The 71,189-nt window shown below is 45.7% G+C and overlaps 2 protein-coding genes across 3 annotated transcripts; one reads left to right on the top strand and one right to left on the bottom strand.

Annotated features, from left to right (window-relative positions):
- Positions 1-10,883: 10,883 nt before the first annotated feature.
- On the bottom strand, positions 10,884-39,907 carry HEMK1 (HemK methyltransferase family member 1). 2 transcript variants are annotated; one of them, XM_062585724.1, is made up of 12 exons: positions 39,737-39,907; positions 38,969-39,119; positions 38,170-38,283; positions 37,243-37,334; positions 36,752-36,845; positions 21,088-21,243; positions 18,985-19,049; positions 16,814-16,863; positions 15,389-15,494; positions 14,268-14,363; positions 12,385-12,498; positions 10,884-12,054 (listed from the first exon to the last, which is right to left on the bottom strand). In XM_062585724.1, exons 3-12 carry the CDS (start codon positions 38,263-38,265, stop codon positions 12,018-12,020), a joined length of 906 nt encoding a protein of 301 aa, XP_062441708.1. In that variant the 5' UTR covers positions 38,266-38,283; positions 38,969-39,119; positions 39,737-39,907; the 3' UTR covers positions 10,884-12,017. The 2 variants fall into 2 exon arrangements, with proteins under 2 accessions (XP_062441708.1, XP_062441707.1); XM_062585723.1 differs by lacking the exons at positions 38,969-39,119; positions 39,737-39,907 and having other exon boundaries at positions 37,831-38,256.
- Positions 39,908-41,350: 1,443 nt separating this feature from the next.
- On the top strand, positions 41,351-52,909 carry C12H3orf18 (chromosome 12 C3orf18 homolog). Its single transcript, XM_062585793.1, has 5 exons — positions 41,351-43,905; positions 44,032-44,440; positions 45,898-45,923; positions 47,876-48,005; positions 49,966-52,909. The coding sequence occupies exons 2-5, from the start codon at positions 44,207-44,209 to the stop codon at positions 50,044-50,046; spliced, it is 471 nt and encodes a 156-aa protein (XP_062441777.1). The 5' UTR covers positions 41,351-43,905; positions 44,032-44,206; the 3' UTR covers positions 50,047-52,909.
- Positions 52,910-71,189: the final 18,280 nt, after the last annotated feature.

Genomic DNA, 71,189 nt, shown 5'->3' with positions numbered 1-71,189 from the left:
CTTCTCCGCTGCATGTTTACACTGCTGTTAAAGTTCTTCTGCCACCTCCAGCAGCCTCCTGGGCTCGCAGCTATTTCCCTCCTCAACTCCTATATGCCAGCGCCTCACGCAAAACCTGTGTCCTTGCGCACCGAGAGTGCACAAGGCTTGGAGCTGGCACCAGCAGTCACTCCCGCTCCCTCTGCACTTCCTTAGGGCTCCTCCACAAAGACTGCGGGTGCCAGTAGCGCTCTTTGCATCTGCATTAAAACGATACAGCTCTTAAACTCCCACAGAAGCTCCCCAGATCCCCCTCTGCCCTGGCCTCCTTCCCCTGTTGGCATGCTTCCCTGATCACCGACTGTTCAACCCTGCACCTTCTATGGCTCAGCACGTGGTGACAGAAGGACAGAGCCTCCCTTAGGCCCTCAAATTTAAGACCTCTGTCCTACTCAAAAGTACATAGACTTTAAGTAGACTCTATAAGCTTTAAAATGCAACCCACGAATCCCTTCAGAACAGCCAGATAAATCCACCAAGCTTTCCCTGATGCCATGAACTAGGGGACTGTCTCTTTCTTAACATGGACCAGTTCTCCTCAGACTCCCTAGTTATCATCAATTCCCTGCTCACAGGCAAAATTCCTGTTGACTTCATTACATTTAGGTTTCCCTAGAGATATCACAGGCTCTAGGGCTGTATACTTAGCTACACTGTCTCCTACACTAAACTTTTGCCTGAACTTTGAAACATTCATTTTCAAGACAAATCCAGATAAGGGGAAGAAATAGCATACAGAACACAGTTTAAGAAAGAGCAAAGACATTTTTATATCTTTGTAAAGACTAGGTTTGAATGTAGTTAAAGCCAGATCTTAGTCTAGGGAATAATGAATTCTTCTGTTTTCCAAACCCCCACCTACCTCTGAACTGAAGCAAGTAGGGACATCTATTGACTTGTAGAAATAAAATTCAGAGGAGCACACCTGGGAGATCTCCCCCAGTGCTATTTCAGTGCCATAGTTCCAGCAACTGCCCTCGTAGCCTATATTCACCCACGCACTTCTCCCAGATCCTGGCAGTGGCTTTAAGGTTGTGTGGTATAAATCTGCACGTGCAATCTGACTGCTCTGCTTTAACTCAAAAATTGCCACTCACCTTCCCTTCCTCTACTGCTCTTGTCATGGTTTTGTCTCTGCACTTACAAAGCTACCTGCACCTTTATTTCAGACTGCTGGATTGCTCAGCATTCACTCTTAACTAAGTTTTTTCACCAATGTTGTTAAGAAAAAGGAAAATAAAGTCTTTAAATTAGTATAGTGGGATGAACATGTCAGTTGTGCTTTGCTAACAGCAGGCTGGTCTAGGCAGCATACTGCTGTCTGATGCTCCTCTGTTGAGGGTACTTTACATTTTAAAATACTGATGCCTGGATTGTACATAGACTCCAACGAAAGAAATCCCACCCATAAACTCCACTGTTGCCATGTCTCATCCTAGATCTGCTCTTCCACTTTGGATGCTATTTGCAAACTGAACATGATCGCTTAAACCAAACAAGCAAACTTCCTTCAGTATCAGGTCATTTTCTCTTAATTAAGTGGAGTAACAGCCATGTGGATTTAATTTAAGACTGATAAAGTCTTTATCTGTGATTTAAGCCACACTGAAAGTTGGTTCCCCAAATAGTAGCCTCCTAGCAGCATCTGCAGCAACAACTGCTGAAAGGTAACCACAAACACTTTCCTCTACAGCAACAGCAACGGCCTAGCCGCTCAGCATCATATCACAAGGCAAGGCAGGACGGGAAAGGAAACTTCGGCTCCATTAACTCTGCAGCCTCCCGCGCGTGCGCGGCATCTCTTCTGCTCTACCCCCAGATGCTTTGGAACATGTCGGCGTAGCTCGTCTAGGTGGCATCTTGGAAAAGAGGACCAGGCATGCCTGCGTGCCATTTCCGCAGTGCCAAGGGAGCAGGGGGTGATATGGACCCAGCGGTGAGAGCACCCTGTCCTTTTCCTGTACGAGCGGCAAGGAAGACTGCAGCTGTTTGAACAGTCTGCTCCCGTCTCAGGATGAGGAGAACAATTTCACGTCTGACATGACGTGCTACAAGCAGTACGGAGGGAGTACGGGAGTCAGAGAGGGACAGCTCACGCAGCGCGGGAGTCCTCAAGTCTTTCACTATGGACACTTGGGTCAAGTCCTAGTGAGGAGGGTCCAAGTCCCATGTAAAGTGCAAAAGCACGTGACAAACAGTGCAGTGCCTTCACCGGGGCAGGACGACAATTGGTAGAAAAGCACCATGAAAACATCTTAACGGAAGACATTCTTAAGGGAAGCTGCTCTTCTAACAACGTTTAAAAGTAGATCTTTTTGTTTGTTTTGGAAAAAGCATTGATTTTGATAAAATCTGACAAAGCTATTTTTAACAGCTTTGTTTCCGGCAGCTCTGAATCTATTTCAAAACTTTGCATATGTTTAAAGGTTTTTATTCTATAGTCATCATTACTAGATTGCCCTAGCGTGACATGAGAAATGAAATATTATATTATTTTTTAGATCATTAAGATGAATTGCTACTTACTACAGAACAGAATGTTATCTACTTTTCTAGATGAAGATGTTTTTGGGTGTTGTAATGACACCATCATACTTTCATTACATTATAAGCAAGGGACTTCTTGTTCTAGAGAAGACAAGACATTTCATTTCATATGAAGTAGCAGCTGTTCTTAGTGACTTTAGAAAAGATAACTACTGTATTCCTTTATATAATATACAGTGTCACCTGCTACTACTCTTTACTTAGAAAATCAGCAGTAAGCCTAAGTAAAAAAAAAGTGGATAATATTCAAAATGAAAATTCAGAAATCCCAGAGCAAAACATTTCTAAAATCAAAATCTAGGACACAGTGGCCTCATTGGAAATGTAAAAATAAATTATTTCATTCTGATTAAAAAAACAAACAAGTTTTACAGTGTAAGAACTTCCCAGGAAATGGCAGTTCTGAGTTAAGCTTAATGCCTGCTAATTCTGAGAAGCGCAAGCAGAATTTTGTTCTAGGGACAAAGTCCAAGAGGATCAGGACGGAGGGAATTCTGCAGGGACCCACAGCACAAACATCACGGTTACTAGAGCTCAGGCGAAACTGGGTGTGAAAATGCTCCAGGGCTGAAATGCTCAAGTAGAGCTGTGATAGAGGAGAGCACTGCCAGATTAGATGAGGAAGGAAAAAGGAGGTTGCTCAGAGAAAGACTTGCCAACCCTGCTTGGCTAACTGGCTGTATTGCTGAAACAGGTTTCCTTTAGTTCCCCTGGGCCTCCTGCACTGCACCCATCTTTGCTGTTCTGCCTGCTGCTTCCAGAAAAGCAGCAGCTCTGATCTGGAGAGCGAGGAACCTCACGCCTGCCGGTGGGAGGCTCTGCTGGTATCGGGCAAGGATGCTTGAGGATCTAATGGCAAGTGCCCACATACAGTTCTTCAGAGGTACCTCCTACACAGGTGCTCAGCAACGTGCAGACCCTCAGTGGTGTCTCCCAGGCAGGTCTTGCTTTTTCTGACTCAGCCCGAGCACAGGAGGATGCTATGAAGTGACAACCTAGAGTCTTACCATTGCAAAGACCGGGGATTTCAAGCGGTTATTTTTGCAATCAGGACACCAAGAACAGACTATTAGGCAATCATCTGGACAAGTTCATCTTTTCATTTTTGTGCTCATGAATCATCTCTTACACTCTGGCCTCAGTCCTGGCCCTACTCAGTAACAAAGGGAAACACTTAATTACCCAGATTTTACACTTTACGAAGGCCATCTGTTCAAAGACAGTTCTCTGAAAGTATATACGTTCCCTTTTTTCCACATAAGTAATGATGGATGGAAAAGCCAAAATGGGTGAATAACCCACCTACCTCTGCACTCCTGGCTTTACTGTTTGTTAAGAGGGCACACAATCAATCCTTTAAGCAGAACAGATGATACATTTGTTAGGCTTAAAGCATATGCTGTGCAATTTATTCTGAAAGTCAAGATCTGCTTCAGCTATGTGTGTGTTTGCATGCTCCTGAAGCAGAAGAATTTGCTAGAAAAAGGGTTACCATCTGCTGATACAAACGAGAAAAAACTCACTGACCTGGAAGTTAAAGTACAAAAACTGCTTGCAGCCTGAGTGCCCCCTGCCCATATACATCCAGTGAAGAGGCCTTGTTTGAGCAAAGTATGATCTTAATCTGCTATTTCTGAGCCAAGAGAGCACAAGTCCTGGCAGCTGCTAGCTGCATGCATCCCACCCCAGCAAGCACTATTGGTAGCAAAAAATCACATCAAGGAGAACACAAGACAAAAACATTGTAGAGCAGCATTTCTCTGTGATGAACCTACTCCAAATTACCTAGAATAGAAAGAAATTTGTCCATGCAAGCTGACAACAGTTGCAGGGGGAGGGTTGCACAGCAAGATACTGGCACAGGGGGAAAAAAAAAAGTCATGAAGGCTTAGAGATAGAGCAGACTGTGAAAAAAGCTTGTAAGCGTTATGGTAATACAAACCATAATAGTAACGCCACATAGGGCAAAGGCTGAGGACAGTAACTCGGGACAGAGGCTCAGAGGAGTCGTCCAGGGAAAAGCAAGCTCAAAGTCAAAAGGGATAGTGAGAAGGTCACCCCAGATGAGTGGCAGAGCAGTGTGGAAAAAGAGGAAAGATTTATCAGCTTAACAGCCTCCAGTTCCTGGAAAGGCTTAAATCAATGACTGGACTCTTGTTTCACAGAATACAAATACTACGTATCATTAGGTGGGCCAACTTCTATTCAGCTGGAGTGAGCGGGATGACTCCACTGAGGTCAACGGAGTTGCAATTGCTTACTCTGTATTTGGAGCTGGAACATCAAAGCACTACGCAAACCTAACAGATTAATCATAATCCAAACACCAGGCAGGAAATTTTGTAACAATCCAAGCAGTTGTGATGTTCTACACAGTCTTGGACAAATATTTCAAACAGTGAGGATTTCAACAGCAGAAGCCACTCGTCTACCAGCACTGCTTGGAGGAGAAACTCAGCTGCCAAGTGAGGACTCCAGTGCAGTAGGCACTATGCCATCAACCTGAAAACAGGTGCACCCCTGAGTGCCCATGCTACAGCTAACACACAGCAGACAAAAGCCATCAACAAAGAAAGAGGTGGCAGGTGAGGAGCAAAAACAGCAGACAGCAGCTAGTATAAACTGGAAATCAAGATCTCCCATATAAGAATTGCTCAACACATCCCCCTGAAAACAGAATCATACCTCCCCCGTGCTGCTGGGTATAGCTAATATCTAGCTGGGCCATCGGTGTTTACAAAAAGAAAAAAAGAAAAAAGAATAAGATGCCTCAGAGTTGTGCTTTGTCTGTTGTTGCTGCCCCATTTCCTATGGGTCAAGGCCCACCACAAGGCCATCCACACAGAGAATGAATGGAACCCGTTCTCCAAAGATGCACAGGTTAAGCCTAAGAGAGATGCTTGGAGTTTGCCTCCTATATATGACTTGCACTTTGTGAGACACTTAGCTCCACACCTCTTTTCATCATTTCTTAGAGACAGACCAAGGCTCTCCAAGCTCAACTTCTCTGGTCACATTCTCCCATTGTAAAAAGAAAAGAAACAATTACCTCCTGCTTTGAAGGCATTATCATCCTCCCAGGCAACAGCTGAGATGACTATATGAGCACACCATTTAAAAGAGGACCAGAACAGCTGAAGGGGCAAAGAAGCAGAGCTAGGTTGTCAGAACTGCATTTAAGAGCATTTATGCTTTTTCTGCAACTCTGCCAAGGCTCTTCCTTTGTTGTGCCTCCATTTCTTGACATGCCTGTTGGCCTTGGATATTTAGATGACAAGCTTCTTTGCAGTGCTGCAAATACAAGCCTGGGAGCTGAAAATCTCTGCAATGCCTACTGACTCTCTCTGCCAGGGACAAGCATGATCTCAGAACATCTTAGCTGTCCCAGAAGTAAGATAAAGCCTAAGACTACCTGTGCAGCCCTTTGAAGCAAGTGGAATCCAGAGCAAGTATGTAATGGGGACAACGTGCTATCTTCCCACAGCGGCAGCTCGTTCACATGCAGTTGTTCTAAGACTGTTACCCTCTGTCCTGTGGCAGCTTTGCTCATGCAGCTGTGGCTAGCTTCACAACATTGACTGGGTAGCTGCAACCAAAATGACATCTCTGCTGTTGGGTACCCACTGTCCCCAAAATGCACGCAAGGCACAGAATAGCGATGACTCAGGTTTGCTGGTGAAGAGAGCAGACAACGGAGCAGGGAATAGATCTTTATAGAGTTAGAAGTTACCATTTTAACAAGGTTACAGTTCTGACATCAGCTGCATAAGTCAGACAAACCATCAAGACCACAACATGTGGCAGCACTTCTCTCCACCCATGTCTACAATAACAACATATTTGATGTTCACGTACTGTAAAAGCACCATTGGCTTTTGTGCACAGGATGCAGACAACTTCCTCAGCATTCTGCAGCAGACTGGTTTGCCTGCGTGTCACGCTCTCGCCACGCTCAGACACACCACTGCAGAAAAGCTAGTGCTAGTATTTTGGCTTGTTTCCACATCCTTTGGTTTTGCACTGGCATCACTGCAATTTAGTGCAACAAGCCTGATGCATCATGCTGCAGCAGGATGGTGTGCGCCTGCCACCAAACAGCAGCTGAGATTCACTTGTTTAATAAAACGTGGCTCATTTTTTGCTCTGCTTGGATGTGACTGAACGACAGGGTGCCACAGGACAATCACAGCGCTTTCTGCAATACCCGAGTACTCCGTAACCTCACTTCTTGTGAGTGAAGTATTATCCCAACAAGCAGGAAACAGTAAGCAATAACACGATCAAGGTCACACATACAGTTTGTCACATAGCAGGGACCTGAATCCAAGTCTGACAAGTCCCAATACAGGACCCAACTGTTGGCAAGTCTCCAACAAACACAACATTAAAATTCCTAAAGGGAGCAAAGTGGAAAAACAGCATGCTTGTCTCTGATGGGGTAATGGCAGATGGAGAAGAAAGTACAAGTCACATCAGCTTTTGGTCGTACCTGGGACTACCCAGGCCTGGCTTGTGGGCAAGTACTGCTGGAAACAGTCTCCTTCTCTTTGTCATCCCTACCCACCATACTCTCCCAATGAAACCCACAATCTTTCTTCACACTGGACAGAATGAAGTGTTATGCAGATAGATCTTATCAGTCACTATTCTGCAAGACACTGCCTCTCGCTGGTGGGCACTTTTACAACTGCCCTGGGAGGAAGGCAAATCTCGGAAATGGGTCAGCCCCCAACTCTGAACCCTAGGCACGTCAGCCCAAGTCCATCTTGCACAGCCAAAAGGTGCGTGCAAAGCAGGAGGGAGCTGGTTACAGGTCTGATTCTGCAACTATGGTACATCTTAGAGTATCCTTGGAGCTCCTGTAACTTCTCAGCAGCTGAATGCAGAGCACGCTTCGGCCATGATCCCAGGGCCGCAGGATGGCAGCGTGTAAACAGCCCCCCATGTTCACTGAGGGCTGGATGGACAATGCTGAGAAGTGCAAGCAGTTGTCAAGCAAAGGATACAGAGAAGGGCTATGACACAATCCTTCCCAGGGAGAAACATTTCAAACCTCAGACACCTACTGAAAGCCTATCAAAACATCTATGCAAGTGACAACAGCTTGGAAGCTTGATAAAGTCTCTTTTGGTGTCTCATCATGTGCCAGTACTGTCAGAGTACAAGCCTTCTCTCACTGAATATTTGTCCCTCCAGATGCAACCCTGAGCAACAAAAAGTAGTTTAATAAAATAATTCTAATAAAACTTTTGAGAACTTGCCCAGACAAACAAAACATTAATGCAAGTTTTGGCTTAGTTTTCACTGCTCCTCCTCTGTAGTAACTTGAGCTCTGGTGGACTGCTCTTCAGTCACCATAGGCACAAGTATCTCTTGCAGCACACTAACCTTCAGCACACCTGGTTCCCATTTATATCCCCAAGGAAGGGAGGGAAGGCATGCAAGGGGCCTATAAAAGCAGCACACAACATTTAAGGTGGGGAGGGTTCTTCCTCCAAAATGAAGACCAGGAGGAAACATAGTAACGTGTATTAGAAGTGATGCTATGAACATGAAAGCTAATACATGAAAGCTGCTTGAGAAAGAGAGGCAACTGTGTTCCACATCAGGAGAGGACAACAAGAACCTGCCCCCAAAGGCAGCAAAAAGAGTCTGGATGCCATAGGGAAATTACACTCCAGCAAGAATATCACCCTCCATCTGTGTCCTCCAACATACTGGAGATGTCCACAAACATAGAAAAACAGCTCTAAAAAGGCTTCAGGCTTCCCATTTACAGCATTAGGTACAATTCCAGTTTTGCACCACAACCGTAAGGTCCTCTCTCAGCTTCCCCAGGCGAGGGCTGTGCTGAAGCTCTGTTTTACTGGTACTGGAATAAAGGCTAAAGATGCATCTGTGCTGTAGTCTTCCGCTGGCCAAGTTTTCTCACTGAGGGTTTGTATGTTCCCATGCTCCTGACAAGTGCAGCACTGCTAGCAGAGCCTGTAGCAGGGCTAGTCTCCAGCTAGGACACAGAAGCTGGTACCACAGCACCACCCACAGGGCTCTGCCAAAGAGCAAGCTTTTACCACCTCCTCAGGGAAAGCCTTACTTCTCAACCGGTAACTCTCCGAAACACACAGAGGAATGCGTGCAATCACACTCTTCAGGGTCCTGCAGGAAAACTAAGCTCTTCCGAAACTTCAGGAAACAAAACACCTTTTTGATACAGTTCCAAAGGCACAGCAAGATCCCAGAAAGCTAAGTGTATGTCAGAATACGTAAAGCATCAACAAAATTATCAGCGCTCTGTGGCTTCAGAGAGTGGTCGCACCCTCTGCAGAAAGCTCTCGTGCACAGTATGTAGCTGGCATGGTAGAGTCTCCCTTTCACAGCTGACAGAGATGGCCTACTAGCTAAGCAAGAACGCTGGGGCTGTCTGTGTTTCTTTAAAACTATCATATCCAGAAAGCTCTGCAGCATTTCTGTACCAAAATGAGCATGGGCCAACATGCATAAAGCACTAAAGAACAAACTGTACTACAACAGGACATTCCCTCAGATGGGAATCTAATAAATAAATCCAGCCTCTTGGGAGAAAAAATGATTTTTCTCCACTCCTGTCTTTATGAGAGGGCCAGCAGCGCCATGTGATTTCCCCGAGACATGCAACCACTATGCAGCACAAACCCACAGAAATGCAAGCATTTTTATTATTGCTTTAGTGATAAATATAGGAATATAACACTTGTCCTGCTGGATGAGACCAAGAGTCCATCTTGCAGAGAAAGTGTCCTGCTAAGGCCTCTGACCAGCAACAGATGCTTCAGAGAAAATACATGCTGCTCTCTGACAACAGCACAGCCACCAGCACGTGTACAGGAACAGCTTATTCTAGCCTGCTGCTGGTAATCAGCCTGTCCCTTGACGAATGCAACATGATGCCATTTAACACCTCAAACCAGTAAATTATCCCACTCTAAATATCCTGCAGAAGTAAGCTACGCCTGTTGCTCTGTGCTTCATAAATATTGTCAACGCTGAGATGACATCCGGGAACACTGTTAAAAACCAAATTTAAAGAGCAAAGTCTGTCAAACTGTGAGCTTAAAAAAAAAACCCTTAAATTATTATTAAAAAAAAACAAAACAAGAAATCAACAAAAAAATAAAAAGCATACCACAACGAAAACCCCTCTGCCTACAATTTGTACTCACCACTCTGGCAGGCAAAACTGCAAGAAATTAGCTGTGCAGGAACTTTATTTCCAAAGCTTGGGTAAGCTTCATTTTAACTCAGCCTATTCAGTTCTCCCCTTCCCTAGATCTCCTTTACTTTCCCCAGGTCAGGTAATGAAGACTCAGTTTCAGGTACAGCACTGGACATAGCAAACTCCCTGGGGCGAGCAGAGAGGTGGGGAGGACAAATGCAGTGCTGAGAGTAGTGGAATGGGGTGAAAAGCCAATCTGTGAGCAGAACGGTAAAAATCCAGGGGATGCAAAGAGAATCCCAGCAGAGACCTGAGCACTAGTACTGAGAGAGCGCCTGCACCTATAAGAAAGCAGGGCCAAGGTTCAAGAGTTACAGGGTGAACGAAAGAGTGGCAAAGAGTCATTGTGAGAGAGGCAGAGAGGAAGAGGAGCAGGTGTATTACTGCTCAAGTAAAGCGCTCTGAATTCCCTGCAGCTTTCCCAAAGGCCAGATGCTGAGTGTGCCGATGCAGCTCCTAGCTAATGCTTCTGGTAACACACTCTCAGTTTAGCCTGGCTGGACAGCATGATGGCACCTCCTTGGCACACTCTGAGACTGCAAAGGTCATAACTGGAAACTTCCATCCCCCTAGCACATGCTCACCTCCTCTGGCCCAGCAAATGCTTCCATTCAGACCGGTTCATCAGATCCTTTGGTCTGGTTTCCTTCCTTCCTCCCTTCCCTGGTTAGCTTTGGTCAGGAAAGGAACTCGCCACACTGGGAAACAACAGCAACAATAAGCAGCAGCTTGGATTTCATCATCCCATTATTTATAACAGCATGATCTTGACTCTCCGTTTCAGGAATTTCTCTCAGTTTTGCTCTGTGTTGACTCTGAGTCATCTTTCCCAGACAAAGAAAGATATCTCAGCTATTTCCACAGCTGTGAAGAAACTAGCTCTTATTCCAAACTAAGCCTGTTGTCAAATTCTGTACAAGTCATTTCACCTCTCTTTCTTTGATTTCTCCATCTGTGAAACTGGGGTAGTGATACTGACCTCCTTTGTAAAGTCTTAGGTTTAAATGCCTTACAGAGAAGTTTGGTATTACTATCAGAAGCAATGTGTGGATCCCAGATGTTTATTCAGCTCTGCTAGCACATTTGAAAATATGATTGCACAGCAGTTCTTGCAAGGAACACTGATCTGAGACCTGGTTTCACCTACGTGAAGCACAATCTTTATTACGATGTATTGTTTGTTTCTGGCAGCATCCACAACATAGGAGGAGCTGCACATTCAGATGGTTTTAACAATACCAAGAGAGCTCTTTCCTTTCTCAAGTCTGCAACCTGTACAGCCAGGAATCTGGAAAAAAAAAAAAAAAAAAGTGATAGGAAGGACGTGCTTTTTTCAGCTGTGACCCATAGCTGTGCAAATGTGAGGTTTTTCCCTTCTAGCCCAAACAAGAATATTCCAAAAGAAGGGGCAAATGAGCCAGTAAATTCTGGTCTGATCTCTTCCCAAGTCCACCTCAAAATCACATTATCTCAGCTGTAGAACTCTGTCTCTCCTCAGCAACCATGGTGTAACATGTGTATTGGTCCTTTAATGACATGCCACTTGGTGGGGACTACGCTGCTTTACTACTGGGGAGCCACTTCAGAGCATCAGGATCCTGCAACAGAACTCAATCTGAAGTGTGCAGATGAGTCATGTCCCATTACACCCACACACTACGCACACTATGCACCAGGACAAGCCACAGTTTGGACCTATTATACAGTCTGGCCACTTTTTCTTAAATTTCTCTTAAGGCAAAAAGCAGAACTAAAAATTGTGAAATTTCTTGAAGGTCAAACACGCCATCTGATCTGTTCAGAAGTTGTACTCTTAAGAATTTCTTTGAAATTTGTCATAACAGAAATATGATGAAATAACTGGAATTGTGAACTCTTCCATATTGGGTTCTGAGATTAATAAGTCAGTTTAGTATAGAACTAAAACATTGTATGCAGTTCCCTGAGGAAAGTCAAGCACTTCCGCATGTTTCCATCTTAGTTTTTCTCTCTTGATCCTCTGCAGCTCCAGATGAAGACTGTAACAGGAAGCGAGGAGGCCTGCCACTGTATGGAGAGCTCAAAGCACTGGGAAATGCAGTGGAGAGTCCTTCTGCCATGCAGAATTTTCAACAAGCTGTTCAGCAGAGCTCAACAGTGAGAAGCATACTGCAAGGAAGACTTATTTCAGGTACAGTTGTCACCTGCTTTGTTTTTGGATGTGCAGAAACCGAGGCCTATGGGGAAAAGAATGAACAGAGCATTAGAACTTACTAGGGAGATGATTCTGTCTCCGTCATGTAAAACAGCCATTTTCCATGGAAGATAATCTCACCATAACTAGTCACTCCATCAGAAATGCTTGCCTCTGTCAGCACTTCTGACTCAAACATTTACCCATCTATCTTGGGACATAAAAGAACACTGAGATTCTTGAAGGAGTCCTCATTTTAGAAATGGTTGCCTTCAGCTGCTGACTTTCTCTGAGTTTCATTCAAGATACTGGAATGCAGGGAACAGTACACAGACCTACATCTGAAGCAAAAGTCTGAAGGTGAGAGACTTACTTGCCACAGAAGTCCTTGTGAATGGCACAAAGAGCGAGTAGCAAGTTGGGGTGTGTCTGTAGCCAATTCGCCACCATCTCTGGGTGTCTGGGATCAACTTCCAGAAACACACTCCTGAAAGGACACACACGGGAGTAGGAAGTGGGGAAACACATTCAGTTTACCAAGCTGAGAAAAATTAAGGCCTTCCTTTCTCCCTAGATGACTCTTATCTATACAGGAAATGAGATGAGAAGGAAACACGCTGCAATCCAATGATGTTAAAACAGATCCCAGCTGTTCATTTAAGATGCAGATTGCAGCTGCTTCATTCAGAGGGAAGAAAGGCTGATCTTAAGACAAATTCTCATGGTATAGCTCTGTGTGAACAGTTAATCCTGGTATTGAGGTGTAAGGATCCCAGCTTGTCCCAATGCAAATATATAGCCTGCTCAGCCCTACTGAGGCCCCCAAAAATGTAAGGTGAAACAGGCTGCTGAGGAAAGGAGAGGATGAAGTTTTAGGATGCAAATGCATGAATACTGGCAATATGAAGTCCATTTTTGTAGAAGCAGGGTGACATTAAGTCCCAGTAGCAAAGCAATAATCATAAAATATAACTTAACACACAAATTTTCCCCATATATTGGTTATGAAAACACTATCAGGCTTCAGGCCATACAGTCCTATATACAGTAGGACTGTAACCTCAATCATTGCACCAGTACTGGGCTTGGACATTGGAGAGCCATTTCTGCTGCAGCCAGGCTGTGTGACACTGGCTCATTTCTGAGTTTTGCTCCTGCCACAAGGCAGACTCACTCTAGCTCACAGGCACATGGAGATGGTGCAACTGGTTGCAGCCTTTGACAAAGTAGCAAGATACAAGTTTAACAGGCAAGGAACAGGCCAAGCCCCAGCCATATACTCTCGAGAATTCCTAAAATGTCCCACACTGAACACTCCCTATAAATTCACCAAACTAATTACCAGCTGGGTGTGGATCTCATTCCTGACCTCAAAACATTCCCATTCATCAATGGCAGCTTGATCTAATAATACAAGCAAAGGGAAAGAAATACAATCCTAACAACTGCCCCCATGGGATCAATCTCCATTGCTGGTAAGCTCTGAGGCTCTTGTGATCATGCAATGCATGAAGAATTAGTTCTTCTCTGAGCAGTGTGCCTCTCAGTATTACAATTCCTCCTCTCAAAACAGTGGATTTTCAACGATTTCTCTTAAGCTGGTAAAAGGTCAGGACTTTTCAACAAGGTATATGAGCACCCTTTGCAGAACAGAGGTTTGGGTTTGCCAAGTTTCCGTGCGTAGGTCTAAACACAAAATGGATCCCACATGACAGGGAATAGGAACAGACAATCTTGAGCATTAATCATGGAGAAATTTAACATCTAAGAAACCATCATTGGATGAATCTTTTGTTTTTCCTGGGATATTCAGCATTGTATCCTGGCACAGTTTACAAGTTTCCTCTAATTAAAGGGTCAGAGGAAAGCAGAGACCTACATCCATTCTCACAGAGCTCTGCATCATACATCACTTCTCCCTCAATGACTTATTCTGCTTAGAAATTTTCCTCTGTTGTGTTTCCTCTTTCTCTGCTGCTGTCCTCCACGTTCTTTCTGTTGCTGCTTTGACCTTTGAAAATTCTCATTTCGCCAATGACTATGAAACACCACCACTGGTCAAAGAAGGCCCATACAGCAGTGCATACCCCAAATGCAAGCTAATTCTTGCTTATATCTGTGGCATTTTTAACCTGCTTTCTACTAGCTGAAGGTGAGGGGTTTTTTTTTGCTACTCTTTCCCTCTGTACCTTTCAATATGGAAGTTATAAAAGTAGATGGACAATAGACAGGAAATTTAGAGAGAGCAGTGCTTACCCAGAATCCTTCAGAAGCGAAGGAGCCAGAGCCAGAATTGTTTTGATGACTCTCATTCCATCATCTCCCCCATCCAGTGCACCAAGGTCCTCATAGCTAATGTTTGGCAAAAGGAGACAGTAACAGTAAATACATGTGGTACGAGCCGTATCTTTGAGGATGCGTTTCACAAATGCAGTAACTTGCATTGCCTCACTCCACAGAAAAACGCGCATCTAAAACACTTGAACTCTGCCACTCATACTAGGTGAGAGCACCCTCATGACTTTTACATAAAATACATGGAGTAATAAGAAAGCTACCAATAGGCCAAGAAACTCTGAGTTGAGCACAAGCAGAAAACATTCCCTGAACTGTTCTTGAAAATCATGAGCCAACTGCTGCCTGGGCCATGCACTTACAATATATGGATATGTTCCCCCCTGCTAGCTGGGCAGAGAGTGAGGGTGGCAGGGGAGAGACAGGGTTCTACAAGGGATCAACTTAGGTTATTACCTGCCAAAATAAGACAATAGCCAGGTTGAACTGCCTTCTAACCTAGCAGGCTAAATTAGGATGTGGAAAGTTCAGCCAGTTTCAAGGATGGAATCTGCTTTTGTGCACGTCTTGCACAGGGGTGAGCGCAGGACTTTGTCCTGACGTGCAGAACAATCAATTCTGAGCAAGAGCAGTGCATGCAGAGTAGTTCCAGATCCCTCAAAAGCATATTCAAGTTTGTGCAGGTTTGTTTGTTTAAGAGAGGTCTTGTGACAAGAACAGGTCACAGCATTTCCGTCCAGGTTTTTTCCATCACAAAAAAAGCTGCTCAGATTAATTACACTTTCTTTCATAAACTCATATCAACTATGCTGAAAATGCCTAATGGGAAAAATGTTTTGAAACAAGACAGTCTTGAATTGGAAACTTGGTAACTTAAAAGTGCATGCTTGCTTCATTTTCATAAATATTTAATTTACTTTTATATTGTTTAGGGCTTCTCAGTAGTATTAAAGCAATGCTATTGCATACACATACATGTATACTATACCACATGCACTGCATGTGCATGTGTAGTATGAAGAAATAGAATAAAAATCTTGCTTCAAAGAACTGGATAAGGAAAATATTATTTGTCTGATTACCGAAAGATCTCTGGAGCCAGGGACGCCATGTCCTCATGGAAGACATATGGCGGGTTACTGACTATGAAGTCCACAGGGCCCCAAAGCAGCAGCTGCTTGGCAGAACCTAAAGAAGAAAGAAAATCACAACCAGCTCTCGCCCACAATAACCCTTCTAAGCTCAATGTTAGAGTTCTACTCAGAAAACAGCGTGTCCTTCCAGACACATGTGCATGTGTCTGGCTCTGCAAGAGGGAGGTAAAGCTAAGTACAGACAAAACACTTTTTTTTTTCTTGTGTATCAACAGTCTCTCTTAGCCTAACATCTTACAGTACAGAGCTCGAGACCCCTTTGTGGCCCCCTGAATCTAAATCAACAAGAAGAAGCTGAGAAAGCCCCCACACACCTAAGTGGGAGTTTATTCTACCTGGCAGGACACATAGCCTTCCTCTTATCAAAGCTGCATACGTAAGTAATGAGCAAAAGAGCCCATCTCTCAGCAGTACCAGCCACCTAAAGGTATGCTGTTCTGCAGACAAGGTTCAGCTTGCTGTGCTCCTGCTACTGTCTGGACTGAGGAGTTACCAGCTGTAGCCAGACACCACGTAACCACGTGCACGTGGCACTGTTCTCAGCACACGGCTTCCGCATGCAGGTGTAGTGACAACAAAACTACACAGCTTTCGGACTGGAGCTGTCCGTCTGCTAATTCCAAGGGCAGTGCAAACCCAGATCTGTGGACAGAAGGCTGTGCACACACACCTCTAAGAAGTAACACTGTCAAAAACCCCCATAGAGATGGAATAGTACTGTAATGAATCTGCAACACTGCAGCTCCTGACCAAGCACAGACTGGAAACGTAACTGCCTAGCTGGAGAAGCCTCACCAAATTGCAGCTTTAAATGTTTTCAGCCGAGGCCAGAAAAGATACAAGGCATCCTTCTCTGCATCAGTCGGACACCCGGTCTGCTCACCTAACTTCAGGTGACTGAGGCTGGGCATTTAATCTAAACTAAATGCCTAGGCTCCCTCTAACATAAATGGAGACACAGGTACACATGTATTTATTTATAGCATCTGTGTCAGCTTGAAATGAATTACTCTGTGTATATGTCTGCCTCTTACCAGCAAGGTGAGAAAGCACCAGGACTACCAGCTCAGACACAACCTTTAGACACCTAAAGTCAGGAACAATTAATTTTTTGAGGAATTGGGGACCTCTCTCAGCTGAAAATTTCTGAAGGGAAAAGCCTGACAGTGCTTTGCTTCTTACTGACCTTTTTCTTTATTACTTGAACACCCTTCTTAGACAGCAACCCTTAGCTGTCTCTCATACCCACCTCCCCTTGACAGAGTAAAAAAAAAAACGAAAACAAAAACAAAATAAAAGAGAGAGAGAGAGAGGGAGAAAGACAAAGGAAATTAAAAAAATGAGAAGATTTACTGGACGAAACATCGTGGTGGAGGACGTAGATCCTGTCCTGGAGTTGCAGCCTGGAGAGAGTATTCCAGATGCAAGAACAGAAAGAAGAACGATTAGGAGACATGTTTGTGAAGATTTATGAACAGCACATTCAATGAACAGAACATTAAATAGAAAACAATATGCCCTATCTAGCTGCTTCCCATCCCACTGACTGCAGCTGGATTCTTGTCAGCCCAAGGAGCAAGGGAAGTGTAGGATCTGCTCTTTGCCTAGGGAACAGCATTCAGAGCAGAGCACATTGTGCACCCATGACTATTCCAGGGCACGGCTCCTGTGCATCCAAAGCCTACCTGTGTACATTACGCCAGGCTTGATCATCTGTTGCCATACATACAGCTGTATCCCCCTACCCAGCTACACATTTATTACATCTGCAAGGTCTCTTCCCAAGTGAGCTCACTATACCCACAAAAAACCCACAATTACTGGCTTCAAATATGCAAATCTGTGATATTGCAAGTGGAGACAATATATCCAAAGATTTGACACATTCTCTCTCCATCCTTTTGGATGATCTGGATCTTAAAAGTGTTCTGGCATGTGAATGTGTTTTAGGCATCTATGGACAGTCACATTTGGATCTCATATCTTACATACCAATGTTAAGGTGACAAGATGTTACTGCACACTGTCAGGAGATCAGCATGTGCAGCACAGCAGCACCCCCATGCCAGACACAGCTCAAGGAGAAGGGCCTCATTTAGGGATAGCTCCTGCACAGGCTGTTCAGGATCATGCACTTAAAATGCAAACAAAGGCTTCTCAGATGCTACCTTCTAACTCAGAATCCTTCTCACCCCTGACATCTCTGTTGGCATTAGTTAGGAAACATGTTTCTGCCAGTGCCTTTCATCTGCAGCCAGACCTCCCAAGGCTCTCTAACAGGGGGAAGTGGTTGGATGAAGATCTCCTTAAATCAGAGGAACGCTGAGCAAAAGGCCCTTGATGCTGCTGGGACAATAGAGAGAGGCCAGCCTGAAATTCACCTTGGTGCTAGTTTGATATTATAAAACGGGCCACAGAAGCAGAACTTGTAAGATATCAAAGGGAAAAACAAAACCTCTAAATCTTCAGCTGTATTGTCCACTCGTCAAAATACCTCTGGCTTTGGCAAGCAATAGCACAAGAAACACATTGCAATGCCACGGGGGACAAAGTTGGTCAAAACCTGCTGGCAGAGGAAGACAGCAGCCTCCCAGAAGAGATGTCATTCCCTGACCACCAGCAGTACACTATGGCACACATAGGCTCTTCCCTGACCACCCCATCCCCGCCCTCAATTTCAGCCAGTGTCTAGAAAAAATTTCTGCATGGTTTCAAAAGCATACCCAGATTCTAGCTCTGGTGCTCACTACATTAGCGACAATCCAGGAATCTGGGTTGAGCAGAATCAGCTCAGGAAGCAATGCTGCTAGAAAGGACAAGGTTAATCTGATACAAAGCTGCTCTGATTTCATCTCTTCCTTGCAGTGCAGGAAGTCACAGAGCAAATAGTGGCAGGAGGTGTTTGATTCAGAAGCTCTGATCATTCAAGTCACAGGGCAGGTGGCTCCTTCGAACAGCAGTGTGGGACCCAGCAGCACCATTCCCACCAAACTTCAGTCTGTAAGGAAGATGCTGAGGGATACCACTGTAGCATCTCAGACTAAAGATGCTATCTGAATAGGAAAGCTTCTACCTAGAGGAGCAGAGAACACAGAAAAACATGGCAGTAATGTGGGGAGCCAGAGAAAGGTTCATCCTTAACCCCTTGAGTGACAAACATTCTTACTATCTGCAGGCCTGTTTCCCAAGTTCATAAAAAATAGATAAGAGTAACAACCATGAAACCCTTTGAAAACTCTTGGAATACAAACAGCTGTTGTTTTATCTAGGCTGCTGTCTTTACAAAATGTATTCACAAGTCAGAGGAAAGAAAATACTCTGGTAAGCATAAACTTTTTTTTCTGGATTCTTAGACACTTTGGAGTAAAACATTTTAAATATTTGCTTGTTTCCAGTGGTGATAAACATAAAAATGAAGTACCCAAACCTTGAGGACTCCTAGTTTTTCTCAAACAACAATTTACAAAAAAAAAAAAAAAAAAAAAAAAAAAAAAAAAAAAAAAAAGTAACATTTGGGCTTCTACCTCTGTGCATTATCCCTGGTGAGATCCACAGCAGCCTTCTCTTTATCCACAGCTATCACTTGGCTCTGGTACAGTTTAAAAAAAACAAAAAAACACACACACACACACAAAAACAAAGAACAAAAGAAAAAAAAGAAAAACAAAAAAAGAAAAACCCCAAACAAGTATTACAACATCAAGGTTCCTGAGCAGTCACTTTCTGGAAAAAAGGACATGCAACATAAAAACTTCACTATTCAGTCTCAGCTCTTAACAGGAATAGTCCATGGAGAATCTCAGGGCACAGATGGGATCATGAGTCATTTCTAGGAAGGCCACTAACATGACAGAAGGCACTCAGACCAAAATAGACTGATTTCTGACCAAACCAACTCTCAGCTGACAATGGAGTCACACTGATTCACATCTGCCGACATTTTCATAGCTCCTACCAGCGCAAGACTCAACAGTCTGGCAAGCCAAGATCTGGGGTGGATGTCAGTTAAAGGAAGTTCATGTCCTAGACTCCTGATCTCTAATGTGGACAGAATCCATCCCATCAGTAACATAACAGCTTAGATGGAGGTTTTGGCAATTTACAGCTGTTATTCAGACACCTTTTGTCTAGTTATACTACTGGGGCCCTCACAGTGCTTACACTATATTCACTGCTCGAGTATTTTATCTTCCATCATGCCCTCCTTGTGAAAAGCACAAAGGCCTGACTTGTTTTTACTTTGCCTAAAAGTCTTTAAACATAGATGTTGCTATGTAGTTACATAGAGAAAGCACGCTGAAGAAAACCACCCTGTATTTGGAGATAATTGCAATATGCGTCGTGAGTAGCCATCATTCCCAGGGGAGTTTGTTTCACAGCCCAAGACTAGCAAGCACACGTGTGAAGCTGACCCTTAACAGAGGGCAGAGCTGAACTCATAAATGAGAAGCTGCCAGTGTTTTTTCTGGATATTGTTCTAGGGCCAAATTCTGCCTCAAACACTAGAGAATATGGAGAGCATAAACCCCACTTAGTTGTCAGTGCAGCTACCATCCACAGTCAAAGCTCCTTATTTCCCTGGGAATAGCAGCTTCTGTGCTAGCCAGCTGGGAAAGGAGTGTTATCAGTTACAGGGAGAGATAGACACAGCTGTTTAGTTTGACAGGCAAAGAAAACAGCATGAAGCAGAGCTCAGAAAATCAGAGCAATTATACTTTGAAGTCATGAAGCCTGAGCATCAACCTTATCAGGTCAACAGGAGGAGGAACATGGGTGTCGACCTCCATATTTCTTACACACTGAGTCATATACTCCTCCTCCAAGAGCTAGGGTCAGCCACAGCAATTCTCATTCACACCAAGCGACTGGCTGAACTGCAATGCTGAGGGAAAAGGAGTACTTTTCCTTTGACTACATACGATGAGACTTTGGCTTCCTCTCTCCCCTTTCTGCTCGCTAACAATATCTCACTAAGCATGTCTCATGCCCCAGTAATCGGAGGCCAGAAGGGCTTTGGTCATCCAGATCTCAGACCCCTTCCTGCTCTTTTCACTCTATCCAGAAAGTGTGGGTTGCTATCAGGGAACAAAAGGCTTCAAAACAGTGGTTTGGCAGTTGGGGCAATGTGACAGCTGTCATACTGATCCCAACTGTTGACATTTCTGTACGAATCCCCTTCCTGTATTTATTTAGTCTTCAGGCTCTGAGAGATGAGATCTTTCAATTCACACGGAGGTTTTTTCAGCAACTGCTGTCACTTAAAGTCAACTAAATAGTGTGTGCCCATGCTACAATCGCTTCTGGTCCTCAGCCCAGGATATTGGATTAAATCAATCCCCATCAGTGCTTCAAGACAAGATATTAACATTGTGAGCTCTAACAGCTGAAGAATAAGTACATTCGCTTCTTCCATTCTGCCATGTGTCTGCCACTCCTGCAGACAGCCGGGGACAGAGATTCTTAAATCTCTTCTCTCTACCTAGCATGACTGCTGAAATCTCTACAGAGCAAAGAAATTTGTCCGTGTCATCTGGATGAAGACTAGCAGAACAGGACTACTGTCCTGTAGTATAGGCATCTACTGCACCATGAACATTCACAAAAGCTCACCTGTGGCAAAAGCTCACCTGTGGCAGTTTGCACAACAGACTTAGAGCAATTGCTCCAGAGCCACAGCCAATCTCCAGGATCACAGGATGAGGGGCAGCAGCTGGGAACAGAAGGCCTGAGTTCTTCTCCTCACACTTCTGAGATCCTTCCTCCACTACTAAGGAGACAAGATCCTAAAAAAAACAAAAAAAAAACACAAAACAAACAAACAAAAAAAAAAACCTCTGAAGGAGCTCTGTTTTGGCTCATATTAATGCCTTTGTGGTCTGAGGACTAAAGAGGTTTAAATTTCTGTACTTCGTAGTCCAAATAAATGCATTTCTATTGCTTGTTTTTAAAATACAGATGACTGATGGAGCTGACATGCCAGAAGTCACTTCATCTCCACCTCCCCATGGGGTGCTTTGATCAGTAACCAAATCCTCAGAATACCATTCCCCACATATCCTCTGAGATCTCCTAGCACCACTGGAAAAACAGTAAGAAACAGCTGGAGCACAAATCTTCTGTAACATTATTTTATCTATCCTAGGTTTCAAGCCTTCAGAGTTCTTAAGCCTCAACATTTAAGATTTTTAGATGTTCTCAGTATGGTACGTAATCTGGAGGCAGAGGCATCATTCCTAACAACATCTAAACCAGTAAGGCAACTTACAGATGAAAAGCAAAAGCAATAAAATTCCTAAATGACCCAAACGAGCAGCTCCTTGCACAGGTTTCAGATTGTGAGGCCTCACTACATTTTGTTAATATAAGGTTACTTGAAAATGAAGATTTCCACACCACATGTGCCTCCCTCAGGCTGCGACATCAACTTTCCTTGCTACTCACTAGAGAAACTACATGTGAGGCCCCCTATAAATTCCCCCAGCAGAAAAGCACCTTCAGCTGGGGCTCACAACTTCTGAAACTCAACTGGGTCACTCTCACGCCACAACTCTGTGGAATTGTGGGCACTCACACAACAGATAGGTTAAAGCAAGGGGTCTGCTCTGGAGTCTCTCCTGTAAACCCAGAAAGCATAGCATAATTCACAAGGAAAATATGGCTTGATTTTAATAACAGGTACAAATGAAAGAGTTTACCAGGAAAATTACAGGCCTTCTACTTTTATTAGAAATCTTGCCTGTTCTTGGCATAAGCAGGAACATCTAAAAGGAACAAGTCCTAGCAGGCAGGCCAGCTCCTCCTCAGTAAAGCACTGTTTACAGGGGTCTAAACTGGGTTTGCTTGTATTCCAGCAACTGCATAAGCCATTCCTTGGATACGGCACCCAAACCAGGATAGAGATGCCTTGAGAGCAAAGCTATAGGGTTTTTATGAAGATAGCTGTTGCTGCTGGTCACCTCCTATGCTAGGCCTATTTGTATCACTGTAGCAAGTAGGGTGGAGGTTGCAAACAGATGTAAAAATGAACAGCTGGGGCAGATGAGCTTCTCTGGAAATATCCACAGCAACAGAGCACCTGAGAGACACGGGCTGTTTTGGTCTTGAGGTTTCGCATAAGATGCGAGTTGCTCTTCAATAGATTAAGGAACACGCCCCTGCATGCAGGCACACACACCCAGTGCTCCAAAACACAACTGAAGCTTGCACTGTTTCACAGTCCTGCAGACAGAGACAGGTGTAGTTCAGCATTGTCTTGCCTTGGCCTCTCCTGCAAAAAAAGGCAGATCTGAACCGCACTATTTTAACAGAAACCTTTTGCAACCCTTTGTAGATTTCTCCTACTGAAAGAGCTTAGAAGCATAAGTACAAAGGAAAGATTTGGTTTGTCTGAATGAGTAAGCACTTTAATTTATTCTAGTAACATTACTTCTTGTTCAGATCAACTTTCTGAGCCTTTGCCACTTTCAGATCTGCTCCTTTGAGCTCCACTGCTTCTCCAGTAGCTTGACTCTGTCAGCATTAGCATTAGCCTTTTAGGGCTTTTAGCTACTTTCTTGGTTGCAGCAGCCACTGTCTCATTGGCTTTTTTTGGTCTCCTTTTCACAGCCACAGCCTTCTGGGGCCTTGAGGGGCTTTTCATCTAGAAGCTTCTTCATCAGTTCTCTCAAATCTTGTCCAGTTGTTGAGCTGGAAAGAGCTAGAGATACCCATACATTTGCTAACCAGATACTCAAGCCTAACTTGACAACAGCCTTTGGTTCTTCTCCAGATTGTGCCCTCTGCCATCCACAGCTTTCTTGAGTGCACTCCATGCTCTTCAGAGATAGGCATTACCCCAGCAATAAGCTCTGTTGTGCTCATGTCCAAGAGGGAAGGAGAAGCAACCAATGGGCTGGAGTGAACTCTATTATAGGGGCCTCTCTGAGGTGTATCTTCCCCTGCAAAGTTAAACTGGGTGACTGACACCTATGCTAGCCTCAGCCAGCTATGAGGAACCCCACTGCAATGCTCTACCCTGCACTGGTACTGCACTCACCAAGCTTTGCTCAAGACCTCCAAAATCACCTTTTCCTTGTTGCTGCTCTGAGATTCCTTCCCTAATCAACTAGGGAAGAAAATGTTCTTGCGTGCTCAGAGAGGACTGTTAGATAACTTATTTTGCCCTGTTGCTACTGATGATCAGAGGATCACCAAGACTCAAACAGCAACAGGGCAAAATAAGTTATCTACCCACGTGAAACTGGCACTTGCATTTCAGCTAACAGCCCCAGATGAATCAGTCTGAAAACACATCTGCAACGAAGACAGCCAGAGCCTGTCTTCCAGCAAAAGCTGGTTCTGGAAAGTGGGTGCTGATCATTCCAAGACCACAGGAGAAGAACAACTCAAAAACTCCTCTCGGCCATTCAATCCTACTGTTAAATTCTGGTCAACTACAAACATGTTTCCAGGAAATCTCTACAGTATCTCAGAAGAACAATTCCTCTCTGGGGCTGATTACAGAGCAGCACAGCTTACTGATTCCAAATGTTTAAAAGTAACTTCAAGATTAACTTCCTTAAGATTTATCATTAGCAATTTCAAACTTTGAGTTTTCATGGAACTTCTGCTGTTGATACCCTGCAGTGAAAAGATTTGTAGAATGCTTGCCAAAGTTCTCGTTTAAATAAGTTCTAGTTCAATATTCAACACATGTATATTAAAAAAGGGATGTTGATATTACTTAGGCTTTACATACTCCTTCCGGACACCCTTGGCTTACTGTTTTGGTCATTTCATATACCCCTCTTACATGTGTTTATCATAATATTTCAAAATTAAAAGATAATTATCATAATATCTGTAATTTAAATGATACTATATTGCAACAACCTAAAGAAACTACATCCTTTTCCAGACATTGTCTCCCTTCAATTGACTAATTGAACCGTTATGAAAATAAGTTCTTTTATGAAGTAAGTTCCACTGGCAAGCAAAATGAAAGTTATGAAGAGAAGGTATATTTCAACTTACAAATTAGAAAGGAATTACTAGTACAGATTATTCCATGATGAATTAAAAGCTTGCAACTACAAACATATTACAAGCAAGAAGAAAAGACACAACAGAACACACAGGAATAAGACATTTTGTACATCTTCATTGACTAGTCACTCTTTCAATTACAACTTTCTTTTGAAAGTCACCCTTCCCCAACATCTGCAAACGAATCAGGAAAACCCAGCACTCATCACACCGAACAGCTCTAGTTAGTCTATTGCCACAAGCTTCCTTTTCCAGAAATCATGAATGATTAAGCTACCTAAAATTGCTTTGAAACAGTAATCTTCAAACGGTTTTGGCCTTTCTTCCATCTTCTGTGAAGCGATCCAGACAAAAATCTGTACTTCTCCAATTCTCTAAAGATGCCAGCACTGGAAATTGATAAATTACAGCACTTAGCAGAACCACTTTCAAATCTCATCTGGGAGATGAATTATTTCTGGCCATACATTATGGAGTGTATTTACAGAGCTTTCTGCACCCTGTATGATAGGCATTCCCTACCTCTGTAGAAATTCTGTCTAGAGTCACAGCCATGGAAGAGCAACAGAGAGGCAGAAGGTGCTAAAAAGAGGTGTCAGCCTGAGACAGAGAAACTGGGACAGTAAGAGACATCCAAAGCCTGTGGTCATAATAGTGTAGGATGCCCTATATATTCTCAGGCTGAATAAATTGAAGAAGAGAGGAAACAGCTGCTAATATAATACCATTTTTGCTTAAAGCCACCTCAAGCCTCATTTTAGTCATCAGATTCATAACCTTTGGAATAGTATTAGGTAAACTCTACACAACCTGGCACTCTAAACTGAAATGGCAGGCCTTTCAAAAAGGCTTACTTTCACTAGCACCACTTAGAGGAATCAACACATGAGAAGTTTCCTCCACTGAAAAAAAACATTATTTGATTAAAACAAAGGCTTGACGATCAATGTGGTTTTACAGTCTCTAAAACAGGATAATGAGTTGGCTTGCTCAGATGCCTTGACCCTGCAATATGCACTTCAGTATCTTTAATACACTTATCCTCACAACTTCCATTTTTCAGATATACAACTATACAACAGTAACTATCCCAAATTTACACAGGAAAACTATGGCAGAGCATAGCAATGCTGGGTTTCAGAGCCTAGCACTCCAAAATCCTCATCTGCACCTTTCTCACTGGTACCACTTTAGATCCTGGAAATGTTCCACCAAACTCTCGTTAGGAGCAGGCAAATCAAGAGTCAGCATAGACAGTGTGGGAGCAGCTGACCTCCTGCAGGAAAGCAGAAGTCAGAAGGATCAGTATCAGATTCTCACATCATCTAAACGAACAGTACTTGGCTGTTATTGATTTGCTTTTCTGGTTTTACTGCTGCATATGAAAACTGTAAAAATGAAAAATTCCTATTCCTGTTTTAAGTAAAAAGCGTAAGTTTATAGTATCTCAGTAATGTGACCTGATTCCACACTTACCATGCTATTTACTAGATAAGACAAATGCTCCACTGTGGGGTTACTGCGATTCGTATTATCGCTTGCTGTATGTGTCCTTATTAGTAACAACACAGCCCACATACTAGGAGTCCTGTTAACCAGGGCTACAGGCGCTGGCAGAGCTACTTCTATTCTGGAGCTGGGTGCACACATATGCAGGCACATGTGATATGCAAATGTGTGTGAGAGTTGGGGGGAGGGGGGAAGAAACATTCTGAAAAAATCTTTCCTCTTCTGCTCTGTGCCAGCAGCAGGTTCCCCGAACAAAAGCCAGTTCTGGAGAGAATGAAGGGACTGAATGACAGACAGAAATTAAAATCCCCTCTCTCCTTTTGCTAGCAATGACATGAAGGTGGAAGGGAGGAAGGGGAAACCAACAAGGCCCACACAAGACTCCTCAGCCATTAACAACTACTTCTGGGGGCATATTGCACATTTCATTCAATAGATGGGTGTACAAAGGTTTTCAAAAAGCAGAGAGAAAGAGCTAGAAAGGAGGAAGGAGGAGAGAAAGCAGTCAGAAAGAGGCAGGGGAAATAGAAAGGACAGTCCTTGCCCCAGAGAGGGAAGGCCTGGAGACAACCACAAGTCTGAGAGAACAGGGAGGCATAAGGTACCTCTGGAAAATTTCACAGCAGCCTGAAAAGTAGAATTTTCTTTTCCCTCCATGAGGGAAGATCAGCTCCACCAAACCCAAATCCTAATCCACGATCAGGGGCAGATTACCAGGGCTGCTGAATGAAGGGGATGGTCAGAAGAACCAGACCTGAGGTGGATAGCTCAGTATAAACCACTGGTTCACTGTCACATGAAAGGATGAGCTCAGTAACCACTGCTCTCCCTTGGAGCGAAGCTTGTATGTGGCTAAAGTTGTCCCACAGCTGTCCTTTCTCTTTGTCTGCAAGACTACCATGGGCCTTTCCAGGGCCCATCAGCAAATGCCAGTGTGTTCTAGTGCCCTCTTCTCATCTGTTGAGGGTAGAGTATCACAGCCAAGGTACCAGGCCAGCCTCAGGAACAGGGCCAGCTCACACATCTGCCAAGGCGCTGGTGTGACTAAGTCCTGTTTTCTGCATATGCCCCAACCTCCCCTTGCACAGTGAAGTCAATGAACTCCTTCTCCCCCATTTTTCAGGATTGTGTGTGAACGAGTACTCAGGAGGATGCTGAGAACACCAGGAACCTCATTAAGAGCGGCATTCATGGAGGGTAAGCCAAGTGTAAAGCAAAGTATCTGGAAGGGTTCTTATACTGCACTGAACTGTAGGAGGAGAAGACACCAACTCTTTGCTCTCCAGAGACATCAGTTCTCTTGCTTAGCATAAAATGGAGTGGGAAGAAATTAGAGCTATCCAAGCCCTGTAGACTTGTGCCAGAAGAGAGATAAAAAAAAAAAACCCACCACACACAGTAGGGGAAAAGGCAGGGCATCCATAGGAAGGAGAAGGGAGATCTGGTCCTGACTGGCAGAAAAGGAGCTCCCAAAGATTGGAAGAGACCTGCTCCTGGGGTTCCATGCAGGGGACACAAATACTTGCTTCCCGTGCTACCTACTTCCAACATTCAGAGATTCTAAAGCTTTTGTCTGTTAGCCAAGCCACCCACAGCCTGCTCTCACCTTGCACTTCCAGGAAGCCTTGTCTCACTGCCAAATTTGCCCCAAGTTTGCATTATCATTTATTTGTTTTCTCATCTTCTCTGTTGCATGAAATAAATGTGAAACTTTGCGAACACCTCCAGCTTCCCATGAACCTCTGCCTCACCCCTCCACCCACAACTTCCAGTACTCCCCCCAGCCCCCACTACATGCTCATGTTCTGACAGGTTCTTGGTATTAGCTCCCCTTCCCTGCAGCCAGGTCTTTAGTTCACTGTATTTCTTGGAACCGCAGCTGCACAAAGAAAACGTGAGGACAGGGCCTGCCAGCACCCAAACCACAAGCTCTGCAGCTGCATAGCACCAACCAACAAACAGTGCACGGTCAGGCAGCTTTCAGCACTCAGACAGTCAGGAGGAAACACAGCAGAGATTCTCACTGCACAGCTACAGAGCTGAGTGGAAGTCCAGAGGTGACAGTCATGTGCCATGGTCCAACATCAGAGAATGACCCATTGGCATTTCTGTAAGCAAAAGTACAGGACTAACAAAAGGAAGGTAAGGGGAAGCAGGCGGAAGGCAAGGACAGAACTCACAAACTCATTCTGCATTCCTTAAAAAGACCTTTTTTTTTAAAAAAAAAAAAAAAACTGGCCTGCATGCTCAGGGAAAAGCAGGGAAGATGCAGTTCCACGGATATGAGACAAGGTGGCTCATAGGGAGCCAAGCCTTTAACTTCTTACTTTAACTTCTTAGGTTAGCAGATTGGACAAGGAAGGCAAAAGATATACGAAAACCTGGTAACCTTCTCTCCACTCCAGCACGCTTCCTGGGAATGTTTTAATTATTTGTGTGCTTTCCAGAAACTTCTGTTCTCAGAATTCAGGACTGTCTGTAACACCTGATCTGATATTAACCAAATCACTCCTCCCCTCCTGTTTGCCCACTTGGCTGCCAACCAGTACATGACCAAATACCAGGAAGCCAAGCTAGAAACTTGAGTCCATGGCAACAGCCACAGCAGAAAACTGTCACACACACTCCCTCCAGAACCAGGCTGCCAAGCCAGCCCCGGACTCAGAGGGCAGGCAGTAGGAAAGAGAAAGAGTCCTCAAAAACCATCTCACAAAGACTGTTAACCTCCCTCTTTGGGCTCTACAGGCCTCTTCCAGAAACATATCTGACTGAGCAAACAAATCAGAGTAACTCTGGAAGGAGCCACTGATCCTGAAGGCAAAGGTAGCTTTAGGTAGAAGCTGTGACGGACAAACATCTGTCATATAACAGCAGGAGTTCCTGATGGGTCAGGGCACAGGCCAGAGATACAGAGGGGCTGTGACAGCTGCAGAAATGACTTCATCAAAAGGCAGCAACCTTTGCAACACATTCGTGCTGGGCCCTAGAAAAATCACCACAGCTGTCACGTCTCAACTTGACCCAGCCCAACAGGGGCAAGAAGAGTTGATCATTGCAGAATAGCCAGTGATACCCTTTGATCTCTAGCATAAGCCTCTATCCAGTCACATCTCTCCAGATGCAAGGTCTTTTCTTTCTCTGCAGCTACTGTTATTGAATACCAAGAGGCAGAGCATCCAGGGCAGGTACCCAGCTTGCTCATCCCTAGCTCTTTAACTCTGTTTACTTGGATGCCTGAAAGAGGAAAAGGGGGAACATTCATTTTCCCCACACTCACATGAGACTCCCCTCAAGTCCCATCCATCCTGCAACCATTCCATAATTGTTTTTTCCAGATCTAGTCCTGAATCTTGCTCTTTTAACTACTGATGGCCCAGCTACTCAGCTGAAATCCAAAGAGGCCCTGTTTCAATCAGAAGGGAGACATTAAAAAGTCAAAGACTTCATGGAGTTCTTTTAGGGTTACAAAATAAAAGCAACAACAAGATAGAGAGTAGAGATCTATGAGAACACACTAGGGATGTTCATTAAGTTAACCTCAGAAACAGGTTTGTGCATGACTTGAAAGAACAGCTGTTGCTTTTTCTGTCTTCAGCACAAATTTTAGCTTTAAATTTACATTTTTGAATCTTCCTGGTAATCACAGGTTAGAAGTAATCTTCTGCACTAGCATAGCCCTTTTTTTCTTTTATAGAAAGTCAGGAGAAACTACTATTATAGTCCATCTTGGCCATTTAGCCAGGAATGATTCTGTTTCTTCCTTCATTTCTTTTTGAAGAGCAGCAGATCTGTCCTAATTTTAAAGTATCTAGCAATAGAGCCACCAAGACCGCTGCCATGTTACTTCAATGGTTATACTCTCTATTACACTCTCTATTAAAAATACACACCTATCTCTAGCCTGCATTCAACATGCTTACTGTATACAATGAGACTGAAGAAACTCCTGTTACAAAACTGCTAGCTGGCATGGGGAGCAGTTAACCCTTAAGCTTATCTTTGATGAGCTAGACAGTCTTTCACAGTAAGGCAGATTTTTCTAGCTGATTAGGATTCTAGGATTAATCCACCTCCTGGTTCTTTTCCAGACCTATTTTTCCTTCTCCTTCTCGGCCTGTCAGTAACAAGTGGGCAGCTACGCCACTACTGCACTATACAGAGATTTAACCCTACTATTCGTACCTGTGATCACGATAGCCTTCTGGGCTGCCCTCTGAAATGGGAGTTGATGGCCAGCCGTTACCCATAAAAGCCCCAAATCTTTTTCCAAGCCCCTCTGCCACTAGGCACAGGCTGCATTATTTACCTGCAGATATATGATCCCATTAATCACCTGTGTCTAGCTTGAAGGGTAATTTAGATTGCTCTATAGCAGCGACAGCCTCTCTTTACTAATTCCCATCCCCTAGCCTGTGCCACAGCACACTTTCAGAAAACACTGTTTTCTTCCAAAATACTGTTAAAAGACTACCTATCATAAAAGCAAAATTCGATCTGTGAAGCTGCAACAGAAATGCTCCAACTTAAATGATTTTTTGCAGCTACATTTTGACAGATAACAGTTAATTTTTGATTCATTAAATAATGCTTTATTACCTTCCTGTTCAAAGTCTTCTATATACTAGGAAAGAACTTTAAGCCATGTGAAAGATGGGGCAACATCACCCTTTTCTTTTCCCAAACTGGGATGCCAGAGACACAGAGAGAAGCAGCTTGCCTTTGAAGAAAACCTCCTGACTCCTGACTCATGGCTTTACTCACTGGACACTTGTGGCCTTCTGAACTTTCTGAAGAATAACCACCTGTGGCAATAAAATTAGGGAAATGAAAGCAGATTCTACATCAAAAGCTTCTACTTAGCACCAATTAGAGCAGAAAATGTGTACTGCTTCAGCATAAAAAAAAAAAAAAGAAAAACCCTGAAGAATCACCCCAGTCTAGTCGTCTATACATTTGGATACACATGTCAGGAAGTAAAAGTCCTCCCTTCTTTGTGTGCTTGACCTTCATAAAAGATTAATGATTATGCTAAGCTAGAAGTCAGGTTAAACTTCAAGAAAGGTTTCTTTGAGCAAATCTTTATTTAAAAGGCTTTCACAGAACACCCTAGCACAATGACTGTCATTCTGCTGACTGAAAGATTCAAGTAAACAGCAGTGGCTTTAAGGTATCACACATTAGCATGGTAAAAACAATTCACCTTGGGAAACAAAAGCTTAAAGACTGTAGGTGGAAAAAATTTGATAAACATATGCAAGACTAAAAAAGAGCAGACAGCACTTCTGAAACAAGGAAAATATTTTTTCCTACTTACAACACAAAATTAGAAAGATTCCCTGTCAGATGATGTCATGGAGGCTAAACACACGTGTAGATTCAAAGGAGGATTAAACAGATTAATGGAGGACAGCCCCAAAGCCAGCTTTAGTTAAGAACAGCCCTTAACTGCTGACTGCCAAAAGAAGGGAAGATCCTTCTATATCTGTTTTTTTTTAATTATAATTTTGCCCCACTCTCTATGAGCCCTGACCAGACACATTACATTGGATTAGACAGTCAATACAGTCTGACCCAGTTAGACTTTTTTCTTAATGTTTTTATACAACCTTCGCAATGCCTCTTGCAGGACTTTGCAGCCAGGTTTGCATGATGGATATTAAAAAAAAAAAAAAAAGAAGAAGAAGTCTTCACTACAGAATGGGCTTGCAGTTTCTTTCCCTAACCCACCCCTCAAGCTAAACACACCTCTTTGACCTACAGCATGTTTTCTCATGACTTAGTCACTGCAGTAAAGCTGATACAGGAACATTTATGCAGGTTCTGAGCTTGTGCTGAGATCACAACAGGTCAAGGTGGTGCCACCCACGGGACTCCTGGGTGGCCCAAGGGTCAGAGGGGATGGTGGGACTATGACAAGCCCTTCAAGCAGAACTGGAGCTTACCACCCAGCAGCTTTTCCTTCAGCAACAAGGAATCCCACAGGTTCAAGGACCTGATTCTACCCACATAGAGCTGGGGGGGGGGGGGGAATCATTTTTGTTTCCACTGAACAAATACACCATTAGCTGCTTTAAAATATAACATCAGAGAGAGGAGGGGATTAGAATAGACCAGAAATCCTCTAATAATTAACAGTGGAAAAATAGTTTCTAGAACAGACAGGAACTCCATGAATCTAAGCCTGGAGTGCCCTCTAGGGGTTAAAAAAAAAAAAAAAAAAAAAAAAAAAAAGTGAGCTATGTATCCCAAACTACTTTCCTTAATGAAGTTATGGCAAAGTTTAATTTAGCTTATAGTTCCCTGAATTTTTTTTAAAAAAGTAATTATCTAGGGTTGACCCATGTTCTTTTCTTTGTCCTGTTTCTGTCTGATCCGCAATACCCCTATGACGGTAACCCAGCCTGAATTTCAGAAAGCCTCACTTTGGGAAGAGGACCGTTCCTTCTGTTAGTACAGTGACTCAACAGTGGCGAGACAGAGTTCTCAATATTACAGTAACACGTATGCGACTAAGATGATTCACACGGCAGAACACCCCTGGACTGTGACAGAAACCTCTCCTCATCGTGGAAATCTGGCGCTGGCAGCCGCGTGCCTGGACGTTAACCTGGCGATCCCCTGCAGTCTCTGCACAGGCACCTTCCCTTGCGGACTCAGTGCTGCGCTGGTTAAACGAGGAAAAGGGACAGAGCAGAGCACTGGCTTCCACAAACCCTTGCAAACCCACCCAGTGCTTGTAGCAGGGAGTTCCAAAGCTCTGCTCACCGAGGGCCAGACAATCAGAGAAAAATCAGACTGAGGGTTATGCAAACCAAATTCTCCTGCAAGGCAATACATCTGTGCTCACGGATCAGCCCTGCAAATGGAAGGCTGCAACTGAGCACAGCTTTGTTCTCCTGCTCTTAGAGCTTAACCAAACCTGCCAGCTTCCCATTTCTCGCTCTTTACCCTCTCCCCGCCACCTTCAACACCTAACAAAAGAACAAATCCACAAAAAAATTCCTTGAGGAAGCAAATGGGAGCAGGCTCAGCTACTAGAAAGAACTAAATTCTAGAAAAGAGGGGAAAGTTTCACACAGGGCAAAATTAAAGCAGACAACTAAGTGCCTCTCTCTGGATGCATCCCTTTGTTCACAGGGCTGAAACAATACTGGCAGTTTTTGCCATGTTGTGTCTGCCTTCACATCACTAACTCATGTGGGATCTTGTAGCTAAGGTTAAAATTCTTCTGTTCTAATCATAGTGTAAAATGTGTATGATAAAAATGTCTTTCCTTTTTAGTCTTTGAATTAACACACAGGAACATTTACAGCAGTTTCATAAATATCACTAGGAAGCAAACTCTGCAGTTGTTTGCATATCTGCACTAAAAAGTCAATTTAGGGAGTTACATTCATTCAGCCAGGAACAAGACGTGCCACACAGCTTGTGTGCGCAGTCAGAGATAAGCAGCCTGAACTTGGGATACCGATGTTGATAAAGAACTGCTTCCTAGAGACCAGGGATTATTTACAGGCATTATTTGGTGAAACTCTTCAGCACTATTAGCCTTAAAAACACTACAAACACTGAAGATAAAGAGAGTAATGGATACAACTTAAAACATTTTCCCAGGAGAGGTATTTCTACTACAGTTTTAAAGTCTGAGTGAAGTCTAGAAAAATTACTCTGAAAGAGAACACAAGCAAACCCCAGCACAAGCACACTACCCAGCTCGCAGTCGGCAACGACCAATCTAGCAGAAGGAAAGGATCTGGACACCAGCTCAGTTTTGTGTAACAGGTTATGCACAATACATAGTTCCTAGAAGCAGCATATACTTAAAGTAACGTCCCAACAAGCGCTGCTAAATAGCTGATCTTGCCCCCTTGCTCTTCCTGTCCAAATAACCTCCCCAACATCAGATTACAAGAATACTCTCTCTCATGTGTCGTGTCAAGCGCTTGGGACAGGTCCCAGGTTTACTGTGACATGAATGTTCCTGTTCCATAAAGAGAAACAGGATCAATACAAGCTTTAACAGAGTCAACTGCAGGTGCCACCCAATGCCACCCAAAAGAACCACCAGCACAAGAAGCCAAAGCACTGTGGTGCTGCAGGAAGCCAAACACATTTAGCTGTTTGCTCAAAAGCCTGCTGAACTTCAAACTATGCAGAAAAAGCCTCTCTACTTTGCAGGTCTTAAGACCAAGTGATTCTTTCATGATGTGCTGCATTGTCTCAAGAGGAGATGGCAGAGGTAGCTGGCTGGAAACTTCAGCAGAAGAGAAGCCACCAGACCCAGAATCTGCAGCCATTCTGAGACCTTTGTGGCCTGGCCTCACATTCCCTGCCCCCAATCTCTTCACGTCAGATCTTTTCTTTACGTGTTCCTCTTCTTTGGCCTGGTTTCCTTTCCCCATCCCTTCTTTTCCCTTGCTATTTAGGTGATGTTCTCCTTACCATCCAACCACTCCTCCCCCTGAAAAAGTGGAGTACCACCACTACATTTGCAAGCCTCCCACTGTTTACCTGCAGGTTAGTACCACCCTGACCCTGTTTCCAGTTTCTTGTCTATTGAGACTGTTTGCTGAGGCACAACAGCCCTGTTTGTAAAGTCAGCTGCCAATTAGGCTCCTTTCCTGACCTATCATCATAAATTTATTACCTTTCACAATAAATCGGATATAAATGCATCTTCATAGTAAGTTCATGAAATGTAGGAGAATCATGACCTATCAGATGAAGTTTTCCCGCATAAGCAAGGATGGATTAAGCTGCTTATGCTAGATTTTTGCTGCAGGCTATGTTAATGGTTTCAAACACAGCATGTTACAGAGCATTGCATTTCAGTTTGTGCCAGCAGAATGTTTTTACCAAAATCATGCATATGGGTACAATTATTAATATTCTCTGGGGTTGGCAGTCCTGGGTTGCAGTCAACACAATAGGCCTTTGTTTGAAGCCTGACACTGCACAGAGAGAGTTAGGGCAAAGCACTAGAGGAAGCCTGGTCAGCAGATGTTTTGACTTGCATAACACACAAGTTCCCTTGGTTTTAATGCTCACGTTGCATCCACAAATTAATAGGGACTTAAGAGGTTGGAAATACTCTCTGGAATCAACAAGAACAGGACCACCGCTGACAATAACTAAACTAACCATCAGTAGGATCCAGCTGGCACAGCTACTACTCAGAGCTGTATCTCCAAACTTTATCACCACAAAGTGATCAAATCCAACCAAGAGAGAGCTCAAACCTTCTCTGGACACAAGTGCTATCATTATGATTCAGGGCCTAGAACCCTCTCAGTGAAATGTTGCTGACATCTCACACCAAATTGAAGACTCTGGTCCTGAACATTTTTCTACAAGCTGAACGTTTTTCTACATGATAGGGTTTTCAAGCAGTACTTGTTCTGATTTCCATTAAACTGGCACAAAGTGGATTTTAATCCTCTTCCCCAAAGTGCCTAACAGAAGCGCAACAGATTTTCCTTGACTTTTACAAAACCAAAGGTGTCCGAAGGACTCTGCAGACTGCATCCTCTCTTTGGTGAACTGTTGCTTTCCTCAAAGCTTCCCAACATTACCCCTTCCTCACAAAAAGCAGAGGTGGCCTTTACGCCTGCAAGATTAAGTGAGTCTTCAGCATCTCTTCTGACATTGCCAGTAAGGGACATTCCCTCTGAACAATCCCTTTTCTTCTTCTTACAGCTTGGGCCCTGGCTTATAAAGACCTGGAAAGAGGCCCACCAAAATATTGCAGAAGTCACCAAGCCATAGTCAAACAACAGAAGAAATTAGTATTGGATGCAGATAGCTTTAAGTCAGCAAGCTCCCTTAGCAGTATCTTCTCAGAAGTCTGGGGATACAAAAAGACAAAAAGGCTTCTGGGACTACTAAGTGGGCTATGGAGACCACTCTATCTCCAAAAGTTAGCAGGGTCTCCAAAAGCAAACAAACTCTCGGAAGGAAAAAAAAGAAAAAGAAAAAAGGAACCCCAAACCTCTTGAGAGTTAGTAAACTTCCTTCCTTGGTAGGCTGCTCTTGAGCTGAAAGCAATGCTATTATAACAAGAAGTATCACTATGCAGGTAGCCAGAACACTATGCAAAAAGAAGTTTTTACTTGATCTAGTATGGTTGTCCTTTATAGTCTTAAAATTGACTCATTAATTCCAGCCCAGATCAGAACTTACCTGAGTGAAGCCAAGGAGGGTACGCATTTGTCCAGTTCCAGCGCCTTTCCAGAAACTGCTGTGGAGTTAGACAGATTGCAGGTGCCATTTCTTACAAACCTGCGCTGTCTTAATCTGCACATGGACAAGCAAGTTCTCTGAAGTCCATTACCATTTTCCAGGAGTAGTTTTCTCCCTTTCTCCTAATATTGCTTGATTTTGTTAACAAAGTTTGGGCAAACTCCAAATTTTCACCCTTGTAGCTAAGGTACTAAGTCACAGGAATGCAGCAGCAATGTTTTTGCACTTCTAGAGGAGTCATTAGTACAGCAAAGGAAAACATGCCGAAAGTCCTTCCATCAATGGAGATGGACTTCTGTGTAACCAAGCCACACACTAGAGTTTGCAACATCTCTCTTGCTCTGAGCCAGAAGGCAAAGTTCACCAGCATCAGTTCCAGACCACAGGCTTGAGATCCTCCCACTCTAACAGAAGTGCAGAGTGATCAGACCTCATCACTGCAACATCATGATGTACAGGACTCATTCATAGCAACACACTACGCAGATTCAAGCTGCCCCTACCTCCCCACATTCATACCTCTGTCTCAGGTCGAGGAATAAATACCGGGGGGCTCATCTTCAGAGTCAGGTCCTGAAAGTCCCATTCACCAAGAACATATTGCACTGGCATCCTGTGACAGGCAAAAGCAAGAGTACTTTAGGACTACACTGCTTAACATGGAAAAGCTCTCAATACCATACTTACCTCATTACTAACCATATAACCCTCCCGAGGGCTGGCACATAGACACATACCTGACTCAGAGGCAGTATTGTCAGCTTCCTGTTCCTTTGAAACATCCCTTAAACCCTTTTTGTTCCCACGTGGGACAAACAGGTGATTTGCTATTTGAAAATAACGGCAAGTGCCCTTCACCTGACTCATCAGGTGAGATTGATGCAAGCACTAGCTGTTACCCTGACACATCGGCTGCAAGTGATCTTCTGCCTTCTCTCTGCCTCTATTCTTTGTTGCATTAGGACTGAAGGAAAACTACTAACAGGGAAACTGCAAGGGAATGCTCCTACCTTTCTAGTCGCTTGGTGCTCAGCTGCTGGATCTGCTCCTGCTGCATGGCTGTAAGTGGAGCACAGAGGATTCTGGAGTTCAGGCTCTGAAACTGAAGGCGAAGACATGTGAAAACCTCCTCACCTGTGCAACTACAGTGTCTTCTCCCCACTTCCCTGAGGACATCCTCCAGGGAGACCCAGCAGACTGAAAAATGCATACTGCTTGGAAACTCAGAAATCCCAGATAGCTAGTATAATTCAGCTGTATGTTTAAAAACAAATCTATAAAAAACTATAACTATTTTTGAGTGTTTAAAGAAAAAACAGTAAAATGCAAGATTGATCAATGAAGTCAGAGCACAATATAGGTGTACATGTCATGGGTTACATTTCATTCTCTGCAGAGAAAACATCTGAGAGAGTCCAAGTGCTTTAGTGGCATTAATAAACTGCACCTCACAAACTTTCTCACCTGACAGAGGGAAAAGTCATTCTACTTGCTGTAAGGGGGGGGGGGGGCGAAGAGGAGAAAGGGAGGCAAGGAATTCAACCAAAGTTACAAAGTAAGAGGCACACACAGACCCTACCCCTTTCCTATCACTTAACTGTTTTTGCTCCCAGGACAAAGGACACTATATATTCGCTGGATTCCTGTGCTTCAGGGATCCCATTTGTCTCAAACACCTTTTGCCAGTATTTGACCACATCGGTAGCAGTCACCAGCCTTGGTCTTGTGCTGAAGCTCTGCCTCAGGGATGACTGCTTAGGGCTGAGCCTTAGAGTTTTAGTGTGACTCAATCCTACTGACACACATTGAGATGAGAGACCCAAAAATCTCATGAGCAGTGAGTGGGTGAGGCATCTCATTGCTGCAAAGGCCACTAATGGCTTCCACACGTGTTCCTCCTTGCTGTCAGCTGATCTAATCAGTCATGAGCCTCTCACTGGACATCTGGTGCTGCCATAGGCCACTGCAGTGAAAGCCCAGATGATCACAATTGGTGGAATCTCCTCAGGGCAGTGTGAAAACACCACTGGCATTCACGCAGCTCCGCTGGCCTAAAGAGAGGAGGAAAGAACACAGCATGAAGTCACAGGTGCCCCTCACAGTACACAGACTGCTTTCCCAACTCACGACCCACAAGAACAAAACCAATTACTCACTTTCTAAGAGGATTACCCTAAAGAGAGGTTTGAGCAAGAGCTGAACAGCTCTTCCACTGGGAAGGAAGTGTGCCCACAGGCAACTCTCTCCTGACTGACTTTGAGCCCAGGCTCACACCTGGGTCACCCTGACTCCCTGCAAGAAGATCTTCAGTCTCATTTAAGTTCTTTCTTTTCTTCCTCCCTCCTTTCAGAAACCTCAAGTCCTAGGCTAGTGGGTACACTCGCAGAAGACCTTCTTGACTCCTGTTCTCAGAAGCAAGGGACTTCCACAGTCACTATCCATGTAGCATAGGCAGTGCTGAGGTGCTAAGAGCAGGGAAAGTAGAACAGCTCATGACAAGGCATAACCAAGGGAGAGAAGAACACCTGAAAGAGATAATGGCCAGAGTCGGCAAATACTGCTAGGGGGAAGTCTGTCTCTTATAAGAGAGAACAGGCACAGTCAGACAGAGTGAAGACAGGAAAAGGGAGAGGGAGGGAGAGGGAGGGAGACCAAACTTTACAACAGAGCTGTTGCACATCATGATTGGAGTTGTGTTTTAATGGAGACCATAGGCAAACAGAACAACCACTTCACCTCTCTGCTGGGATCCACCAGAAGTCAAGACTCCTCCCTCCTTCTGACTCATAGTCCTGCAGCCACTGTGGTTTTCCTCTGCTGTCCATTCACAATTCTCTATTGATGGCTGCTTTTCATCACTCTCCCAGGGAGCCCACAATTCCACCCTCTGCAAAAAACACCATATAAACAATGAAATACCCCTCCTGAGCAGCTGGCAGCCCCCAGGGATGGCAGCTCTCTGCTCCATAGTGCCGGTGTGCAGCACAGCGGAGCTCTGGAGAAGCCAGGGCTGCTCCCACTCAGGAAGATGCAGTGCATACATGCTAGCAGCCACCTGGGCCTGCGCTGCCCCTGCTGCGTGGGGAGGCCAAGCAAAGAGCCAGGCCTCTGCCGCCCTTTGTAAAACCAACACAGTCCAGAAGAAGAGCCCAGGGAAGGGGCAGAGGGAACACCCCTGCAGCAGAAGTCTCAGGCAGCTCATCCATGGTCACCTTCGTTACCTGCAGCAGCGAGGTAAAGGTACCCGCATGGACACTTGCCTTCATACTACAGACGAGCAGCCTGTCGGGGCAGTATTTATGGAGCAGCTCCCACCTCAAGGCCCTGTACTCGGGTGCTGCCCTTAACCATTTGCCATGTTAGGGAGGCGGATGAGCCCATAGCAGCCCGTGGCTAAGGTAACACTGCTGCTGCTGCTGCCACCGGTAACGAGGGGGGCTTCAGCTACCGATGCGGGGCCCTGCCGAAGGTCGGTCCCCGAACGCTGCTCCTCGGTACAAATACCTGCTCGCACACGGAGAGAAAACAGGGCGGGTTGGCTGCACTTCTGCGAGCTGATCTGTGCTACGCGCAGCCCGGCCCCGGCCGCAGCTCCCCACTCACGGCAACCCCGCACACGCGGCACGGACCGGGAGGGGGGAGGGCGGCGGCGGCGGCGCCTCCTCGCCCAGGCCCGCGGAGCGGACGCGCCCGCCGAGCGCCGCCTCGCCTCAGGGCCGGCCGCTCCCGACACACCCCGAGCGCCGCCGCTCCGCTGAGTGACAGGCGGGCTGGCCAACCGCGAGCCGAGCCCTACGGGCGCCGGCCAATCGCCTGGGGCGCGCGCGGCGGCGGGGCGGGGCGGGCGCGCGCGCGGAGCGGAGCGGAGCGGCGTCCCCGCCCCCTCCCCGGGCAGCGCGGGGCTCCGCGCCCCCCCCCCGCCCCGCCCCCGCGGCCCAGCCCGCCCCGCCGCGCCCCGCCGCTCCCCCGGCAGCGGCGCCTGGCGGGACTGGACGCCTCGCCGGGGAGCGCTCAGTAAGTGCCGGGCAGGCCGGGGCGGGCGCGGGCCCGGGGCGGCGCGGCGCAACGCGGCGGAGCCAGCGACAGGTGCCCGAGGAGCGGGGGCCCCGCCGGTGGCGGGGGCCGGGGGGGCGCAGGCGGCGGCAAGGCGAGGCGAGGAGCGACGCCGCGTCCGCCCGAGCCCGCGGCGCTGCCCCGTCCGCGGCGCGGGAGGTCGCCCGCGTTCCGGTCTCCGAGCAGCTCGCGGGCGGAGCGGCCGTGGGGCGGCTGCGAGCGTCCCCACGCGCGACAGGGCCGCCGCGGCAGCCGGCAGCCCTCGCGCCCGCGGGGGAGCTGCACCCCAGCGCCGGCCGTCGCCAGCCGCCGCTCGTGACCGTCGGCCTGAGCCGCTCGGGGCGCCTCGTCTCGGGGAACTAACCCGGAAAACGCTGGTTGTTATTTGCCTCCTTCATCCAGAGACCCTGTGACAGACACACCTCCCCCCGTGACACACCTCCCCCCGTGACACACCTCCCCCCCGTGACACACCTCCACCCCCGTGACACACCTCTGCCCATGACACACCTCCCCCCCGTGACACACCTCCCCCCGTGACACACCTCCCCCCCGTGACACACCTCCACCCGTGACACACCTCCACCCCTGTGATACACCTCTGCCCATGACACACCTCCCCCCATGACACACCTCCCCCCCGTGACACACCTTCACCCCTGTGACACACCTCCCCCCCCCGTGACACACCTCTGCCCATGACACACCTCCCCCCCATGACACACCTCCACCCATGACACACCTCCCCCCCGTGACACACCTCCACACCTGTGACACACCTCCCCCCCCGTGACACACCTCCCCCCGTGACACACCTCCCCCCCGTGACACACCTCCACACCTGTGACACACCTCCCCCCCGTGACACACCTCCCCCCGTGACACACCTCCCCCCCGTGACACACCTCCCCCCCCCGTGACACACCTCCCCCCCATGACACACCTCCCCCCCGTGACACACACCTCTATTCCTGACAGACCCAGGAGGAAGCTGCGGCACAGAGAGGTTAAAACCAAGCCTGAGAAAACCCGGCAGCTTCGAGCTAGTGCCTGACGTGGTGCCCTACATCCCAGAGCGTTAGCCGCTGCGACGCCCTTCAGGGACCGGCCTGGAAGCGCTGGCCTCAGAGAGAGACGAACACGCTCTCCTCGTTCCTGGCGCCCGCGCGCCCGGCCCCACGCGGTCCTGGCTGCGTGAGGAGATCTCTGTCGGCGCAGGCGGTGGAATCACGCCAGCTCGCAGCAGCTGAGCGCTCTCCTGTTCCTTCTGTTACGTTTGTGCATGGACTGTGCAGAAACCTGCCGGCAGTAGGTAGCTGCGCCTGGCCCTAGAGCAGCCATCAGAGATCTGGAGCGTGCTTGGCCTGTAGATCAAAAATGTAGCACGAAGAAGAGAACGGGGAAAGGAGGGTGGTAGGAAAGCCGTTGGCCGTACTTGCTGTCAATGTGCCAGCTGACCACAGGGTTAGCCCGGACCAGAAGGGACTTGGGAACAGAAATGCTCTCATCTGGCCTTGGAACCGTGTCTAAACCGTGTCAGAAACCTTCTCAGCCAGGGACAATTTTAGAGCTAGGTGTCTGGGCTTGAGAATCCGTCAGTATGACTGGGGTCCTAATAGTACGAACAAGAGCCCCCATCTCCGCTTGACCTTCTGACTAATTTTGACCTACCCCTACTTATTTCAGTGGAGCAATGCACAGCAGTACAGTGTCCAGTCACTACAGAATGGGCCTTACCTGCAGGCTTATGATCAGCTTGAACATCCAAGTTCAAGTCGTTTTCCAAAACTGATGATAGGTTCAGATGGAGGCCTAACCCATTACGTTTCCAAAATTCAGGAGCTGTTTGAGATCCAGAGTTATACTTTGCAAAGCCCTTAAGTCTGCTTCACTGCTTAGACTTTGGTTCTTTTTCCACTGTTTGTTTGCTTGGTGGTGACTTTATTTTTTCTTCTTCTTCTTTTTTTTTTTAATGTGAATTATTGTCATGGGCAGTTTCCCTGAATAGAACAGATCAATGATTCTCTGTGAGTTGCTGCTCTGTCTACCCAATACTTATGCATCAGTTCTCTCTCCCTGCTGGGTGCTATCTGCTGTTGTGGCACTGAGCAGGCCAGATCCAGTGGCACAGAGGATATAAGTATGCAGCTCTAATCTGATTTCAAATCAATCTGTAGTGTTTGTACCTGATTGTCCAATACACCCGAGCTCCACTGTGGTCAGTAATGGCAGGAGAAATCCAGGTGCTGTATAGTTTGAAGCAGGTGTACATGGTTTTGCACCCAGCGAAGGATACTTTGCCATTCAGCCTGCAACAAACCCATGCCCTAGCATGTTCTTAGATGGGATCAGACCGAAAGTTCTGTCTTCACATTTCCCTAGAAACTTGTGAGAGTTCGATTTCCCCTCCCGCAGTCTCCTTGGCATCTCAACACCTCCCAGCAGCTCCTGTTTCGCAGAGCTGTTTATGGGGAACTGTGAGACAGATCCTGCGTGTGTGGTGAGAGATGTACATGCTCAGGGAGATGCAGGACAAGCGCTTTGCAAGCCAAGATGGCTAGTCAGGCTGCTGACTGGTCACAAGGAGGCCTGGTGCTGTTTGCCTGATGCAATTTCTGTGCTCCAATTGTTAGTGACAGCTGTTAATCACACTGCTTAATGCAGTTATGGACAGCAGCAGGGCATCAAAGTAATGGGAACTGCGCAATAACCTTGCCTAGAATAGAACAGAAGGAGCAGAACACTGGCTCATTTCTCTTTGCAGGCGCATCTTTTTCTGTTCAGAACTCATTAACCCCTATGTCCCAGCTGCTGGAGATGTAACATCAACTAAACTACAGAAAAACTTTCAGAGGACTGCTGTGATAGTCCTTGAGGTCTACACTGCTCAACTCCAGAGGTAGCTGCATTTTCAGTAAAGCAGCTCCAGGACTAATGTTATTACAGTAATTTTATAAACAAATTTCTGCAACTACTTCTCAAAGGATCATCCCAGAGTATTTTGCAACACCTGATCATTTGTACAATAGAAGCATGAAACATTCAGAACTTTTCGTGCTTTCAGCATGAATAGATGTGTCAAATTTCACAACGTCAATCTGAAATAGGACCCATTTTAAAATTAATATTGATAATTAGCAATGCATGACTAAGCCTGAGTGGGTGCCTTCATGGGGGACTTGGCAAATTTTCAATCTCTTTAGTAGCAGATGGGGGTGCAACCCACTACTTTTAAGGAAGCTGCCTTACCAGAGTGCATAGGCTGAGGAACACTGATGCCGTGGATAGTGCAGTGGCTTACCAGTCACCAGGGACTACCACAACAGGGAAGTTGTACTGGATTCAGTAAAAGCATCCCAAGGTATGGCTGCCTCAGAGCTTAGTGCCATTTTATGGGATCCGTTTCTACTGCTAAACTTAAAGGCATCTTTATACTTTTTTCCTAAATTAAAAGCAAGAGAGAGAAGAGAAGCAGGAAGATGCTCATTCTCCCCAGGTGGAAGGAGGCCACCTGGCTCACACCAAATTGGAGTTCTGAGGCTGGCTCCAGGTAAATCTGCCAAGTGCCTGCAAGGAGGCAAAGCTGAAGCAGCGAGGGTAGAGCATATCACTAACTTAAGGTGAATCAGGCAGGGCTTTGTGGGCTCTCAGTACCCCTGAAAAATGATTTGTTGGTCAGACTTTGGGAAAGGTTGTGCCTATCTCTAAGAGCTTTGCACTGTGTGTCTGTTCTCATTCTCTTCTAGGTAGAAACTAGTGTGTTTGCCATGAAAAAACCCCAGCAATGATGGTGCTGCAGGACAGCAGGATTGCGTGAGGGTCCTTGCTGTGAGGGGCACCTCTCCACTACTGTAGCTGGAACAAAGTGTCTTGAATGGGTAAAGACAACTGCTTGGTAAAAGCTAACAGGCATCTAGCAAGATGAGTAGCAGCTCGCCCTCTGTACATGACTTGTATCACAGCACCACCACCACAGCCAAGCCAAACCCAGGGATATCACTGGATGTGACTGTATCAGAAACAGCTACCATAAGCCATGAAACTACCAGTTTCAACAGCACCAAAATCCCAGATGTGTCCAGCGGTGGACCTGGCATGGGCACAGTGCTGCTGTCCTTTGGAATCATTACTGTGATTGGGTTGGCTGTAGCTATGGTAAGAAAGATCTGCTAAATATTTCTCTCTTCTCTGAAGGTGTGGGGTGACAAAGGGGCCCTAGAACTGGTTTGTGCTGAATAATTTTTCTGTGTTGTACTAAAGGTTTACCCAGAAATGGTGGGAACTGATAGTTCCTGAGATCCCTTTCCTTTTAAGGCCTTTTTCCAGTGGTCATGGAGAAGAGCGTCTGGTGGTAGTGGGTATATGCTCATAGGAATACTGCAAGTGTCCAACGCTTCTGCGGTCTCCCTGCTGTTCGCTCCAGGCAGAACGCTCAGCAGGCCTAGAGGAAACCATAGGTAATATAAGCACTTTTAATAGAAATAGGAAGTTAAGTTAAAAGAAATCAAAGCAGATTCTGCTCTGACTTGTTAATTGGAATAGCTGCATTGATTTAGACCTTGTCTACACAGGGGGCCTGCAAGAAAGTTCACCCAAATTAATTTTTAAAACAGACTGTTGAAACCATGTTAATCTTCTCTGTGGACAACCCTTTCTGAATTAAAGCAGCTTGAATCCATTTTAGCTAGATTCATTCCAGACTGCATTTCTGGAGTTCTATTTGCTGAATATCAGCAGAATTTTCAAGGATTTACTATATGTAACTAACTCTGCCATTAATGTTGTAGGCAGAAGATTTCAGAAACTGTAGTTCTGGGCCTGACATGGACAATGCAAGTGCTGCAGTTTTCCTTTTGCTATATAACCAATCATTTACCTGCCAACAGAGAATGAAGGTAGCAGCGAGCTCCAGTTCCTCGTATGAGGAAGAGCTTCGCTAATACAACCATGCAACCAACAGAGGAACCTACAGAAAGGGACTACTGCAAAATTTCACTGCAGGCCCAAGGAGGAGTTTTTCCAAAAGCCCCTAAGAGAACCTGGAAACATTATCCTGGAAACGATCATAAGTTCCTGAGAGCAGCACCGAGTGTTCCTAGTTCTCAGAACAAGGCTCTGGAGGCCAAAAGCCTCGCTTTCCTCCCAGCACAGCCACTCTTACTGGCTGACACGAGGCAAGTCACCAAGCATGCCCTCTTTGCTTCTTCCCTTTTTTGGGGGGGAGGGGGTAACTACTTCTATGCTGTAGAAAGTCTGTAAATGAAAACCACAAAGGAAAGGTTCTTTGCTCTAAATTGCAATGTAAGTCCTGCAGCCAACAGAAATTTGCTGTGCTACACCTAATATACACCTAATAATAACATATCCAACACTGTTACTACTACTAACACACCTAACAACAGGCTAGTTGAGCACTCAACGTCAGATTTGATGTGCTCTCAAGCTTACACTGATGTATCCACTTTCAGTTTTCACTTCTCCCTTCCCCCTGCTTGGTGAGCAGTGGCACCTTCCTACACCCTCCTCTGTGTGCTGTGCGCCCAAAATTTCTCTTCCCAACTGTTCCCTGTCTTACTGAGAGTGTTATAATGATGGTTTTCTTTCTCCTTCAGGTTCTGTATATCAGAAAGAGGAAGAGGTAAGTAACATCTGTTGTTGGCTGAGAGGAACTTAGTGCTTCAAAACCTAGGCAGAGCTAGGAAGTAGGAAGGGAAATGGGGAAAGTGTAAGGGAGGGCCATCTGAGAACAAGTCTAGAAGGAATCAGCTGCATGAGAATGAGGCAGGGATAGGGACCTCCCAGTACTGGTCTGCCTTCTAATGCAAGAGCTTCAAATGCTGCTCTGTCACTTTGGAGAGGAAAACATTGTTGACTGGGAGGAGGTCAGGGATCCTGAAAACTCTTCATGTTTCGTCTGTGACATGGGCTAAGCAAAAAAGTAAAGGTTTATGACTGCATAAAGAAGCCGGGAGCTCTGTCATGAGAGGTGTGGACCCCACATTTCAGCCATTCCCCCGATCCCTCTGCTTTCAAACAGCCATGGGGCCATGTTGCTGGTCTTACAGGGCTGTTTAGCTGCTGTCACAGCAGCACTGGCAGCGTAGTGCAGAGATATCCAGGCTAGCGCCTGATTAGCTGGTGTGCCTGAAAGCGGCCTTCTGTCACCAGCAGTATGCACACAGCGTAGACCAACTTCCCCCAGTTTGGGGCAGAGTTTGCAGCACATACCTAGCTTCACTGTCTCACTGTACGGCAGTGCTCCTCGGTTTGCAAGGAGATTGGGTGTGTCTCCACTGGCTGGCACAGGCCCATGTCTGGCAAGCCCCCAAGCCTCCCTGATGCCAGGGCCACTTGGCTTCAGATTCTGTTCTTTGCTGCTCATCTCACTGCAGATGGTTGGACTGCAGAACTGTGTCCCTTCAGCACAGATTTCTTGATAACTCTTTTGCAGACACTAAGCTTTCTAGGCTGAGATGTAGTGTCTTAATTTCCCTGGTAAGCTCCCCGCTGAAAACAGAGAGGAGAGTAGCATGCAGGGAAAACACTTCTTGATCCTCCTGTCTTTGACAGCAGAAACAATTGTGAACATCCTTTAGTCACTGTGCCTCCTCCCTGCCTGAATCCTTGTGGCAGGCCTGGCCTGGCCGCAGACTTGCAAGAAGTGCTGCTGCCCACTGTAAAATTTCCAAGCTAGTCCCTGAAGCCAAGATCTGCACCCATTCACAGGAGCAGCTAGTGCTTGGCCTGCAAACATAGTGCTGCTGGAGATAATGGTTGTGTTGACAAAGCCCATGGAGAGGCAGGGAGGGAATGTGTCATCCTACAACTTGCCAAAGCAGATATTTGTGGTGACACTGCTAGTAACTGCTTGGGTATTTTCCTTCTCCTACCCCCTCAAAACTCAGCTGCAGCCTCAGGCAGGGACTCAGTATTTTCACATGAGTGTGCTGCCTATGACAGTACATTCTGTCCACAAGTATCAACAGCCTGTGAGAATCTCTTTACTATTTTCTATTATTGTATTTATAATAATTAAGTATTGTATTATATATATAATAATTAATTATTATTTTCTATTTATTATTATGTGTTTCAACCTCCAAGTTGAAGAACAACTCTTAGGCCACTGGAGCTAAAAGTGCACTTCTGCTAGCAGGCATAGTATGACATGGCAGGACTGACTTTGCAGGCAGAGGGACAAGGAGAGAGGCTGCAAAATGCCTAGCCAGTGTGTTCCACTCTGCCTTTTGTTCCACCTGACAAAGCTTGTTCTGATCTTTTAAGGTCTGCAGGTATTTAAATACCCATCTGATTTCTCTGTGCGTAATGCCTGCCAACATAGATTAGCAATGGTAGTTAATCCTTGGAGCTTCACTCCAGGCATTGTCCACTCCTGCTGGCTGTGCCTAGTAGGTTCTCCTCACTGCAGGATGGGATGTGACCCTTAACCAGCAAGTGGCAACAAGAGCTGAATCCCTGGGCAGGAGGAGAGACAGACCTCAGCAATGGGGTGGAGAAGGCAGCCTGAGCTTCTGTCCTCCTCTCTCTTCAGTTTTTGAACCCACCTCTTGCCTTCTCTCTCATGGGCAGGTTAGAGAAGCTGCGCCACCAGCTCATGCCTATGTACAACTTCGATCCCACCGAGGAGCAGGATGAACTGGAGCAGGAGCTTCTAGAACATGGGCGAGATGCAGCATCTTCCCAGGCATCCCAGAGCAAGGTGGGCAACAGGAATCAGCTGGTCTGTTGCTACAACCACTGGCACCTGCACTGCTTTTGTTACAGAATCGAGGACTTTTTGTAGGGTTGTGCAGTCAGGAAACTATGTGAGACCTCTGGAGGGCTTCACCCGTCTCTGCTAGCCTTGGAGACAGGAGGCTTGAGCATTTTGAAGGCATTTGGAAATTCAGACAACTAGGAATAAGAGCCTGGGAAGGCAAAATACTGGCTCTATTCAGCTACAAGAGAGAATAGGGAAATCGCAGCAATTAAGGGTGAGTTTATAACAGTTTACTTCCCAGGAAACCACAAGGAAGCAGTAAGATACCTGCAGTTTACTGGGAGAAGGGGTTTCAGATGCTCACCAGACAGAGTCTCCCTTGCCCTGGCTGTGAAAAGCAAATCATTTCCGCACAGTTTTAAGGTATCCCTGATTTGTGTATATACAAGTGCGGAACAAGGCCTTTTCTGAGGGAAAGCCTGCGATTATAACTGTTCGTTAACTGTGTTGCAAGCTGTGAAAAGTGCAGGCAGAAAGCCTGCCCATGGCTGTGGCATGGATCATGTGACATGATCTTTTCAGCACCTCCAGGCCAGCCTTGCTGGGAACAGGATAGGCATGGCTCAGAGAAAAGGATGGAGAGTTTTCTGTGTGGGAAAGGGGAAGGCTTTCCTTTGAACACTCTGAGTACCCATTGCGTGAGACATGCTGAGAAATGATGAGCTCCCCAGAGACCTCTGAGTTACTACATTAGTGAGTTAGGAAAGGGCTCGATGGCTTGGCCAGTTGTTTTTGGTTAATGTTTACTGTTGTTAATGGTCTAGGTGGGTCTTAGACAGGAGGCTGTTGCCTTCCCAAATATACCAAGAAGCAGGACAAATGGGAAAGAAGAGCTTCTCACTATTGTTTGCAGCCAGTTTCACAATGTTCTCTCTTTCCGTTGTTAAAACTACCACACACAAAAAACCTTTCTGAAAGACAGAGCCAGCAGAGATGGTTGGACTAGGCATGTCTCTCAGCCAGTGATTCAGCCCCCCACTAAGAGTGGACCTCTCTCCTTTTAATTCCTCTCCAGCTGCTCTGTGCTGCCCATGTCTTCCCTTGATTTTCCAGCTAGAGAAGCAGGAGTTCTCCCAAACGTCCTCAGTTTCCACACATTTTATGCCTTTATATAATCTGCGGTAGATTTGGGGAAAGAAGAAAAAAAATATAGACATTGTAATTACAAAATATTTACCTTGAGGAATGCTTCCCAACCTGCCAAAGAGCATATGGAAGATATATATGTTGGAATATGGAAGACAGTCAGCATAATCCATATACTGGTTTGGGAAAGCAGAGAAATGCTGTTGTGTAAAAGCAAGGGATCTTGACCCCTGGGCAAGTGTGTACAATGCACAGTATTAGTGCACATGGAGGACTACCCTTCAGGTAGTAAAGGGGGGAAATTACAAGGACATTTGTAATTCCAGTACTGTAAAAGCACTTCCTTCCTATACAGTAACAGGCCAGCAGGATCCCTCAGATCCCTCCAGAGCTTGCTAGTGCGCAGATTCCTCTGCTTAGAAAGTAGGTAAGTTTAAAGGCTTAAAATAACGAGAGAGGGAATTTATACTAGTAGCCAAAGTTCAGTCTATGGCATGTTTCCTGGCTTTGAGGTTTCAAATCTTTTTGTGCTGTCAGGTGATATGTAGAGTGAGTTATACATAAAAAATCGGTGCAGTCCTAGATAAGCCAGACCCGGTAATCCAGAGATGTGGAGACTAAATTGGCGTGCATGTGCTGACTTGCTCTCTGGCCTGTTGTATTTTTCTGTCACAGCCTTGTTAATGCTGTGTTAGTCTGTCACCCTCCTCTTAGTAAGGGGCTGAATCTAGCTACAGTACTTTGCAGTCTGTGCACAAGCCCATGTGCCTGGAGGAAGGCATGCTGGGTCTCATCTTTCACTGCTTCAACGCAGATTCTGCTGACGAGTCAAGGAGCTCTCCAGAGACCCAGTCGCCTTGTGTTCACAGACGTTGCCAATGCCATCAATGCATGAACAATACCTGACCCTGCTCTGGGATCATGCTGAGATTGAGGAGGATGGAGCCAACAAATCAGTGTCTTTTCGCAAGCATGACTGATCCACTGAGCCCAGCTGGTCACCCAGTTGGTTTGTCTTACAGATGGGTACAAGCACTGGGAACTGTCGTCGCTTTGGAAAGCAAACCTTTTGTGATGGCAGTAGCAATATTTGGTGTGTCCGTTACTACTGAAAGGTCCTGGGCTGCCATGCTCCAGTTTCTGGGCTGGCACTGACTGACACCAGGTACCCAGCTGTGTGCTTAAGAACAGTGCGCGCTTTGTTGTAGATTAGCTGGTTTAGAGCACATGACTGCCCTCTCTGGGTCAGGGAAGGAGAGGTGCATGTTTCAAAGAGCTTTCCCATGGGTTTTGTGCCACCAAGCTCCAAGGAGAGCCCTGAATGAACATCTCCATGCAGTGACCACAGCCTTGGCGTACCCCAGAGGGTGACTGCTGGCAAAGCTGCTTTGACCTGGGACAGCTGCCCCTGTGAGCTGAGTGGTAACCTGAGGCATGGGCTGTTGCTCACCCAGGAGAAGCATACCTTGAGGCTTATCCTCCTTGTGGCATGTGGCCTGCTAATAAATGTGTGCCCCAGGCGATGCTGCAGCATGGGCAATTCACTAGCTTTAAAAAGTAAAATGGGAAATATTTGACTAATTACATCTTAACTGAGCAAGTGGCTGAATATCCCCAATTAGGGCTGTGGCATGGACACAGGAGAACTCTCACGGCTTCTAGAGGAAGGGGCTGTAATGTCCAGCTACGTGACTGCCTACAGCTAAGCTATGGATGATGGTGTTTGGGTATTTGATGCTGCAGAAAGGAAACAAATAGAAGTGGAGCTCTGATACCATGTATCCTCCCCTGCTTTGGTTCAGGGAAGTTTCTACCATGCAGACTATTGTACAGAGAGATTAATGCTTGAAAACTTTTCTCTCTCTTTTTTTTTTAATGAGGAAAAATGTGTATTGACTCAACATTACAACAACCATATGTCTGCCCAGAGGTGGCTCAATAGCTAGTTCTTACTTCCTTACCTGCCAGGACCTGCAGTCAGAATCTTTTCTTCTTCCTGCAGAAGAAAACACAGAGCTTTGCGTTAGCGTCCATTCATGCTACCTGCTGGTGGGTCGTGCTCATGTTACCTGAAGGTGGGTCTGGGCAGGTAAGACAGCAGTTCCCCTGTAACCCTGGAGCACCTCTCTGCCTCTTTGTGTGTCCTTCAGGACTGCGGGGGCGGGGGAAAGAGCTTGATGGGGTCTCTTGGCAAGCTACAGTGCTGCACTGGAGCTGTCCTTGGCAGAGCCTTCCAGTGGCCACCAGCCACCCAGCATGGTGGTTGGAGGCCAGCAGTAGGGTCCAGGCTGTGCACTTGCAATGCAAACACAGAGCATGGCATAAGGAACGGACTGGAAAGTTGCCTCTATCCCCTCTACCCACCATGTTTGCCAGTACAGCCATGGCATAAGGCATGGTGCCCCATCCTCCCTGCCCCATTCCCCAGTAAGAAAGTACAGAGGCAATTGAAAAAGGTATGTGTTTCTCTTCATCCAGTTTGATTATCAAGACCTGGGGGGAGAGGGGTCATTTTTGGTAACCTGCTGCCAGAGATTGTCTCTCACTCTGAGATGGACAGTGTCTTTAGATCCCTGGGGGTGAATGCACTAATCAAGCTATCTCATTGCTGTGCTAGTGATGCAGCTAGTGCAGAGCCTGCATGCAAGCATCAGTGTCCCAGCAATGCACTGATCACCTACTGATTTTCCTGCAGCACATATATTTGTCAGTCAGATCGTGTTCCAACCACAGCAACAGTTCAAAGGGAATTAGGGCCAGCCAAAGTTTGAATGCAGATCTAAAGGTGGGCTTCATGCAAGGAGGTTTTCACTGAGTGGCAATTGAGGCATCATGTGCTTTGTTGCAAGCTAGGACTTGCCCTGAATCTTTTTTTTTTCCTTCCCATGATGATTTTTCCCCTTTTCACAGCAGCAAACAATTCCTTACCAGCCCCATCTTCTTCACTGGCACAGCATTCCTCATGGCAATTTTGCAAGACTAAGCTGGTTAATAATATTTCAAAATTCATCCTCCTTTCTAAACCTGGAAGGTTCTGCATGTGCAGAAGGGTTAGAGATGTGACCCGCTGTGGAAAGTGGCCCGTCCACTGCCAGGAGGCCTCCCCAGGCTACTGGTATTTGCATTCCAGGGAGAATGTAGAAGGAGGGTATGTGTGTGCGAGCAGTCAGTGCAATCTAGCTTAAATGCTTAGAATTTGGAGGACACTGCCCATTGGTCTTCCCAGAGGTTATCCCTGTGTGACTTGCTGAGCAGTGTTTCCCCTAGAACTCTTAGAGTTGGAACTTTTCTTCTTTTCTCCCTCCTCTAAATTCTCTGTAAAAGGCTGAGCTGTTTCCTCAAAGCAACAGCGTACTTCATGCTCTTTACCCAACTCCTTGTGCTGCACAAGCAGCTGCCAAGCAGTGCATCTGCCAGCTTGGGGGCAAAGACGTGCACCTTGTTCCAAGTTCAGGTTGAGATATATCTAGTATAACAAGCATACACTACAGAGAAACTCTGTTTAACCATTCTTCCTATAATGGTAGGATTTGTCCTGTGATGACTGCCCTTAGATTAATGAAGTACAGATAATGAGTCTAAAAGAATATTACGGGTATATGCTGGGCTTGTACTGGAGTATTCTTTTAGTATAATAGCACCTCCTTTCACAATTCTTGGAAGTGTGCAAACAACTTAGCAGAAGCATTATGATGTAATTTAATTCAAGTGTTTCTGTGTTTTAAGCACTGAAATATAATTAAAGTATTTACATTACATCTAGTGTGATTGTCTTTTTCCCCATCGTTTGCGTTGTCCAGGAAAGTGGCTGTAGTGTTTCGTCAGTACCAGATGGTAGCTGGTACACAGTAAATTTCCCTGCTCTTTCAAAATCTGAAGTGTGAAAAGCTTTGAAGGACAAACTCTGCAGAATTAAAGGTTTAGTGTTCCTCTGCATGGAAACTCAAACCTCTTCAGGAAGGCTTGGTGCTTGGTGAAGCCTTGAAGGTAGGAGCTTCCAGCCTGACAGATCCTAGGCATCCAGAGTGCAGGACAACTTGCAGCATGTCTGCACTTGCTATATTACCCTTTAACCAGCTGAATTTCTGGACAAACCATGGATTCATCACGTTTCCACCTGCAGCTCTGACCAACGTGGGCTGCCCACATTGGGGTGAGCATCGTGGGCAGCAGTGCTGGCAGCTCCGTGCTGGTAGTCACTGGTGTTTTTCAGAGAACCAATTTGCTTTCTGTTTCACCTTCTGGCCCACAGACCCCAAACTTAATTAGGAAAGCCGTCTGATTAACCAAAGAGACTTTTCATAGGAACAGAATTAAAAATATGAAAAGCTAAATAATTATATGTCGAACAGAACAATACATAGCACAAACAAACTCAATTGGAGCGAATTCTAGGTGTATATATGGAGCGGAATTAGCTTGTATTCAAATTAAACCTGTTAAAATGTACTGAAGGATACACAAGAGGATGGAATTAGTTACCAACACTTGGTTTTAAGGGCTTGTGTTTTACTCCATGTGTGATTCCTCATGCTCATTATTCCTTGTTTTCACTTAGGTTCACGGGTGCTCCTGAATGGCAAATTCTTGTTTTATAATCCCCAAAACTACAATTCAAGTAAAAAAAAAAAACAAAAACAAAAAAAAACAAAAAAAAAACCCCACTCACATTGCCTGCTGATGCGCATGTGTGCTGGGGTTGTTGCACATGGAGGAGGCAAAGCAGAAGCTTGAGGTGCTACATCATATACCTTTATTAAGAAAAAAATCTCCAGGGCTAATTGCAAGTTGCCAACAGCCTTTATGCCTGCACTGAAACCAGGACCTTTTATCAGAATCTTCCAAACTTGCTGCTTAACAAACATCCTTTACCTCCAGTATTTTGATCTGACTGCAAAGAGCTGTTATTTTTGATTCAATCAGACTCAAATTGTTCAAGCTTAGAAACACTTGAAATGAATTTGCTTAGAGGTAAGATTTTGGCTACACAGAAAAGGTAACTAGTTATATGGGAAAGGAAAAGTGTTCATCATTTCAAAAAAGAAACCCCAAGTGGTTCAGGGTGAGATCCTAGCTCTCTGAAGATGATGGGAATCAGAGTTTAATACGTTGACTTTTATTCCAAGTCTCTGTATAAGAATGGAAATTAAAGTCAGGGACTTGGATTTCAAGCTTGCTTATTCACCTCAAGCAGATACATCTTTATGGAGACTGGTTTTCTACTATGTTTTCCCCACAGATTACTAAGAGGTAGCAAAGATGGTGCATTTTAAAAGAGAAAAGTACTTTATTTGGGTATCCCAAATAGTGTAACTATCAACAACTACAGATTTGCTTGCACGATGTCCCACCCGGATTCATTCACACAGTGGGAGAAGGGGCCGAACCTCTTCCCGCGCCTGGCAGCATGCCTCATCCTGCAGCATAGATTTAGTTTAGTCCCTGAGATATGAGTCATTTACTCCTTGATTTCTCTGATATGTGGTAAGGGAGGTACAAAAATTATTGAGATGCAGGATTATGGGAGACCACCAAATTCTGTACACACGAAACTACTACTAGGGCAAACATAACAAAACATGGAATTAACAGGATTAGGAGTCTGGCCACTGCTAGACTGAGTGGACTGGACAGAATAACCTACAAGGGGAAAAACTATTTTTCCTGTTAGTGCTTTTCAGTCAGCCTTTTGTCTTAATACTGCATATGTTACCTTGTGTTAAATAAATACCTGCTAAGGGAACAGACCTCTGGTGAAAGGATAATAAATAAGCTGAATATAAGCAGTCATTTTATGGGTTTCTGCTATGCACTACCATAAATTTAAAGCCAATTATGCTCTGTTTAAATATTTAACACTGTAAAGCTAGCCAATTTTACATCTTGTCAAGGATAATCAAAATACCCACTTTGTCCTTTTAATAGGCAGGCAGAGCATCCACCGGATGGCAAATACCACCAAGATTTCACTGTTTGCAACTGGCTATTAGAAATACCCTCGTTCCTAGGAATTTAGCAAGATCGGCTCTGATGCTGAAACCATGAACCCACGTAGAGTCTGAGCCTGAGAGCCACCAGCAACAATCTCAGCACAAATGGCCATTGCTCTCTCCCAGAACTGACCTGTAGCCGCAGGCTTTGCGTTGCGTAGCTGCAATACTAGAGGACCCCCGCATACGCATATGAAGGTATAGCAGTAATTTAAGTTGAATACTGAGGCTCTGCAAAGAAGAAACTCTTTCGAGACTTTGGCTCTTTGCAGGCAATCCCGTGATGTGATGAAATCCAGTGGTTGTGACAAAGCTTGTAAACACCATTCACTCAAAGTTGCTATCAAGTTCCAGGGCAGTGCTACCAGGCTGAAAACTGGTTATGGGAGATGGCCCTGAGCTGATAATACTAAGCTACAAATTTCAAGTTATTAATCCCCAAGATACCAGTGTGTGAGCTGACTGCCCTGGTGGCACAATAGGTAAAATGTAGAGGTCTCTCTCTTGCCTCTAGAGCAGCCAAGTGACTATTGGAGCAATAACACGAGGTGAGCTGGACTGCTACTCCACCACAGCAGGAAATGCCATGATGGTTCTCTTCCTCAAACAGTGAAGAAAGGACTTGCTGATGAGTCTCGTACTGACACAGTCTTTACAAGCATATAAGCAAAATGTTACTCTTTGGACTGCTCTGTTGTGTACTAGAGGTTGTATGGCATGTAGGCTCAGCCCTTAGCTGTGTATATAGGTTTTCTTCACTGTACCTGCATTCCTGAGTCAACACTATCTTTCTGTGGAACTATTGCTGCCCATGGCAGTACAAGACACCATGATATAAATAAGACTTTTATAAAATAGTAATGTCCTTGCAAAAGATCTGCTAGAAACTATGAAAGGCATCTCCCTGATAAGGCATTTGCCATTCCCCTCCCCCCCCCCAAGGCTTTACTTAGATGTTTGGGGTAATCCAGCCGAACACAGAAGAGAAAGTTTAACCAAAATTATAATGAAGGAAGAATCTGAATTATGAAATTAAGAATATTGCTTGTTTTCCAGTCCTCGGGCTTCAGCAAGATGTGAGAAGGTGGCAAACTACTGAGCTGTGGCAGGAATGTTACTCAGAGATCTCCTAAGACCAGTAGTTTTGCTGGGCCTGGAACCGTCTTTTCCAGTGATGCCTAAAGGGGAAGATCATGGGAGACAGAAGGTTAGAGCTCTCGACCCAGGAGCCTGGTTGCCCAAAGACCTCGCTACAGAGCTAATGCCAGGTTAAAAGGCGGCAGAGATCTGTTCTCAAACACCCAAAGATCCTCACAACACCATTCCCACTGCTCTTATGCTGGCTCCAGGCTGAAGCCTGCAACAAACAGGCTTTTTGGAGCATGCCTGAGATCAAGGCTTTTGAGAGCTCAGAAGTTACATTCTGTGCAAAGTTTTCTGGTTTCTGCTATGCAAACACACGCTTGACCTCCTCTGTGAGCAGTTAGATACATTTCCAGCTGCAAGCCTGCACCTCATGAGGCACAAAGCACTGGAAGTGCCTTTCCCAGGGTCATAGACCTCAGGTAAGTGGATGCACAGAGGGTGATAAACCACTGTCTTGGAGTAGGGGATGTTTCTGGCTATAGCAAAAGATGGTTATGTGACTGCAGACTGGCGCTACCAAATCTCAGAGCAGTCACATTGTGCATGAGGGGCACAAAAGCTTGCAGAAATATAATACTGACGTTAATTCCAGACCAGTAGGATGGGTTCATCCAGGAACTACCTGTCTGAAAGCTGCTGCAGCTGTATTACATTTCCAAACAAGCAGTGGGACCTCAGTAACTCAGAATAACTTTCCCCTTTTCCTTTCCAGTCGGAGGTTTACAGACAAGATTACCACTCAGTCTCAAGCTACTAAATGAATAACAACTGCTGTGAAATTTTCCAGAGGATTGCCTGTTTTCATACTGTGCAAGCGTATCCCTGCTTTTTTTTTTTTTTTCCTGACAGTTTTTTGGGGTTACAGAAGTGCACCCTTCCTGCTGCAGTACAACTCCCCTGTCCATCCCTGGTGCTAAGCGTGCAGAAACACAAAGCGGTTTGTGTTACAGCATGCGCTGCTGTCTCCTGCTGACCGCAGCATCCGCTTATCCTGGCACATCTGTTTCTGCTTCGCTGTAACAGGAGGAAAACGCATCCCTCCCGTCTCTGCACTCAGGCCCACTCAAACGGAAAGGAAGAAGAAAGTACCCACACTGGCTGTGGTTTCGGGGGATGCTCAGAGCACGGCAGAAAGGCAGCGCCCCGGCCGGAGGTGAGCTCATCCTCCGTGCGCCTGCGGCTCCGCTGATGTCAGTGCACAGCGCACTGGCAGGAAGCGATACGGGCGCCCGGAGCCCGAGAGGAAACGGAATCGAGCAACTGAGGTTAACTGCGCCGGTGTTTTGTCATGTGGCATTTCCAGGGACTTTCTAAGAAAGCGAAGCTGCCCGGCGCCTGTTAGCTCGTTCTGCACGCCCGCGCCAACGGCAGCGGCGGCAGGGAGCAGCTGTGCTGCCCTCACTGCAACGGGAGGGGCAACATCTGCCTCTCCTGGGTTGCTGGCTCCCTTCCTCCGTGCACTCAAGGGAAAATATTTAATTAATAGCTTCCTGCAAAGCTCATTGAAGGTAGGACTCGGCCACGTGCAAGTTCTGCTGGCGGTTATCTCAGATTTAGCCCTGAACGGCGTAGGCTGAGCTTGGATTTACACTTTCCCAGGGCTGTAGTGCCGCCGGGGTTCTGGGTGGTGCATCGCAGTTCCTCCGACAGTGACAACGCTTAATCTGGCATCTCATCTCAGAGAAGCTTAGATAACTTGGCAGCCCTATAAAAAAGCTTGCCAGTGTTGTCATTTCACGTGCTGCTGGTGTGCTAGTATCTCTGGTAGCATGCCAGCTACTAGCAAGAAAAGGTACCACCTTAGGGATCAGGCTAGGAAGGAGAGGTCAAGGCTACCGGGGAGGCAGGCTGGAATTAATGCCGAATGCTAGGAGGAATAACCTCTGCAATGTCTAGGGATCTGTAATTCGTACTTCTTTTCAAGATCAGTCTCTTATGACAGGCCATTTTCACTTTCTACGTAACACAGGCAGAAGACAATTCACTCAGCCAGGCCTGTAACAGCGACCAGGACCTCGGTTTAAATGACTTCTTAGAAGGACAAAGAGAGAGATTTTCTCCCCATCCCTCTTTTCTGCCTCTGCTTCTGCTGCAATAGGCACAACCAAATCAGATGGACAAAATCTGCTGCCCCTCTTTGTTGCGTTGTTCCCGGAAGCCTCACAGAAACACCGGGATCTGTGGGGTTTGCAGAACGAGTGCAGCCGGAGCAGCAGCTTTAGGGGTACATGCATGGCTTGCTAGGAGCCTGGTTCCATGGTTTAGTTCTCTGTAATTACGATGGTCTAATTTCAAACCTTGTGCAGCAGGCGGCGTGGTCAAATTCGAGTCACTGCTTCCCTGAGGAGTTCCTTCCCGACACACTCCCGCTTGGATCACTAGTTGAGGCTATGAAGAGAAACACCAGAAACACCCCCCAGCCCCCCACATATACAATCAGGTGACAGGAGACACAACCACAAATAAACAAACCAGACCTAAAGCAAAAAGCCTTGGATCAACGTTGCTTCGATGAGCCCGGGCAACGTTGAGACCATGCCCACTTACCACCGCTTCCTATATCCAAGTGTGTGCAAGAGCACGTGCAAGTGTGTGTAGGGTCCACGTACAAAGTGTCTCTGAACGATTGACAAAATCCATAATAAGCTACTGTGTTATCAGTCCTTCACGAGCCCCGCAGCCCCGCACCTTGACAAATCTCCCCATAATGCAGCTGTGAAGAATTGTTTTTTCCATTCCTGAGAACGTTTTCCATATTTCAGGATATTTTCCTGTCCCCAAAAGCTAAACTCTTAGCAGTCCTTGTCCGCTGCAAATCAAAACTAAATGTTCTGCTCTATCCATTCTGCTTTGTTTTTGCCCCCCAGAGCCCCCGTAAGATGTTAAAACAAATGCATTTTGAACGGGAATATCAGAATGTTTCAGCAGCCAAAGTCAGAGTGACTTTCAAAAGTAAAAATCCAAGCCAGCTTCTGAAAAGCGTTAGCTTTAATAAATTGGCATGTAGCAAAGGAAAAAGATTTGGTTGACCCATTCCTACGCAGCCCTTTCTGTGTAGTGATAAGCACCCTGTCCTGCAGCTCAGGCACACGATTTGAGTGATTTAACCACTAAGTCCCTAGCCTAGTCCCAGAATTGCAGCTACTGCAATACGTACAGAGGAAAATGGCTGGAACAGTCTTTCCTGACCTCATTTCTAGCCTGGCACAGGTGGAAGATGGCTTTACATGTTTTCTAGCACATTACAGATACTATAGGCTGGAAAAATCCCTATCATCTGATCTGATTAGACCTGCTTTCAGTAGACAGTTGGACTCCGGTGGTCCCTTCCAACCTAAATTATTCTGTAGTTCCAAAAAAAGAAAAAAAAAAAAAAAGAAAGAAAATGAGCATATGTACATATAAAACTGAGGGATACAGGACTTTTCATACCGCTATTAGTAGATCCTGGAACTATCAAGATGCTCCCTACCTGAAGGTCTCAAGGAAGAATGTAGTGACAACTGAACTCAAAAGAAAGTGTTTCATTTAGATTATCATAACAGAAGGATAAAAATTTCCATGGAAAACCTGCAATTTTTGGAAACTGCACTTCTATCAACAAAAGAGAACATGGAACGGGAAAGCTATTCCAGACAACTTTAATAGTTAGGTTTTGACAGCGCAAACGGATCTTTGTGCCTCACAAGATGATGTTGGATAGTGCGTCCTTAACTCCGCCTGCCTGCTCTCCACTGCAGGGACCCATCCTCAGGGAGGTCTTGGTCTCCAGCCGTGTCAGGCACACTGCACAGCTACAAAGCAGGGCTGGAGCCATCTCCTTTCTAAAGTATTACTGTCAGTTTAACCACAAGGCAGCCCTACCAGCAGGTGTTTTATAAACTGTCCTCTGCTCTGAAACGCTCTGGGGCTTGTTCTGCACAAGAGCCTCGGCTTTATGTAATACGTACTTCGCTTTTTCAGCTTTCCTGAGCAATAAACTTTCCTGAACCCTGCAACAGCAAGGTTCTTAGCCCCTCAAAAGCTCCCTGTTCACATGGCATCAGGGCAATAGCAGAAGCTGCAATTGCATTTATTGCTCCCACAGACAGTTTCATTGCCCATTCTTTCCCTTACCAGGCTGGGAAGAGAAAGGCGTTGTGGCACTCCTGAAGGTTAAACTTCCTGTTTCAGGTTACATGAAAAATGCATAAACTAATGGCAGAAAATCCCTGCCAGACCTCCTGGAGTCCTTTGGCCTCTGCATTTTATCACCTGCTGTAGTTTACAGCTACACACACAGGACATGTCAGTTTGGACCCTGGGCCAAGACAAGGTGATTGCTGTAGGTTCTACCAGTTTAGGGAAGAAGTATTTTCAGTGAAAGTGGATGACTGAGAAGCAGAACAGGTCGCCCAGAGAGGTTATGGAGTCTCCATCCTTGGAGATATTCAAATGTCATCTAGATAGGGTCCTGGGCAATGTGCTCTATAGAGGTCTCTTCCAACCTCAACCATTCTGCAGTTCTTTGATTCTGTGAAATTATTTTCTCCAGCATCCTTTTGGACATTCAGATCCCTGTGGGGTCCCATACGTGCTGTCACTCCGCCTTCTTCTGGAAACCAGGCACTTTCTCTTAGGGCTCAGTCCCGCATAAACTACGGTCTCCTTTCCCTTCTCAGTCCCTCTGCCTCTCCTTAAGCATGTGGCCAGGTCAAATTGCACCTGCAGATGAATATCCCTCTTACACAGTCTCAAGTGCAGGAATATCCAGCCAGTCTCTAAGCTACTTGCAAAGCCCTATCACTCATCACATTGCCTGCTAGCCCTTACGCAGCTATCTGGATGCCAGCCCCAACTCTGCTTTTGCCTGCTGGGAGTATGTTGTGTAATGCTGTGTTCTCATTAGCTCAGTGCTTTGTTTTAGCACAGGTACTCCACTCCCAGCTGTTTTATTTTGGCTGAGTTGCAACTTCAGAGTAACTCCTAATAGTCAGCCTTTGAGCTCCCTGCAATTTTCCTCTGTTTACAACAGAATTTTAGACAGATCCCTGAGGTAAAGCAGTTCATCACTTAACAGAGTTCAGACTAGACAGACTCCATCGCATCCGGAGATGGACTCTGCTCGTCATCTGGTCCGAGGCACTCTGTGTATCCCTAGTGAGAGGGCCTCAGAGCAGGAAAATAACATGCTCCCCACAGAAGCGGAGCTCCTTCTGACCCATGTGCTCCTTGAAAGGGCGCTGAGCCCCAGGACTGGCAGTGCCTCCTTATTGCTCTCCGATATCTCCTCATTTTGCACAGTTCTACTATCTCTCTAAGCTCAAGTCATTTTTCTTTCTTGCTTGCATCTAGCCATTTCATAGAAGAACATCTTCTCTCCTAATTTGCTTCTTTCTTCTAATTTTTCCACACCTTGTTTCTCTCTCTCCCCAAAAAACAATGACAACCTCCCAAAAATTCATGCTTTTCCTCCCTGCTCCTTGCAGCCTCGAGATCTTTTTCCCCTTCCCCTAAACGTACTTAAGTAGAGCTTTCCATAATAGCCTGGCTATGGCGACCTACCACTACTGAAAGGGAAAACACTGTCCCTAGTTCATGTCCTCCCAAGTCCTCCTACCTGTCACTGAGATTTGTCAGCCCTTTCTGCCTCCAGTGCAGAGTGAAGCTTGAGGATGGCACTTTGCAGAAGCTAGTTGCATTAAACACTGGTAACATATGCAACAGATTTTCTTACATAGTGTATTGAAATAATATAGTATAAATGGGCCTAGGAAAAACAATGGTTTTTAGAAAAAGCTATGGTCTGAACTAGACAGTGACCTCATTTGTATTTCAGAGAAGAAATGGCAAACTGACAGGTTTATGGAGCAGATCCCCTGTCTGGGAGTTTCAGTCCTACAGCAGGTTCAGAGAAAGTTCTCTATCACTTCCTAAGTGCTATGATGAAATGCCACATCCTGGCATTCCCTCTCTAGCGAAGACTTCCTTCCAAGCCTCCTGTGTATGCCTGCGTGGATTGCACTGTTTCTGCTGCATGAACCACCGTGTCTTTCCGTCCTGAGCCTACCTGCAGCACCGAGGCTGTAGAGCCAAACCTATGGATTTTTCCTGCAGCAAGCAGCCTGGGTTTGGTCTATGACTTTTCTGGGTAACCAGATAAATATGTATTTTTTGTACATATGCATCACTCCTAATGATAGAGATCATGCCATTAACTGTTCCCAGGACTGAATATCCTTATTGATTAAAAAGTCACATTTTTTTTTTCTTCAAGCCTGGAATGATCTATCTTCATCTTTGAGCAACTAATTCTCACTGATCCTTTGTTTGCTGCATAAAAGAGCCTCCTGCTGGCAGAATTCTAAGTTTCGTCTCTCAACAAATTTCTCTTTTTCTTAATTCTAACTTTCCTCTTCTGAGGCAAACTTGTGTGCTGAGCAATCACTCTAGTCCTTCAGGACTCCTGGGAAGGGAACCAGGATGGAATTGCTGGTTTGACTTTCCAGCCTGGGAATGTACTATGGACAAGTAATATGTTTTGAATTAAGTACAGTAGTTCTGCCCTCCCAGAATGCTTCACAAGCTTAATCTTGGAGATAAGGTTTTGCAAAGAAAGTCAGAGACTCCCTCACTTGTTAGATTTCCAGACCAGCTAGACTGAAAGAATGTCATTGCAGCTAGAGAACGTAAGAAGAGCAAGAGCAACTGATAATCCCTCAGGCTATGGGACTGGAGAAGAAAACTGAGTACTGTACTTACCCACTTGCGGGGCCTCCCTCTTGGCCTTTTCTCGGCAGAAGGTTCTACCTTTAATGAAAAAAAATAGAAAAAAATGTTTTCATCTCTCAAAAATGCTGTGATGAACACTAAGTATCTGGTCAAGGGGACCTCTGCATGAAGTTCTCCTGTGAGACAAGTAGCAGAGGAAGCCTGAGGCTGGAGGTAGAAGCTAATTCAGGAGCAGCTGCCTACCAGACAACGTTGGTTGTGATTATGTGGCAACGTGGAAGAGAAACACTAGGAGGAAGCTTCTAAACTGCCAGTGGCAGCACAGAAAGGTCAGGGGGTGAGTTAGGACTAAGACCACAACACCTGGTTGGTCCAACAGCGGCAACTGAAGCTGAACAGAACTGAAATAGGGGCAACATTTACTGCTTGGCTTTAAGTTAAGAGAAACCTCCCTGCTTCTCCATGTGTTAATGCCTGGAAGAGAAGGGACAGTCAGCTTAGTTCTCCATTTATTCTCACCATTTGAGATCCATCATTCACTTTTTTGCTTCCTTTTGGCCTTCCTCGTGGTTTCTTCATTGGCAATGGCCCCACAGCTTCATGCTGGGAGAAAAGGAGAAAATCATTTTAGCAGGTTTATCCCTAGAATGACTTATAGCTTCTCCGCCTAAGATGTCTTAGACTGCCTTGGACCAGTTATGGCATCTACACCACTATATTTTTCCAGTTGCTGAAGTGCATTAGAAGGTGGCCAGCAATACCATTGCACCTTTATCTGTTGTGCTGGCGGAATTAAATGAGTTCCTAGGGATCTGACCATAGTGCCTGGAAAGGGGAGAGAGAAAGCCTTGGCTTGCTTTCCTCTATCCAATGATGGGCACAGAAGCAGAGGGTGGAGATGCCTGACAGCCTCCAAACTGGAACAGAGATCTAGTTAAGCCATCTCATGCTGTTTTCTGGCCTGAACAGGCTTGGCCTGCCACATCAGAGGAACCTGAGACGCTAGTGAGATACACCAGGGTGTGCACGCTGCTGCTTTTCTGAATAGCAGTAATATTTACCATAGAGAGCTTCAACCTCCCTTGCTCTTTGTCAGTGAGCCCCTTCCCAGGGCTGCCTGCAAATCCTATCAGGTTAATGCCACAGCATCCTCAAACAGCCTCCTAAGACGACGTGCACTCACCTGTGGCTGCTTCTTTGGTCTTCCCCTCTTTCTCTTCAGGCACTCAGTCAGTGGGGACGACGTAGGGTTCACTGGCCTCTCACTGCTGCTCATGTTGGCACTTCTCAGTTTCCAGATGATAACCCAGGAAGTTATTTTTCCATGGGCTGGGAAAGAAAACTTGCCTTCTCCTTCCTTCCCAACTGTATTACAGATCCTCTTCTACCTACACGGCTTAAAACGATGAGAGAGAATCAGGTGTGACAGCTTGCTTGTTTTTTTTCAGCTGAGAGAGTCTGGGACACAGCAAACATTTAGAAGCGTAACAGTGCTTTATAAACATTATTGGACTATTCTCTTATTGGCCCATTCCTCCACTTTCTGAGGTTTTTGGCCTAAGGAACAAGGCACATGCAGATTGCTCCAGGTGCATGTGTTTGTACTGGAGTATTTCTAGCTTCCTTCCTCATTGACCAATTTTGTCCCAGCTGACAAAGGGGAAGAACTCTTCAACTCTCTCTTTACAAGCACCCTCTGCCTGCAGAGGAAGAAGGTTGAAGGTGGTATTGGTGAGTTATAAGTCCCCCAGACATGGGTAAAGCTTCAGTTGGAGCTCCTATATCACCAAATACCAAAGAGTCCAATCCTGAGACCAAATCCGCAGCAGAGAGAGCTTTGTGAGTTCCGACTGTCAAGGTGCAAGTTCTTTAAGAGGTGAATTTGGCTCCGGAGTTGCCCCTTGAGAGTTTGCTTCTAATCACTGATTGAATAGGCACCATCTGGACAGCAGGAGAGATGACTTGACCCCATTTCTGCATGCTCAGCCTCCAGTCCTGCATGAGGCTCGCTATTTATTACCATATGAGAGAAGTGACCTAGAGCTCTGTTGGGCTTTGCTTGGATCCTGAGCAATGGTTTGTCTAATGCAAAAGTTTCATATCAGCAGGATCTCCAGTCAGCCTCTTCTCTATCCTCTTGCTCCGTTTTAGTGCCTATGTGGTTGGGATGAGCCCTGACCTCGTTTGTTTGCTCAGAAAAATAACTGAAATCATAAGCTATTGATGATACATGGGAAACCAAAGACTTTCCTTGCTTCTGCTTGAAGTTTCTCCTCTGGTTCTGCTGTCAGAGTGGGGAGAAAACCTTGACCAGAAGCTCTGCTATCACTTGAGTGCTAGGTGTGCTATGGGAGGTGGCCTCACTTGTCTTGCTTGCATGTGAAGGAAACCCTAGCCAAGGATTCAAGTGAAGCTCTCAGTTTGCTGTTCTGCTTGGAAAAGCATGTGCAATGCCCACAAGATATCTGCCCTCCTTTCCTCTGTGTATTGAGTGAGGGAAACCTCAGGAAGATGCAAGGGGCACAGGGAAGTGGGCCTCGCTGGACATGGGGTGGCACTGCTGGCCAAATCCTATTTTGTCAGTAAATCTTATAGAATAAGTAGCTGAGAATAGTGTGGATGGGAAAGCACCGTCGCTGTTCGCTCAGCAAAGCATGCGTCTATACCTGAACATTGCACTTCTGCGCAAAGCACCTGCCCTTCTCCTTCTCCTCTAGAGGCTGCAAGTCCCCTCTGCCTTGCCTATAGAAGCTCTTTTACCCCCACTTGAGAACCGTTTTTGCTGCTCTTTGCTCTACCGGCTTTATTTCTCCTTTCTCACATGTTAAATGAGAGGTTACAACATGCTTAAACAGCTCTATAATGATGTGTGATACTTGGAAGTGTTTGTCCCACTGGCCTTCAGTGCTGCTGGGTCTGTAAGTCACTGGCAGGCCCTACCTGAGGTGACAACGGTGGAAGGCAGCATTGCAAGTAAGGGCACGCCAGCAGCACGCAGAAGAGTGTGACTGATTTTTTTTTTTTTTTTTTCCAAAATACTGCTGGGAGGGCAGGAGCTGTGTTCAATTCCTTGTCATGCACGAGCAACACTGTCTGCTGGACTCCCTGGATGTCCCTTTGTGCATACACTGCTGGTGCCCCTCTCACACAGGTGCTGTGGCTGCAACTTGGCTTTTCCATCAAAGCCTCTATTCAGAGGGTGATGGAAAGATCTTAGCTCAGTTCTCCGAATTCAGGTTGCATCTTGAGGGCAGACAGTTAGGAAAAAAAAATTCTTTCTATTGGTGAGCCATGCACAGTTACCACCAACTCCCTGAGAGACAAGGATGAAACACTTCCTCAGTCTCTTTCAGAGCACAGAGGTGCTTTTAGAAGCTCTTACTAGATCTTTGTAGGTTGATCAGATATTCACATTACGAAGATGAGAGGGCCTGAATTGAAGATGACAAGAAATACTCTGTTCTCTGGTCCAGAGACTGTTTCCTGCTTGTGCTGGTCCTAGTGTTTGGGGCTGCAGAGAGCACCCTGGGGGTCACTGAGGTCCACGGATCCTGGACTTGAGCAACTTGAATTCAAGTCCTAATGCTAATACGTGGGAAAGTTATGCAGAAAATGCAAACATATCCTTCAACAAAAAATAATGTGTGCATTTTTTTCCCATTTTTCCATGGTTCTGTCTAAGCATAAGGAAAGATGATGATGAGATGTGTCAATGCAAGTGACAATTCATGAGGTTACATCTGGATGAGGCTGTGCTGGCAGAAGGGCAGGGTTACACTTTTTACTTTATTTTTTAATCTTGCAAAGACTGCACTACATGCTTCACCCCCTCAGATTGGACATGTAGAATCTGAAACAGTCCCTGGCAGATGCAGCAGGAAAACTGCCAGCGTTCACCCCATCTTCTAGCAAAATGCATGTGGCCATGACAAACAATGAAGCTATTGCTCTTACTGACAAAGCCTCTCTCATGAGTTCACCGTAGCTGAAGCTTGCATTAAACCCAGATTTTGCAGGCTGGTATTCAAGCAGAGCAAGTGCAGCGTATGGCATTCAGGGATTTCTCCCCATGAGCAGAGAAAGCCAGCTCTTTCATGATGACCACTTCCTAAATCTTGCTAGACTGACGAACTCTACAATGTTGTCACATCATTGGCAAATTTTCTACAGCCAGGACTGCAGACAAACATATAGAAACTGCCAGGAGCTAGCAGTGCATTTGTACATGTCCATCCTCCACCTTCCCAACACCCCTGCAAAAGGTGCATGCTTCTTGAAGCCCGGTATAAAAAGAAAAAAATGCAAGCAAAGCTATGCAAGCATCAAAAACGTAGGAGTTTTTTTTTTTTTTTTTTTTTTTTTTTTTTTAAGCTTTACATGACTTAGTGCAAGGTGTATACAAAGCAATAGCACCCACTGCAATTCTACCTCAAAGTTTCCAGCATTAGCATTCCATTTATTAAAACCAACCAAAAAAAAGCAAAACGATGTTGCCTCCCACTGTTCTGTGGCTTCGCATGTCACCTGTGTACACAGCTTGGAAATGATGCAAATATGTGAACGCATGTCTCTGGCAGACCTCTGTATTTCAGAAGTATCCCCCAAAACAATACCCCCAAATCATTCCCCGGGCATGTAGCAAATAGGACGGGGCGTTCTGAGTCTGAAGCTTTGCATCGGACCTAGCTGGTAATTTTTCTACCTTGTCAAATTTTCAGGAGAGAAGGAAGCTTCTCCTGAGGGCAAAGTAGTTGCAGTCTAACACAAGACACTTCAAAATGTTCTTGAGGGACTTTTTCCTTTCCGCTTACTACAGAGAGCGCCTTGGCTTGGGTAAATAAATTAAATGGCAGAACTCCTTCCGTTTTGCTTCTTTAGGCAGGTTAAATTTTAGGCTATGCCCTTGGGAGAAATGCAATATGACATGGCGATGTTTGGGGCTTTCAGCAGGACATCTCAAACCGCGTGCATGCTTCACAGCAAATGCTGCCAGAAAATGATTGCCTAGCTGCAGCGCCCCCGTACAAAACACAAAGCTCGCAACGCCTTTTTCAGAGCGTAATAGGAGCGGGATTATAAGAGACCCTTCGTTAGAGCCTTAACTCTACTGCTGTCTCTATAAGTATCCCCAAAGCACAACTCGCACGTAGCGGCCAAGAGCCACCGCTCTGCCGCCACGCGGGACACAGCAAACCCAGGGTAACTTCGCTGACATGAAGGTAGTCACTCTTCAGGCCCTCTAGTGAAAAGGAGAAGGAAGAATTTGGCCCCTGCCCTGCAGCAAGCGGAGGAGGATAAACAACATCTTCATCAAGACATCTAAAGAAGGGGACTGAGAAGGCAGGGCAGAGAGAAACCTTTCGTTCCAATAACTGTGGCAATAACGGTCTGCTCTCACGTTTTGAGAAATCACTTTCACCTTCCGAGAAATCAAATGCTCGTGTCTTTGCAGACCTGGCAGCAGATCAAGAAACACCACAGCCTGTCGCAGTTCCCCGTGGACTTTTCTGCCAGAAAAGCAGGACAGTCAGGCACCGCAATATTTCCCTTAGGAAAGAGCAAGGCTAGTAGCACTCTGGGAAATGAACCATACCTGGTAGATTTTTCTGTGGAAATGAGGAACCTGGGTGGCTACCAAATGCAGCTTGTGGCAACTGCAGATAACTACGTCACAGTCTCATTAATCATATCTCATAATAGCATCAATACCTATGTAGGTGATTTCCCAGGCCGCACTGAGTGGCTGGTCTAAGCCTCCTTTGCTTTCAGCTGGTTTTTCTTCACGGCCAATTTATTGTCATTTGCTCTTGCATCAACAGAGTCCGTTAGCAGCGATACTTCACTCTCCTTCATTTTTAACCTCCCCCCTCTAACAGATATATTTTAACCTATCAATCACAGCTCCTCCATCTTGCCAGGCTGAACAAGGCACAGTCTTCAAATCTCTTTCGATATGAACGTATCTCCTGATCATTTTGGTTGCCACTGACACCTTTGCCAATCTGATGGATATGATAATGACCCTTGCTGTCAAAAATATTTTCACTGAGGGCACCTTGATTAACTTAAGCTCTCATTTATGTGGGAAGCAGGGGCTGAAGAAGAGTTCACTGGGAAAAAAGAACAGTTCCTGTGTCATGTTAATAGGACGACCTTCCAAACTGGCTCAACCAGCGACAAGAGATCGAGATGGTATCTGAACATCGCTTCCAGTCTCAAATGCCTGTAACTAACACAGAATGATCTAGAGGAGGGAAGACACAGACTGCTTCAAAAGCAAACCATTCCACCACCTCCCAAATATACTGACGGATAAAATATCCAGTTTGGGAAACTGAAGTTTTCCATTGAAACATAGAAAGGACAACAAATACAGGAACTGTGTGGGCTTCCATGCTTCACGTCAGTGCCACAGGCCAGCTGAAGGCCCGAAAGGGAACTTCTGGAACTCTGTTAACAGAGTTGCATTTCTGATTTCACTGTGGATTTCTCAGGGTGACCCTAACAAAAGTGCCTTCATGTGTTTCAGCTCCCCACTCACAAAACAGTGTGTTTTACCCTGGATACTCGGATATGCTGGGGATAGGGCAGAAAGGAAGAACCTGAATAAGGCAGGAAATAATTGATCCTTTGCCCATTGGGGTGCTATGGAGAAAGCCAGCAAGGTAGACAAGCTTGAGCAACTGGGATAGTAGCTCATGAATAAAGATTTATTTGCTAGGAAGCAGACAGGGCCATAAACTTTCTTCCCATAAGAGACACTGTACAGCTACATGAGAGAAGGGCTGTTGATTACTGAGTTTCAAGCAACGATGTGGACACTAAAAGTCTTCGTTTCTCATTTCCCAGATACTGAGCCCACAGCTTCTGCACAATATCGATCCATTGCAAGAGAGCTTTCTTGACTTCTGCAGAACCTAAGCTTGATGCAGTGTCAACCAATTTATTTCTCTCTCTGTAAAAGCACCTGTGCAATTAGTAAGACCATGAGTGAAATCCTAGTTTCACTGAGGTCTTATTTATTTCATTAGGCCCACGACTTCCCCTGAAGGTTGCCACACAGTCAGTTCCACAGTGAAGGACTCACCCTCAATCATATCTCTACTCCACCAGCTTCAAAACCCTGCCAGGGCACCAGGCCTCTTACTGTCAGAGCAGACAAAACATGAAGGCAATCAACCAGCCCAGAAAAGATATGGATGAGCACTGCTGGATACTGAGACCAACAAGACCGAGAACTCAGGAGATCTGGCTTGTCTTCCTGACTCTCGCCCTGGGCAAGTCACATAAACATTGTGGGCTTTGCATTTTCTGTCTCCAAGGTTATGGAGCATCATTGGAGGCATTAATACTTGCCTTCAAACTGGACTGGAAGGCCTGAGGATTCATTCATTCCCATTTGTAGAGTAACCTCCAGCAGAAGAGGCTAAAGAGGAGTTTTACTAAGAGACCATACCGGCAGGCTCTCTGTGTTTGGGAGTATAAGGGAAAGGCACTCACAAATGAGGAAACACAGCCCAGGATTAACCACATCCTGTTGAGTGGCAAAAATCCCCTCAACCCCTTCCCCCAGGAAGCCGAGGGCTCATGGGACCCACCAGGCACAAAGCTGTAAGTCCCCTGCCTACGACTGCAGCACCACTGCACCGGTCGAGTGTGAGCTAGGGCTCCCCAGAGCTGCAGTACACCCACCACTGGACTGCCCAGAGTTCCTTGCCCAGACCAAGCCAGAGGGAGAAGGGGACACAGGGCCCAGCTCACTGTCACTGTCCAAGCAAACTTAAATCCAGATTGAAGACACCAGGCCTTGAGATCATGGACCGATGTCTTAGACTCCCTTCCAGCATGTTTCCCAAAAGCATCAAGCCAGATCAGTGACAGTTAATGCCTCTGTGTGGACTGTAGACACCCTAACATTAGACATCAAGGGCCTGTGAAGGTTCTCCCTTCGGGAAGTTGTCCCAACCTCCAACATTCACTAAGAACTCGCCTTTCTCCCAAAGTCTCTGTGCAGTCATTTTCACCAAAAACCAAGCTCCCTGAGCAATGCAGAGCCAAATCAGTGAGGAAAACAAAGCAAAGAAAAATGGAACAGTAGGGAAATAGCAGGATAAGGAGAACCCTGGGGTTACAAAAACAAAATAAAAATCACATCCATGTCTTACTTCAGATAGCACGGAGCCTCAGCCCT

This window comes from Rhea pennata, chromosome 12 (assembly GCF_028389875.1).
Source record: "Rhea pennata isolate bPtePen1 chromosome 12, bPtePen1.pri, whole genome shotgun sequence".
Classification (NCBI taxonomy): domain Eukaryota; kingdom Metazoa; phylum Chordata; class Aves; order Rheiformes; family Rheidae; genus Rhea; species Rhea pennata.
Note: the sequence above shows the minus strand (reverse complement) of the source record. Positions and strands in the feature narration are given on the sequence as shown.

Coding starts and splice junctions, on each gene's coding strand:
- HEMK1 (XM_062585723.1), bottom strand. CDS start 38,091: ATGAGATGCCTCACCCACTCACTGCTCATGAGATTTTTGGGTCTCTCA. Junction 37,335..37,830: donor TTGTCCTGGGAGCAAAAACA/GTTAAGTGATAG, acceptor CTTCGCCTTCAG/TTTCAGAGCCTGAACTCCAG. Junction 36,846..37,242: donor AGCACCAAGCGACTAGAAAG/GTAGGAGCATTC, acceptor TGCCTGTCACAG/GATGCCAGTGCAATATGTTC.
- C12H3orf18 (XM_062585793.1), top strand. CDS start 44,207: ATGAGTAGCAGCTCGCCCTCTGTACATGACTTGTATCACAGCACCACC. Junction 44,441..45,897: donor TTGGGTTGGCTGTAGCTATG/GTAAGAAAGATC, acceptor TTTCTCCTTCAG/GTTCTGTATATCAGAAAGAG. Junction 48,006..49,965: donor CCCAGGCATCCCAGAGCAAG/GTGGGCAACAGG, acceptor GCTTCAACGCAG/ATTCTGCTGACGAGTCAAGG.